Raw genomic sequence first — 72,089 nt, forward strand, 5'->3', positions numbered from 1 at the left:
GCATAATAAGAAGGTACTGAAACTATCAAATTGAAAAAAACACATTTTCAAAGCGATTGACCACTTCTCCGAGTCATTGTGCACAAAATCAAAATTACTAGAAGATTCAAAAGTTACAAATGGACTACATACAACAATAGAAATAAAAGAGGGAATGTTAATTGAACTTTGCTCCAGTAATATAAATAAGCAAGACGGACTTGTTAATGGGGAAGATGGAATTTTCATAACATCATCCACTTACAATGGAAAAGATATTGTATGGGTATTGTTTCCTCTTCAAGACATTAGGATGCAAACTAGAAAAGAAAATCAACAAGCATACAACACATCTATAAAACAAGAATGAACACCAATATTTCAAGTAGCAAAAGAAGTTCAAATAGGCCCATCAAAAACAAGCATCCTCACACGAGAACAATTTCCAATACAACCAGCAGCAGCTAGAACTATCCACAGAGCTCAAGGACTCACAATGGAGAAACTTGCTTTCTCCCCAAAAGGAGTACGTGCACATGGGTTGGCATACACAGCTCTATCTAGAGTTAAAAAAATAAAAAATTTGTACTTGGTAGAACTGTTGCAATTTCAAAACTTCAATGTGGACAACGACGTCAAACAAGAGATGAAATGCGATCATGCATCTTACAAAACAATATGGCAGACACGCTTGCAAGAATTAAAAAATTACACACTTACTCTTCAATCTTGTTCAATCTTTGAACACAAGATCCCTGCAAAAATACAACGAAGACCTACAAGGAACAAGCGAACTAATGGATTCTGACGTCATTTGCTTGTAAACAAGAACAAAAAATCCAAGCAAATTCATTGATAAAAAAATCAATACAATCAGCAACTACTCGCACTGAGGATCATGCACGCTAGTTTATAAAGACATAAAAATTGAAAGCGTGGACACTTACAATGAAAACGGGATAGAGATTACAAGGATAGACATTCAAAAAGCAAAAAAATCATACACAATCATCAATGTGTATAGACCACCATCCACAAAATACAACTTCTTCATAGCCTGCCTCCATAACATACTTTCCGACACAAAAACAAAACAATCAAACACAATTATGCGGGGAGATTTCAACATCGACATGTTGATTCAAACCCCACAAGCAACAAAACTCCAAAATATGATGAAAAACTTTAACTTCAAATTACAATTTAAAGAGCCAACAACTACTTATGCATCTAAATTAGATCACATATGGAACAACATTAGGAACATCTTTCGAGTACTCCATCATATACATATAGACATAAGTATCACTGAGAAGATTTGCCACCTTGTTTTTTCATTGTACTCTGAACTTGTACAAGAACTGTGCCAAAAAGATGGCGTGCAAGCTTTCATGTAGCTCCGTTTTCTTATGGCAACTCCATAGCCAACACGCCAAGAGCTCTCCTATGGTCTTCTCCGTGTTTGCAACAGCCGATGTCCCCAGCCTCAGAGTGATGTTTGCAGCCGGTGGCACGGGTGGCCATGTCTTCCCTGCCATCGCCATCGCCGATTCCCTCACAGCTTTGCATCCCTCCTCCCTCTTCCAATTCGTCGGAACCCAACATCGCATCGAATCATCATCAGTTCCCCTCGCTGGTTACTCCTTCCTTCCCATCCCCGCTCCCTGCCTCCGTCGCCCCCTCTTCTCCCTCCACAACCTCCTCTTCCCTTTCCAGCTCTTCATATCAGTGTGCTTTGCGTTGCGCTTGCTGCTCGCCTTCCGTCCTCACCTCGTTGTCGGAACCGGGGGCTACGTTTCTGGCCCGCTCTGCATCGCCGCTGCATTGACTGGCTGCCCCTTCGTGATTCAGGAACAGAACGCCTTCCCTGGGATTGCTAACAGGATCCTTGCAAGGTTTGCAACGACTGTCTTTGTTGCATTTGCAGCAGCCCTGGCGTACCTGCCCAGGCACAAGTGCGTTGTTTGTGGTAACCCCGTACGGTCTTCGTTGCAGCACTGTGTGCCCAAGACATCAGCATTGCGCGAGTTTTTCCCAAATTGGGCTTGTGATTCTGTGGAGTCTAGGGACCGAGGAATTAACGAGGACAAGAGGGGAGGTCCAATGGTGATCTTGGTCTTAGGAGGATCATTAGGCGCGAAGAGTGTAAATCAAGCTGTGACTGGAATGGTCCTCCGTATGTTAGATCAATGGCCGGAGCGATTCGTCATCTGGCAGACTGGTTCAAAGTACTACGAAGACGTGGTGGGCATGGTTGGCAATCACGAGCGCCTTTTTATTTCCAAGTAAACCCCTTTTGTCTCAATATGGCATTTGTATTACGATCAAACATTACATGCCTTTAAGACTGAGGCATTCGTGAATGGTCCTCTTTATTTGGGTGTCTTCTGATCTTGCGTTCCGTTCATCTTCCAAACAACTGTGGCTCTTCAACTCCCAACTTCGTCAGCATAAAATGCTTAGATGCAATTTAAAGAACATTAGAAACATATACCAAGCACACACCCAATATGATGCAAGGGAGGAAAGGGTGGAAACGCACCGACAGCTTTACGAGTGAATACTGCCGGCCTACGTACAAAATGGTGCTTGTAGCCCACGCAGCCCACAGGTGTGCCCACATCATTGCGCCCAAGTGTGTACTATGTTGGGCCACCTATTTAAGACTTCAAAATTAAAGCTCTTGTGAATTTGAAGGAGGGACTAAGATTTTGAATGAATTGGACAAGTGGCTTACAGAACTAGAAGATTAACCCCAGCTTATAGAATTCAGGTTCAGCATGTCTCCAGGATTGAGCATTTGCGGCATCGCCTCCGTCACGCCTTTGCCCTCACCAGAGGATAGTGTATGGGAGACGGTTTCCAGCATCACTGCTTGGAACATCTGGGTTGCTCGCTACAGCTTGGTGATGGGAGGCCATTAAGTTTCTCGGCAACCATTCTTGTCGCCATTTGGGAGCGCATGACACCGGGTTCTAGAACGACCATCAAAAGGCGGAAACGATTCTGCAAGACTTGGCCTGCATGCATTTTTTATGTCCTCACCGCGAGAGGTATTCATTGGATGTATAGTCCGCCACCTTGGTTGTTAGCCCCTGTTCCGGAGATTCCCTAGGCAGTGAGCTGGATTCTCCGGAAACAGGCTGGTTTCTTTCTGAGAACCAAGTTTGTTTTGCTTTGTTTCCCATGATCAGTGTCTTTCGGCTTGGTGATTGTTATGGTTTGGCTCTTCAAGCATTAATAGAAGTTCCTTTTTCTGGAAAAGAAAGGACTAGAAGATTTTTTGTGGTATCCAAAGCATCTAGAGGATAAAATTATACATGTAGGGATGCATTTTATGGAGGCTTTGTGTTGGAGTTGAGGTAGTCACCTCCCCATCTGTGAGCCCCCACATGAGGAGAGCATGGGGGAGGTGGACTAGTATAGGTTAGGTGCCGTGTGGGCAGTGAGCCTATCACATGGGCAGGTGTGCAGCACATGAGCTGCCATGTGGGCAAGAACGACGAGTACAGCATGAAAACAGGACTGCCACATGGGCAGCAGTCAGGTTGCTATGTGGGCAGCATGTGGAGAAGCACCTGGCTCATTTGGAGGATCAGCATCACATGCACAACTGTATGGACTGGTACATGACTTGGTACAGACCCGTGATAGTTGTGACAGCCTGCGTGGCATTCAGTAGGAGGTGGAGCACGGAGAAACAGCGTGGGGGAGACCAGGAAAAGGTCGGATCATTTGACTTGGTACAGACCCGTGATAGTTGTGACAGCCTGTGTGGCATTCAGTAGGATGTGGAGCGCGGAGAAACAGCGTGGTTTTGGGCAGGTCCAGAAGAGGTCTGTGGCAGATCTGGTGGGTATTCCACAGACTGCCAGGTCAGAATTCTACCAGATCTAGTCAGCTGGTTGGCTGGGTTTCCAACCTAAAAAAATCCCCAAGGCTGGGGCATTCTTAATTCAGTCAATGGGCATTTCAGGCCACTTCAGGGAGCAGGCGAGCTTATTGTTGGATGCTATGGAGAGGCAATTTGTGTTAGAAATGACCCAATAGAGGGTACGCACAGTGTACGCACAGTGGAAGACTGATAGAATTGGCCAAGAGCTTCTTAAACTTATGTGCATAGAATAGATGTGCAGACTCATCAATAGACAATGAACCAACCAGATAGAGAAACCACCAAAATAATAAATTTCCGTCCAAAGCTATGGACACAATACAAGAAGGATAGATCCAGAGTCCCACCAATGGTGTGGTCCTCTGATCTTACCTCAAGGTCCTCCTCCTATTTGCTGGCTATCTCTAGACTCGAGCCTGCGTGCTGCACCTCTAGCTTCTGTAGACTAAAATGAAAATGTTTAGACTTCACAAGCAGTTGTAGCTTGAATGAAGAGATTTTGGACTACCTTTTGATTAGCCTTCTCCTTTAGTGCTAGCCTTCATCATGGCTGAGTCTGCCCTTCACCTCCGGAGTGCCGACAGAAACTCAGTACGAAGACTTTGTATAAATGGATGCTCAAGTATGTGTGGGTGTGTGGATTTGTATGTGTGAGAGCATATTTGTATACTATGGTCTACATCCACTGTTGGGCGCTGATGACGTCAGTGGGGATGTCATAGTAGCTAGTCCCTGCTATGCATGATGGAGTTTATGGTTTTCAACCTTGTGAGTGACTCTCATGAGATTGAAAGTGCACTATGTTGTGTTTTTAGAGGATGAGTTTGGGAATGTTCCTGGATTCATCTAGGTATATATATATCTGTAGACTTTCTGTCCAGATCCCTTCCATCTTGCTGTCTTTGCACCAGCCTAGGTGGGCAGCACTCTTAGCTAAGTCTGCAACTCCTGTGTGCACCAGCTGACCTGCTGGTTGGCCTGGTTGGCTGGCTCAATTAGCCCTATATAAGGGCCCTAGCCAGGCCCTTTTGGGCTGCTGCTAGGCTGCCCTTTGCTGCTGCTAGGCTGTACACCTGTCCACAGAGCCCCGCCATGCTGCGCCATGTGCTCCTGCTGGATCTGCCCTCTGCCAGGCTCTCTCCAGCCACGTGTGCAGCGCCGTACTGATCCGTACTGCTGCTGAGGTCAGCCGCCATGTGTCGCCATCATCCAGCCACTCCTCGCCTCTGTCTGGAGCTCCAAATTGCCATTGATCTGCTTTTGGACCTTCTCTAGATGTGCTGCCCACATGACAGCCATGATGCTGTCCATGTGGCAGCCCCTTTCTCTCTTTTTCTGTGGGGTACTGCCCTAGATCTCCCTCCCCCATGCTCTCCTCATATGGGGGCTTATAGATGGGGAAGTGACCTTTCCAACACCCCCTCTCACCGACACATCTCGGCCCAATGCCAACCCGTCAATGACGATGCTCCAGTGACTCCCGGGTCGTAGTCCTCTGGAACACTTTGATGTCGAAATCTTTTCCTGGCTTTTCATCCAATGGCTCCTGCTCCACTAAGTCTGGTTCACACCATCTTGGTACATAGGTCCATCTCTGGTAGCACCTCCTGGGACCACCACGTTCAATCACGTTCCCGCCTTCGAACTCGAGCAATCCAGCCATCACGATCTTCCAGTTGTCCCCCTCATAATGAGTGAACAACTTGGAGTCTTTTAGGCACCATGCTTTGAGGGTCTGTTTCAACCCCTCCAAATAATCTGGACCACGAACTCTCATTGAGTTCTCAAGCAGGTACTCTTTTGGCTTCAATACACCTTGTCCATCACCTTCCAGCAATCTACGCCCGAGATTTGAAGAAGCACCCACACTTTCCCTTCTAATCTCGCATTACCGGAGACAAATGAAGAGCAGAGTCTCTCCACGGCATGCTATAAAGGCTCAAATGAAGAACATCAAGTAGATACCAGATTGTCGTACTGCATGTGTGCTTACTCTGAAAGCAAACCATGCACCTAAGTACATCATCCATTTGAACATGAGACCCCAGGGCACTCCATGGAATCCACCCTCGTGTCAGTGTCAACAGCCACGCACCTGGAAGATACCAAGCACTCCATGCTGTCCTTCACCTTCACAAAGACATCTGACTCCTCATTGACCCACATCTCAATGTCAGACATCATCACTGTGGTTTCTAGGTTGGCATATCTGACCTCAGTAACACACGGAGGTGTCACCAGGAACAACTCTTAGATTACCACATTTGCTTTGGCTTTTGTATCACCCTCTGAATTTGAGTCGGACTCGTGTGCAGCGCCGTACTGATCCGTATTGCTGCTGAGGTCAGCCGCCATGTGTCGCCATCATCCAGCCACTCCTCGCCTCTGTCTGGAGCTCCAAATTGCCATTGATCTCTCTTGGACCTTCTCTAGATGTGCTGCCCACATGACAGCCATGATGCTGTTCATGTGGCAGCCCGTTTCTCTCTTTTTTTGTGGGGTACTGCCCTAGGTCTCCCTCTCCCATGCTCTTCTCATATGGGGGCTTATAGATGGGGAAGTGACCTTTATGCTCCAGTGACTCCCGGGTCGTAGTCCTCTGGAACACTTTGATGTTGAAATCTTTTCCTGGCTTTTCATCCAATGGCTCCTGCTCCACTAAGTCTGGTTCACACCATCTTAGTACACAGGTCCATCTCTAGTAGCACCTCCTGGGACCACCACGTTCAGTCACGTTCCCGCCTTCGAACTCGAGCAATCGAGCCATCACGATCTTCCAGTTGTCCCCCTCATAATGAGTGAACAACTTGGAGTCTTCTAGGCACCATGCTCTGAGGGTCTGTTTCAACCCGTCCTTCCTTTGGCAAGGTTCGTAACAAATGAATATGTCCAAATAATCTGGACCACGAACTCTCATTGAGTTCTCAAGCAGGTACTCTTTTGGCTTCAATACACCTTGTCCATCACCTTCCAGCAATCTACGCCCGAGATTTGAAGAAGCACCCACACTTTCCCTTCCAATCTTGCATTACCGGAGACAAATGAAGAGCAGAGTCTCTCCACGGCATGCTATAAAGGCTCAAATGAAGAACATCAAGTAGATACCAGATTGTCGTATTGCATGTGTGCTTACTCTGAAAGCAAACCATGCACCTAAGTACATCATCCATTTGAACATGAGACCCCAGGAAACTCCATGGAATCCACCCTCGTGTCAGTGTCAACAGCCACGCACCTGGAAGATACCAAGCACTCCATGCTGTCCTTACCTTCACAAAGACATCTGACTCCTCGTTGACCCACATCTCAATGTCAGACGTCATCACTGTGGTTTCTAGGTTGGCATATCTGACCTCAGTAACACACGGAGGTGTCACCAAGAACAACTCTTAGATTACCACATTTGCTTTGGCTTTTGTATCACCCTTTGAATCTGAGTCGGACTCCTTTCTTTTGTTTTTCTGATCTGCCTTCTTCTTTTTGCAGTCCTTTGCAAAATGCCATGGCGTGTCACAATAGAAGCACTTCTTCTGCTTCCTCTTGGAAGTTTCCTCGTCATCAGAGTCATCTTTCTTGGATTTGCCACTGTTAGGCTTGCCTTTTCCTTTGCCAGCGTAGTCCTTCGCCAGCAACGCCTTTTCGTCTTTGTCGTTTCTCCCTAGCTTCCTCTTGTAGCAGTAATGGACCCAACTCCTCAAAAGTCAGAGGTTTGGTCCTCTGTCCTGCTGTCACAGTCGTTACAAAGCTTTTGAAACTCCGAGGGAGCCTCCTTAGTATCATCAAGGCCAAGTGGCACGAGTCCACCTTCTGACCAATTGACGCAAGTTGATCCCTCACTACCTTGACCTTCATCAAGTGGCTATGTACCGAATCTCCCTCATGCATATCAAGGTTGTAGAGCTGATGTTGAAGAAGCAAGATCGGGGATGTGTTGTTTGTCTCGTACAAATCCTTCAGAGTGACCCACACCTCTATTGACGTCTCAGCCATCTGGATGTGAGGAAGCACAGAGTCCGCCGTAGTCCCTATGATTAATGCCAGGGCATGGGCATCTCTCTCTTCCCAAGCTTCGAGCCCTCTGTGTCTTCTACCATGAGTATATTCCCTTGTCTGTCCACCATGTCCTCCGGCTTCGCCTCCACTCCCATTGTCAATTTCCACACTTTCCGAGCTACTAAATGACTCCGGATCTTCACCTTCCAGATCGGGTAGTTTGTCTTGTCCAGTTTCCCAGACTCTTTAAAGTTAGGGATGGTGAAAGAAAGAAATATAGGGGAGGAGGAAGGGAGAGCAGGGATTGAAGAGGCTGAAGAGGTCGACATCTATGCTGATAAACGACACAGCAAAGTCGATCAAACTCAATCTTCAGTAGACCAGAACTCTGAACGCTCCTGACTGAACCCGAGTCACCCTTCTTCTCGCAAGGGCACTGTCCTCCAGTCGTGGAAGTCGATTCCCAAGAGCTTTTTAATCAGGGTCGTCCTTCAGCAAGGTCCCTGCCTTCAGGCTCCCACACCTATGAGCCTCCTACTTGGGCTCTAATACCATGTTAGAAATGACCCAACAGAGGGTACGCACAGCAGATGCCACCTGGCTTCACACCGTATCCACTTGCTTGGTAATTTTTCTTTTAGATTTATATTTGATATGTTTTGCAAAAGAATAAAAATGTTTTTCCTACTGTTCAGTTAGGTACATGGGGGCAAGGTCTAGCATTTGAAGGTGGACCCCCTTTGTTGGGGTTACGGGCATTTGTGTCCCACAGACTTCCTTTAGGAGGGACATTGGGAAATCGCACTCCACGTGAGTACCCGATTTATGGGACCAATCAAATGCACAGATTGTATACCGGCCTAGCAACGATTTAGGAGAATGTCTCCAGGCTTTGGGTGTGACCTTGGAAGCATGCCAAAGAGACATGGAGATACAAGATAAGAGACAAACTAATGAGCTTAGTTATGGCTCTTTTGTGACTTTTGGCTTTTCGGTGAGGTGGCATGCTGACATGGCAGCCTTGACATGTGGCATAGCCACATGGCAGCTCAGGGACACATGGCAGCCTGTGGGGACATGTGGAGAGCCATATATGGACCATGGCACCACTTGTCACTGCAGGAACTGCAACCCCCATGCAGCCCACCAAAATCCAAGGGGGCCAGGCCCCTTTCTTGATTGGGCAGAGGGTGCTGAGCCTATAAAAGAAGGCCTTGCCCCCCCCCCCCCCCCCCCTCTTTCAAAAATCCAACGTCCAATTCAGTCCCTCCTCCTCTCCCTTGATGCAGCAGCCCTCCTCCATCCTTTGGGGTTCAGTCAGCTCCTCCCCATGCAGCCCACCAAAATCCAAGGGGGCCAGGCCCCTTTCTTGATTGGGCAGAGGGTGGGCTGAGCCTATAAAAGAAGGCCTTGCCCCCCCCCCCCCCCCTCTTTCAAAAATCGAACGTCCAATTCAGTCCCTCCTCCTCTCCCTTGATGCAGCAGCCCTCCTCCATCCTTTGGGGTTCAGTCAGCTCCTCTCCAGCATCTTCTCTCTCTACTGTAGCACTTTCTCTCTTTACTGCAGCACACACTCTCTCTACAGTTTTAGCTCCTCTTCTTCAAGGATCTTCCCCTTCAGCATTTCTGGTGCGGCAAGAGCTTCACCTGTCCTTCTCCCAGCCTTTGAGCAGAAACAGCATTCTTCTCTCTCTTGCTGCAGGGTTTCTCTCTCTACTGCAGCACTTTCTCTCTCTACTGCAGTAATTTTCTCTCTCTACAGTTCCAGCCCTACCCCATGCAGAAAACAGCCTCTCTCTGCACCTCTGGAACTGCAGCAGCATCCCCTTTTCATCTCTCAGCTTGGGGGCAGCCATCACACATTCTCTTTAAAATTATAACCCCTTTCAGTTTTTCTCTCTCTAGCCTACAAGGCAATTTTCTGAGTTTTTCTTACTCCAGCCCCATGATGTCACTCTTCCCACCCAAGGGGGCTGCAGGTGCATCAAGGACTCCATCTCCAAAGGAGTCAAGTCATGAGGGGAGTCTGTAGTTTCAAGTTTGTCTCATTTGCAGCACATTTTCATGTTGGTATTGTTCTCTTTCTAGATAACTAGACTTGCAACTGCAGGGAGCATTGGCCTAAGCAAGCACCTCTCCCTCTCTATCTTTTCTAACACTTAGGCCCATCCTTGGTGGATAAAAATCAGGGATGCACAGGCAGGTGGCTAGTTTACATGGTTTTTACTTTTGTTTCCTCACTCATGTACATGAAACACTCTTCATTGGTTGCATTGACATAAATAGCTTTGGAAGATCTTATTGCTTTTGCAGGTGTCAAAAATTGCAAACTTTGCAACAATCACTGCACAAAAACATCATTGGATAAATGCCTTATTAGCAACCCCATCTGGTATTGTGTTGGAGCCTGTCAACAATCCTATCAATGCAACTCTGTACCATCTCTTTAGGGTAATGTGAGATGGGTGAAGTAATGTGTTGAAACAGTTTATATTTCTAACACTTCACCATCTGCTTCTCTTGTGCTGTAAAGGATAGTTTATACTTTATGTGCATGTACTATTGAGAGTTACAATAAAAATAGTTTTCCAATCTTGCACGTCGAATGAACTTAAAGAGTCCCGGTCCTCACTGCTCGGTCCTTTACAAAAGATACACCTGAAGCCATGGCAACACCAAACAAGAATCAGAGACGGCAATTTGCATTGAGGGACGGTTGTGATGTGCCCTTACTAACTCATGGGCCGCTTCTCAATCATTCTTGCAGCTTCATTATTCTACTTTTTACTAGTTTTTTCTGATGGCATCCTCTCCTATAGATAGAGCAGACAAGCACATATCAATGCATGTCTGGCCGAGTGCCTGATAACTTGAGGCCATGATTAGTTGTTGGATATTGTAATATTTAAGGCAGTGGCCAATGCATTAATTAGTTAGGAGGATTAGGGGCTTTTTGTCATCTAGAGAAGGATGCCTCAGTTTGGAACTAGATTGCCTCCTTTTGAGGTGTTTTTGGAGCTGGCTGACTGGTTTCTGAGGCACTTTTGGACCTGCTGCGACCTTTTCAGAACAGGCCATCTCTATTTTGGAAGATTTTGGAAGGGTTTTTGCGGATTTCAAGCTGTCCAGGTGTTGTTGCTGCTGTTTCAGAGGGTTTTCTACAGATTTCGAGTCTTTTTGTAGAAGTTCTGGCCGTGAAAAGTATGGAACAACTGTTCTCCAGCCTTTGCTACAATTTTGAAGGTGTTTTGACAGTTTGCAAGTTGACCCGATTCCACAGTTTCAGGCCTGTTGCAGTTGTGACTAGTCCTTACAGCTGCACCTGGGTATTGTTTCCTCTAGAAGCATTGTCAGCAGACATTCTGCTATTTTTCAGAACTGTTCTGCATTTCAGAGCTGTGCAGATAATTTATGACCTGTTGCTGGCTCATTTTGGAGGAGGAAACACTCTTCCTAAGACCCTGATAGTTGTGCAACAGCTGCTACAATCTGTGGCGACTTTTGGATGCCTTTCGAGCTCTTTTGTTCAAGGAACATTTTGCAAAGAGCGCATTTTTCGGTACTGCTCAACATTGGTACTCGATGAGAGATGATCTGTGAAATTCTACCACTCGTCCCTATCCACGCACTCCACCTTTCTCCTGAGTTAAGTTGTCTTCCATGTGTATCCATTGACTATGGGCAAAGGGTGCTATGGGCTCTAATGCGTCTCTGTGGAAAGCTATATCTCGTCCTATGTAAGATTCTAAGTAACTCCCTGGATCTGACCGTAAGATATCATTACAAGCTCCAAGCAGTGCAGGTCAGGATCTCGATGCTCTGAATTTCATAGACCCAGTCTCTCTATGCAGGGGGACCAGCAAGTGCCTATCGGGGTACGAACAGAAGACACCCATCTTGAACCATAGCCCACTTTCCCTCCTAGCGCACTGTGTCTGGTTGTTGTAGAAGTGTGCGCCTCTCCACTACCTGCAAAGATGTTCGGTCCTCATCGGATGACAAGAAGTTGCTCCCGAGTGGGGACTCGCCATGTGCCCTCAATACCATGCTTTGGGACTCCCAAGGTGGAGGCCATGAAGCTGGTCGCATAGTTGATGGTAGTGGCAGTGGTGCGAGGGGATCCCTGAATTATGATGTTGAGAGCCTTACTATTTCTGTTCTGTTGCTCTGGAATGGTGTCGGAAATGGTGGCCTTTGTAGGCTCTTGTTTAGTGATTCCTACCCATCTAGAACTCTCCACAATAGCCGACTACATGATGGCTATCTGTACCTCCACTATTGGCCCACTGCTCAGGGCTGTCGCTATGGCAGCAAGCTCCTTACAGAGTTGTAGTACCTCTTGGCTGAGGTTACGAATAAAACGATCCTGCTCTAGCTCTTAGGCACATAGGCGATGAACCTCCATGATGAGCTGCTCCCAGGCGTCAATTGAAATATGGTGTGCCCCATGTATCTAATGGGACTGGTATGGATAGGGTATGAAGGGGGCTGATTGAGTGGGATAGGAGGTATGGGCAGAGTAGTAGGGATTAAGAGTGGTATGGAGAAATTTAGGAGATGGCGGAGGTGAGTCTGACTGACTGTAGAGGAAAATGGTGGTTGACTAAGGAGTAGGGGTGATAAGAAAGACGAGTATTGTGAGAAGGCATAAGGGGGTGCGGTGGCCGTTAGTCTAGAGGGGTATGTCGAGGCCGGCACTAATACCTAGGTCGATGGTGATACTGGTGTTGGTTACAATGATGGTGCTCCTACCGTTACCAAGGTTGGTGACAAGGATGAAGATGATGACGATGATGTTGATGATTATGCTGTCGAAGTTGAGGCTAGGGCTGAAGTCGCCGCAGATGAGGCTGCCTTTTGTATAGCCATGCTATTTGCTTGTAAACCGTTGCGATTGAGGCGATTGTTGATATCATCGATCTCATCTTTTGTGAGTTGTTTGAGCTGCTAGTTTTAATGCTGTTTCTCTTCCTTCTTTTCTCCTTTTTCTTCTTTTGCCATGTTGCTTTGCTTTTTTTTGGCAGTCTTCCTTCCCTTTGAACTACTAGGGGGAGAAGGGCCCATTGCCCTCCCTTCCCATTGTTTCAAAATAGCACCCCTTGGTTTTCGTGCCTCCTGTGCATCCACCCAAGCATTGGGTGCACTAATAGATGGTCCTCAACTATCCCAACCTTCCCTTCAAACCTCGTTCCAAAATCTTTTTTGAAGTAGTACAATGGGAGCATTCTTGTTTCCTGTTATGAGAGACGAATGCCACAATTTAACTGTGCATTGTACAGGGCACCTCGTTAGGACGCTTGTTTAGGAGCAACGGGAACAATCCTAGCATTCCCTTTCCAAGACACTGATAAAGACTAAGACGAATGCCACAATTTAAGGGTGCATTGTACAGGGCACCTCGTTAGGACGCTCGTTTAGGAGCAACGGGAACAATCCTAGCATTCCCTTTCCAAGACACTGATAAAGACTCAGATAATCCCATAATAGTCAAAAGAGTAAGACAATCCTTATTGGTTGAATAGCTCAAAACTTGGATGCCCCTCGCCTTCCTTCTTGCAATTCTGCTTGACTCTGCAACTTAGGGAGTCGGGCTCAGGAGGCACATCAACAAGTCGGGCTTGGGAGGCATAACAAGTAGTAGTCGGGTCTATGTAGCAAGAAGTGAGGGCCGGGGAGGGGGCAAGATGTACCCATAGAGAGGGAGTTAGGGATCAGATGGGGGAGGGAGGGGGTGGGCTAGGCGCAGTGGGGGGCTATACGGGTGGAGAGGGGGCTCAGGATCATGGTAGAAAGAAGGGATAGGGGAGCATACAGGAGAGGGAGGGGGGAGGGAGTCAACATGGAGATGTCTATCACACCTCTAGAAAAACAAAAACATACAGGTGATTCTCGAAATCACAAGGACTCCAGTTGGGAGTACTTCTGTCATATCCTAACATCTATCGTGAGTTAGGTTTCATTCACGAGTAGTCCAAGCTTTGTGTAAGCTTGATTGACTCCCATTGGGAGTCTTGATCTCTTTGGAATATATATGAGATTTGATTTTGGCACCCTTGGCTCCTCTCTGTAGGTGTACATGGGGGCGATGTGAGGCTGCCTATCCTTGAGATGCTACAATGTGTTGGGGTAAAGGCACATTGCCACCCTTTTATTAAAGATATGACACCTATGACTGTCTTAAGACAGTCATAGGGTGAAAAACCTAATCCTAATAAAACCTATGAGTTTGTGGTGTGGCTCAACACTTCACACCCACATCTTTTGTGTCTCCTCTCTCTCTCACTCTCTCCCCGTTGTACTTCTCCCTCATTCTTTCCCTCTCAACTGGTATCAGAGCCTTCATTCTTTCCCTCTCAACTGGTATCAGAGCCTTCATCTTTCCCTCTCCACTTCTGCCTACCCCTCCCTCTACCCCTCCTTATCCCCTCGGGCCTCGTGCCCTCAGCAGCGTACAGCAAGTACCCTCGTGTCCCTCGTGCTTGAGGTGACTAGTACCACAATGTGTGGTGGTTGCACAGTTATCTTGTTTCGGGAAGGTCAAATGCCTTGATTTTGCAGAGGGTTTTTTATGCTTTTGCTGAGTGCAAATCTCAGCTTTTGGGTGACATTTTCAAAGGGCTTTTGCCTGGAAGTTTATGCAGTGTATGCCTTGAGGCAGTGTGGAGCCAGGGAGCTCACATTGGTCTTGTTTCCGCAGTGTATTCAGTGACATTTCTGCAGGTCACATTTTGTGTACGACACCTTGAAAAATCTCAGTTGAGCCACGCTTGGCCAGGGCGCATCGAGTTTACTCGGTCCCTAACTGTCCATCGTTGACAGTGCTCAAAAGATTTTCTCTTCAGTGTTTGTACGTTGGGATCTGTGTTGTTATTGTGTACACAGGGCCGTTTATGCATTGCATTGTCAGGTGAAAGTGCCAGGAGAGCGCTGTATTTTGTATGCTACCTCAGTGTTGAGGTGTTTTTCACTTGGTACAGGTGTCAAATCAAGGGGCTTTTGCCCAGATTTTGCTTGAGAGCACTTGAGTTACTGTTTGAGACCTTCAGATGCCTTTTATCCCCTTGGCAGAAGGGTGATTGCTTGGGATTTGTCCCATTTTCTGTTGCAGGTTTGTGACAGGCTGAAGTGTCTGGAGCCTCTTTTCAGTGTACAAAACAGTGTATGACAAGTGGTTTATGCATATAAAATCAGTGCAATACCTCATCTGAGGTGGGAGAAGTGTCCAGGACAGCAGTGTTTTGTGCTTCGTCAGCTGATGATGCACTGATAAAGCACTTGTGGAACAGCTGCAGCATTCTGAAATTATTGTTTTATGCCTATTTGAGCACGGTACAGTGTGTCAGAAGGTACAGTAACTGGAGGGAAATTTTCTGTTTTTGCTGCAGATTTATTGACAGTAAAAACAGCACTATTGTGAGTGCTCCTGGCTCTTGATAGAGCAGGTTTTTTCTGAGAAGTCAGAATTTTATTCAGTCATTTTTGACTTACGGGGAGTCAGGTACTTCCCTTATCTGATATGGCATCAGGGGGAAGTGAATCATCAATTCTGAACATAAAGAAATTGGAAGGGGCACACAATTATGCATTATGGGCAGAACAGTGTTTGAATGTACTTCTGCTAAAGAAGATTTCTAAGCCCATAAGGGTGAAGGGTGTCAAGCCATCTGGGATGTCAGATGATGAGTGGGAGGAGCTAGATTTGTCCGCTAGGGCTGCTATCATGCTTACTCTCAGTGATTCTCTTGTGTTCAATGTTCAGGCTGAAAAGACCTCTTATGGCCTATGGCAGAGGCTAGCAGAGTTGTATGCCCAAAAGAGTTCAGCCAGTAAGGTTTATTGGTTGAAGAAGCTGGTTGATCTTCGCATGAAGGAAGGTACAGCTATGACCTCACACTTGAGTGAGTTCAATGCCATCTTTACACAGCTGATTGCACAGGGGTTGAACCTTGATGAGGAGTTCAAGGCTACTTTCTTGTTGTGTACCCTCCCTGAGAGTTGGGACACTTTCAAGACCACCCTGTCTAATTCAAATGTCACTCTTATATATGCTGATGTAGAGAGCTCTCTCCTTATGGAGGAGATGAGCAGGAAGAATAATGCGGGCAGCAAGTCTTCAAATGCTTTGCAGGTACAGGAAAGAGGCAGGACTCAGCAGAAGGGGAGATCTGCTAGTAAGTCCAAATCCCACAGTCAGTCCCGTGGCAAAAAGGATATTGAATGCTTTTATTGTGGCAAGAAGGGACATGTGAAGTCTAAGTGCTTCAAGTTTATACGGGATCAGAAAGCCAAGAAGGCTGAGGCAAAGGATGCAGGCAATGGAAGCAAAGGCAAAGGCAAGGCCAAGGCAGATGACTTGGATGCAGTGAAGGTTGCAGCAGAAGACAGTGAAAGTGACAGGCATGATGTTTTATGCTCTTCTGCTGTAATTGCACATACATTGGTTATTGATGGTCATGACATGCACACCTGGCTCTTGGATTCAGGTGCTTCTTTTCATGTTACTCCTCATAGGGAGTGGTTTACTTCCTACACAGGTACTCATGGAGTTGTTCACCTTGGGAATAACTATGCATGTCAGATTGCAGGGATTGGCAGTATACAGATAGTATTCCCTGATGGACGCATATTTATGCTTGATGGTGTTCGCCATGTGCCGCAAATCAAGAAAAATCTGATTAGCACTGGCTTGTTGGATGACAGTGGTTACCACACCACATTTGGGGATTCCAAATGGGTGATTACTGATGGCCAGGTTGTAGTGGCTGAGGGTTATAAGAGTGATACCTTGTACCCTCTTTATGTTTCCAGTGTAGGTAATCATGTTGTTGTCATAACCGAGCTGCCAAAGGTTTCATTGTGGCATAGCCGCTTGGGACACATGTCCGTTAAAGGAATGCAAGAACTGTCACGTTTGGGTTATCTGCCGTCTCTTTGATTTTCAGATTTGCCTACTTGTGAACATTGCATTTTTGGAAAGCATTCTATGACTCCTCATAAGAGGAGAACTCCCTAGAATAGAGCACCGCTTGATCTAGTGCACACTGATTTGTGTGAGATGCCACAGCTATCACTAGGGGGTGCAAAGTATTTCATTACTTTTATTGATGATGCCACACGCAAAGTGTGGGTCTATTTCTTGAAGCATAAGAGCGATGCCTTAGATGCTTTCAAGAAGTTTGTCGCTCAGGTTGAGAATCGGACAGGTCGCAGGCTGAAATGCCTCAGATCCGATAATGGGGGTGAGTAATGGGGGTGAGTATGTGTCAAATGCTTTTGTACAGTTTTGCGAAGCTAAGGGCATTAAACAGGAACTCACAGCCCCTCATAATGCATCTCAAAATGGTGTGAGTGAGCGGATGAATCGAACTATTCAGGAGAAGGTTCGATGTTTGTTGTCTTATGCTGCATTGCCCCATGGCTTTTGGGCAGAAACCGTGCAAACAGCAGTTCACATAATTAACAGGTCGCCGAACAAGGCTTTGGAGTTGAAAGTGCCAGAGGAGGTGTGGTCTGGCAAGCCACCTTCATATAAGCACTTACGTGTGTTTGGCTGCGAGTGCTTTGCTCATATACGCAAAGAACTGTGCACCAAACTGGAGCCAAAGTCTTCCAGATGCATCTTTATGGGTTATGGTGACGAAGGTGAAATGGGGTACAGGTTATGGGATCCCGTTAAACGGAAGATTATACGCAGCAATGATGTCATCTTTAAAGAGGATAGTGTACACAAAGAACCCGTGCAACCTGTGGAATACAAGAGGGTTATTTATGATGATGTCGGACAGCAAAGAATGCCCATTTATATGCAGCAGCAGGCTGCTACAGATAACCCTGTTCAAGAGGGTATACAGGCTGAAAATCAGCCAGATAATTTTGCCAATGATGCACCACTGGATATGCCAGCAAATGGAGCTGTAGAACAGCCAAATATGGTGGTACAGCCACCCATCATGCATGACGAACAGGCTAGACAGCAGCCTAATCCGGAACATTTTGTTAGGAGGAGCACCCGTGTACAACGGCCTCCTGACAGGTTTGTTCCAGGAGCCAATAATGTGGCTGATTTTATCATGCTGACAGATTGTGGTGAGCCTTCCAGCTTCAAGGAAGCTATGGGAAGAACAGAGAAAAGGAAGTGGGAGAAAGCCATGCAATCTAAAATGGACTCCCTACTTCAAAATGATACATGGGACTTGGTGCAGCTACCTGCAGGCAGAAAGGTTTTGCCATGCAAGTGGGTTTACAAAGTCAAAGTGGATTCAAATGCTTTACCGAGGTATAAGGCCAGATTGGTTGCCAAGGGATTTAAGCAGGAGAAGGGCATTGACTTTGATGAGATTTTTTCTCCTGTAGTCAAGATGACTACTTTGAGAGCAATGTTAGCTCTTGTTGCTCATGAGGACATGGATTTATGTCAGATGGATGTGAAGACTGCTTTTCTTCACGGAGATCTCCATGATGAGATCTATATGAGTCAGCCAGAGGGATATGCTGTTAAAGGGAAAGAGCAGCTTGTGTGTAAGCTCAAGAGGAGCTTGTATGGACTCAAGCAGGCGCCAAGAGAATGGTACAAGAAGTTTGATGCCTTCATGCAGTCCCAAGGGTATCATAGGTGTGAGACCGATCATTGCTTGTACACCAAACGGGCAAAGGATGGCAGTTTGATGCTACTCATTCTATATGTGGATGACATGCTGATTGCCAGTAAATCTCAGCATGAGATTAGTACTTTGAAGAAACAACTGCATAAGTCTTTTGACATGAAAGACTTGAGTGATGCAAACCATATTCTTGGCATGCGGATTACTCGTGACAGGTCCAAGGGACTTTTGTTTTTGTCACAGAAGGAGTACATTGACAAAGTAGTGCAGAGGTTTAAAATGGAGGGGGGGAAGTCTATTAGTACCCCGTTGCCTCCACATTTAAAACTCAGCAGTAAGGACAGCCCCAGATCAGATGATGATAAGGCTGAAATGGCCAAGGTTCCGTATGCATCTGCAGTTGGTTCTTTGATGTATGCCATGGTTGCCACTCGTCCGGATATTGCTTTTGCAGTGGGAGTCATCAGCAGGTATATGGCAAATCCAGGCAAGCGGCACTGGGAAGCAGTGAAAGGTGTCTTGAGGTATCTCAAGGGTACCAAAGACTTGTGCATATGCTATGGTAGGCAGGATGCATGGGTGCATGGTTTTACAGATTCAGACTATGCAGGGAATGCAGATAACCGGAAGTCTACTACCGGTTATATTTTCACATTTGCAGGAGGTGCTATATCATGGGTGTCTCGGTTGCAGAAATGCGTTGCACTGTCAACTACTGAAGCTGAATATGTTGCAGCCACTGAGGCTTGCAAGGAAGCAATATGGCTTACTCGGCTGGTGGGAGATTTGGGCATTACAGGAGATATGCCAGTTTTGCATTGTGATAGTTAGAGTGCTATCATGTTGGCAAAGAATCCGGTCTTTCATCAAAAGACCAAGCACATAGATGTGAAATATCATTTCATCAGGGAGGTACTGGAAGACAAGTGACTTGAGCTTGTGAAGGTGCATACTGATGATAATCCTGCAGATTTGCTCACTAAGAGCTTGCCTACAGAGCGGTTTGCACATTGCCGCCACATCATGGGATTAGGATGAGACCATTCTTATTTTATGGTCTTGTATACAGTAACTGTATATTGCTGTAATTTTTATTCTTTTCTCCCCTTTAGGCACATCGGCCTTTAGGTAGGAGGTTGTTGGGGTAAAGGCACATTGCCACCCTTTTATTAAAGATATGACACCTATGACTGTCTTAAGACAGTCATAGGGTGAAAAACCTAATCCTAATAAAACCTATGAGTTTGTGGTGTGGCTCAACACTTCACACCCACATCTTTTGTGTCTCCTCTCTCTCTCACTCTCTCCCTGTTGTACTTCTCCCTCATTCTTTCCCTCTCAACTGGTATCAGAGCCTTCATTCTTTCCCTCTCACAATGATGGTACCTTGTGGAATGGGTGCTTGCAGAGCCTGTGTCCAATTTCCTATTGACCCAAGCGTGCTTGGAAATCAAGGTCTTGGTCCTAGTGTCTTCGGGCCAATTCTTGGCTTGTGAAGAACTCTTTGATCTCTTGCTGTCTATGGTCGTTTCTCATGGTGGGTCTCACGAGGATGTGAGTTGGGTGGCCCTCGTATATGAAGAGAGCAGCACATCTCTAGTTTGGGTAGTCAATGATGTGGCCCATATTTGTGTATTCATGCTTGAAAAGGCAGTGATACATCCCCTGAATGTCGTAGTATCAGTGTCATCGCAGCAGCAAGACATGCTTCTCCATCTCCAACTCATGTTACAGAGCCTCAAGTTTTGCTGTGCCGAGTGACTACATCTCACACCATGCCTTAATCTAGAACTTGTGGGATGACGTCTTGAGCTAGCCCATGGTGATCTATATTGCATGAGAAAGGGGATTTTGGAGGTACCTAGGTGCATGGGTGAAGCTATCCTCGCTTAGATGAAGGAGATGCTCTTGGTTGAAGGCCATTTGGGTCACAAGTGGCTGCAAGGTAAGTAGTGATATGGCAGTAAATAATCTATATTCATGCCCAATGAATGGAATCATGACTAGTGCTGTTGGGCGCTGATGACGTCAGTGGGGATGTCATAGTAGCTAGTCCTTGCTATGTGTGATGGAGTTTATGGTTTTCAACCTTATGAGTGACTATCATGAGATTATGATTACAATACTGCCTGCCATGACTCTACGTCATAAAATGTTGGAAATTGCAGGCTAGCACCTTTTCTGCTCTTCTTCTTTGTAATCTATGTTTTTAATAGCAATATTGACAAGTAAATTTGGAACGCAAACGTTCTGTCTCTTAAGAGGATGTAGATTCCTTGCTGTCCTATTCAGCTTTGAAACTTAATGTACTCAATAATTCAGGATTTATATCTCAATTTAAGTATATGGAACGTCAATGCTTTGCGTTTCCTAAAGGCTTTCAGTCTACTGAACAAGAAAATGATGGCAGGTTTTTAAATCGTATGGAGCTTGCATATTCAGCGGCAGATCTTGTAGTGGCACGCTCTGGGGCGGTTACATGCAGTGAGCTGCTCATTGTGGGAAAACCTTCAATTCTGGTATGTTATATGCTAAACACGTACGATTAGAATTAGGTCAAGAGGTTACGGAGGCTTTGTGATGTCTTTTCACTCTCAAGAGGTAGAAGGAATGACTCATGAGCCAAAACGGCTGTTCCTTGTGCAATTTTCCCTGCAAAATCTGAAGGCATGTCCTAGGGATTTTCAAGAGGCAATATGGCTTTCCAGCAATCTTAAATCCTCTAAGAAGTACAATGTACATCATCTTACTATTTTTGGAGCATTGCCTTGGTTATATCTAAATAAAATTATTGTTGCTGCCTGTAGAAAAGGGGGTAGGGACAGATTTAGAGGAAGGGGTAGAGTGAGTGGAAGGGAGAGAGAGGAAGGGGAAGAATGGGGTAGGAGAGAGAGAGAGAGAGAGAGAGAGAGAGAGAAAGAAAGAAAGAAAGAAAGTTTATTAAAGTCTTCGGGAGACCGTGAAGGTCTATGAGACTAAAGATAACTGATACAATGAGCATAATGGTAGCGGTCTCAAAACGGGCCAGCCAACCGTTTCTACAAAAAAGAGGTTATGAAGGACGGTGTGTCTAGTCCTGATACAAAAAATATGTGTCAACCTCCAGATGATACAAAAAAGAAGGGGGGGGCACCCAAAATGGGGCAGAAGGGGGAGATACAATATATATGTGGAGGTGGTGATCGTCAGAGACCAATCATAGAGGGGCCGTCAAATGGGAGGCCGGAAAAAACCCTGCGATAGATGATTGGCCTCTGACGTCACGCGGCCTAGTCGAGCTCGGTCGTTGGGGGCGGCGAATGGCCCTGTGGATGAGGGCAACGGTAACCCTGGTGGGGCGGGCAGAGAGCAGAGATGAGATGTCATGGACCCGGATGTGAGTCTGTCCGCTGGCGCAGCTGTCGTGGCTCTGGCTCTCGCTCACGTCCGCGTCGTCGGCTAGACTGAGGAGAGGTATCCTGTGACTAGAAGAAATCAGTGATGGGCTGCTGGGTGTCCTCACGCTGTGTGTGCTGCGCGTGTCGCCGTGCTCGGAGAGAGGTATCTCGATGGCGAGTCATCTCATGTAAGAAAGCGGCTAAGCATCGCTGATCCGGGAACTGCAACATGTGTGGGAGGGGGCCGAATCCGTCGCGGAAGAGGCAGTGGTACCGGCCTCGAATGGCATAATAGATAGGACATCTGAAAGCAAAGTGCTTCTCCGACTCGATCTCCTGCGAGTCGCAAAGTGGGCAAAGGCGGCCCTTTCGTGGAATACCCTCTGCGCGTCCGCTCTCGATCCGTAATCGGTGTGACGAAACCCTAAACTGACCGAGGGAGATCCGGAGCGCATGTGGTAGATGAAGCTGTGTGTAACCCGGAGGTGTGATGAAGCCCTCTTGTGAGATCTGGAGGCAGTGTCGGCGGTAGAAGTCGAGCTTCACAGGAAGCTCGGAGTGAAGAAACCATGTCCGCCAGGGTGGAGCTGGAGCAGATTCGCTCGAATGAGCCCGTTGACCTCCTGGTCAGTGGGGGAGAGGGGAGATGGTGGAGCGTCGAGGTTGTACTGAAAAGGAGGCGACTGTCTAAGTCGAGGCCCAGTCGGGTGAACCAACTGGAAAGACGACTATACCAGCATCGCTGGTCCCCATCAACAGATAAGGCCATAGAGGAGGATAGGGCTAGCCAAGGTAGGCGGAGGCAACCGTCGGCGGAGGAGCTGAAATCCTTGACTCTGTGGAGATAAGTGATAGCCTGGAAAGCCGCATCAAGCCGTAGGGGTGAGGCGCCGAACTCTGCTAGAATGATCTGGTGCGGTACCGATGGTTTGCTGCGGATCATCCGAGCAAACATCAGTATCTGTAGGCGCTCGACTCGAGCCCACTCTGTGTCTGAAAGGTCGGCTCCCCACCATGGCCTCCCCACCATGGGCTACCATACATGCCTATTGGGCGGACCAAAGAATAAAAAAGGAGAGACTTGGTCCGCGGGTCCTGGAAGTGGGAGTGGTAGCACTGTTGCTCCAGCCTGGCAAGAGCGGCGTAGCCCCGGCTGATCCTGGCCTGCATGGCTGGGCGCATCGTGAAGATTGGGCCTGAGAAGACAACGCCCAAGTATGTGTAAGAGTCAACTATCTCAACAGGGTCGCCGGCGAAGAGAAACTGCTCTCGATGCATAGCGGGTCTGGAAGTGTTGAAGATCATCACCTTGGTTTTCCCAAGGTTGACCTTCAAGTCATGTGTATCACAGAAGACCTGAAGTCCATCCAGGTGTCGCTGAAGACCAGTAGCAGAAGAGGATAGTAGTACTACATCGTCTGCGTATAGGAGAATTGGGATGACAGCCTCCGCAAGAGAGCAGCCTGCACCTCCGAGTGTCCTGATGGTGGTCTCGAGCTCGTCGATATAGAGGCCAAATAGAGTCGGTGACAAGGGACATCCTTGTTTGACTCCGATAGTGCTCGTGATCTTTGGGGTCCAGCTGGTGCCAATCCTGACCGTCACCCGCTCATAGAGAGCTACTACTGCCCAGATAACCTCCGAGTCGTAGCCTAACTCCTGCAGGCGTCTGACGAGTCGGGCGCGGGGAACGGTGTCGAATGCCTTGTGGAAATCCACAAAGCAACAATATACTCTCTGTCTCCTGTGTCTGGCCTCCTCAATGATCCCTCTAAGTGTAAAAATGTGATCGTAAGTTGAGTGATCCGCCTTGAAGCCGGCCTGTCCGGATGCCCTGAGCCCCTGTACCTCTGCGCGAGCACTGACCTCGCCATCTAACACTGATGCATAGATCTTGGACATAACATGTCCAATCATGATGGTCCTGTAATTCCCTGGATCCATGGGATCTCCTGCTTTGTGGATGGGTGTGATAGTGTCCAGGCTTTGGGGAACCCGTGGCAGACAGCTTCATTGAACAGCGTTGCCAGGATGGGGGCTAGAGTTTTGATGCCATAGGCAACAAACTTTGTGCATAGGCCCTCATGATCCTTAGCTCGGCCGTTGTGAAGCTTAAGCGCTGCGTGGGTGACTCCCTGGGTTGTGAAGAGGGTGCAAGAAGTGGGGCGGGGGGTGGTTGAGAGGTTGGGAGGAGGCTGATCAGGGATATCATAGAGTGTACATGCATAGGAGTGCCAGAGGGAAGTGTCTGTGAGGGGGGAGGGGGATCGGCGTTCTAGGATTTTCCTCCAGAAATCCTTGGAGTTGCTACTAAACAGAATGTTCAGTAGTGTATCCTCATTCTGGCGCAGGAAGGCTAGCTTCTTGCAACGGACTAGTCGACGATAATCCCTGGTGAGATGTGGGTTGGCCCTAGCATTTCGCTGGGTCGTGAGTCGGAGTGTGCGGCGTAATGCTTTACACGTCATCATACCAGCTATTGCAAGGGGTGGAGCCAGCGGGTGGAGGGCGGGTGGACCGAGTAGTGGAAGGAAAAATGTGGCGGGCTGCATTGTGAAGGGAGTGGGTGATAAGGGTGGCTCAGTGATCTAGAGAGGGTATGGTGTCTATGTGTCTGAGGAGGGAGGCTAGGTGGGCTGAGTAATCAGGTGAGAGGTTATGATCAGAGTGTATATCATGATAGGTAGTGTAGTGCGGGGTGTGGCTGGGAGGGGCTCGGGGCGCAAGGATATGAAAGAACAGGTAAGTGTGGTCGGCTCCTGGGGGTAAGGATGCAGTGCGGAAGTCAGTGATCTGTGGGGCTAAAGCAGGAGATCCCAGAATGTAGTCGACGACACTGGCTCCTCCGCCATGTGGGAAACATGTGAAACCAGAGGAGGCAGGCCACCGGTCTAGTCCATTGTAGATGACCAAATCATGTATACGTCCAAGGTCCAAAAGAGCCTGCCCATACGCAGTAACGGGAGCGCGGCTGTCAGCCGAGGAGCGGGGGAAGCCCGAGTCCTCTGTGTCCATCTCAGGTAATAGGACCGGATCTGAGTGGAAGTCCAGGAGTGATGTCTGATGTGCACCTGTCCTTGCGTTGAAATCCCCAACTAGGAGGACCTCTCCGCGTCTGGAGAACTCCACAATGTCTGGGTAGAGATCTAGATAGGGGGATACCCCCGTATCCTCACGTAGCATCCGTGCGAAATGTGATGTCTCAGGAGGAAAGTAGCAGACTGCAATAAAGAGGTCGCGTGTGGAGGGGCGTCGAAATCGGAGCCATAGGTAACAGGCATGGACATCCCGTCTAACCACGGATATCAAGCTCGGAGCGCTGAACGAAGGAGTACTGCAACTGCGCTTGATCCTCGGACCCCCCCAGTATATCTGGTCTCCTCACGGAATACTGACTCCCAGGTATAGCCACTGACCGAGGGGAGAGGGCGCTCGGGACTCTGATGTGTCTCTGTATAGAAAACGATGTTGCGTCCAGTGTATGACTCTGAGAAGTTCCCAGGGTCAGACCATAGGGTACCATTACAGTTCCATATGGTGCATGCCAAGGGTACTGTGTGCTGAGTCTGAATCTCATAGACCATGTCTCCCTATTTGGGGGGGGAGTCTGCTACCGTGTCTGGAGTACCTGGTGGGGCTCGGCGGCGGGGGCCAACTAATAGGCGGCCATCTCGGACGACAGCCTCCTTCCCCTCCTGATGGGCTACATCTCGCTGCTAAAGCAGGGTGCGCCGCTCTTCCACCTGCATAGGTGTGAGATCCTCATCCATGAAGATAGTAGGGTGATCCCGTAGTGTAGCACGTTGCCTGAGTGCTGCAAGTCGAGCTTGAGTATCCGTGAATCGGATGATGAGTGGCTGTGCGCCATGCATGCTCGATCCCATGCTCGGCGAGGCCGAGGGTAGAGGTCACGAAAGCAGTCGCGTCCGCTAAGGGGGTGAGTGAATCTGCGCGGGGGATACCTCGTACTCGGATGTTGAGAGCCTTACTGGCCCTTTGTTCCTGCTCGGCGATGGTGGCTGAGACTGCTGCTTTGGGTGCCCGTCTCGCAATGTCCACCCATCTGGTAGTCTCCGCAATAGCAGTCTGGATGGTAGCGATCCACTCCTCCACCTCTGGTGTAGTGCGCGGGGCCGCTGTGACTGTAGTAGTGAGAGAGACAACCTCCTGACGGAGGTGAGTGATCTCCTGGCGCATGCTCTGAATAAGCTGATCTTGTGCTACGGTATGATCCTGTAGTCGATGTAGCTCCGTAAAGATGTAATCTATCGTCTCAGGTGGGACCCGGGGGGGTGCGAACTGGGACATGGCGTATGGCTGAGGGGGCGTGGGAGATAGGCTGGCTGTATATGGCAGGGGAGTGGAGAAAGGCTGCTGGGTGAGGGGAAGGGAAGAGAGAGAGAGGAAGGAGGAGAGTACGATAGGATTAGATGTGAAATCATAAAGTGTCTAGATGAGTGATGGATGTGGATTAAATAGTGCCTCCACATTTCCCTCTCTCACTACAGTACTACTAACGTAGCCCCTTTCCCCCCCTCCATTACAGCCATCCCTTCCCCTAGAATTTCTTCCTCAAAATTACATGGTCTAGCTGTCACACAACGGTGCTGGGATAGAAAAGTGATACTGATCAGCCTGGTAGAAGATCAGGGTACTCTTGGACAATGCTCTCTGGCTGTCATGATTGTTCATCCTCAGGTAGTCCTTTCCATCGGATGACGTACTCAATGTATACCTTGTTGCGGAGTATTTCTATTTCTGAAACCCACAATGCGCTCAGGGACATAGAGGTATGACTCTATGTGGCAACTCTGGAAGAATGTGCACATGTTGACCCAGGTTTCAACTATGACACATGGAACACATTGTGGATCTTGGAGGTGCTTGGCAGCTCCAATTGATACGCTACCTCCCCAATCTTGCGGATGATCCTGTAAGGGCCATAATACCAACGAGCAAGCTGTGTGTTGGTATTACCCTTCAGCACAGCATAACGATTTTTATGGAGATGTAAATGCACAGAATCTCTTTTCTTGAAAATTAAGGATCTCCTACGTTCATTTGCATATTTCTTCAGTTTGGCTTGGGCATCCTGCATATTCTTTTTAGCCAACTGTAGAAGAGCCTCCATTCTCTCCAAGTCATCTCGTGCTGTTTGTTTTTTCATAAATATGTCTGCAATTTAGGAAGGCATTCCCACTTTCCACCCCAACATTTCCTCAAATGAGCTCATTCCAATGGAGTGATGCTGGGTGTTGTAGTGGTAAATTCAGCAAAGCCACTTATCCCATGACTTTTGGGTGTTAGAACAGAAATGCATCAGGTTTTTCTCTACCCATTTGTTCACCGTTTCAGATTGATCATCAGTCTCAGGGTGGTATGCAATTTTGGGCTGAAATTTTGGGCTGAGTAAAGTATCCACTGCTGTAAGTAATTCTTGCCAGAAATGACCCATAAATTTTGCATCTCTACCACTGACAATTTCTTGAGGGAATCCATGATGCTTAAACACGTGATCCATGATTGCCAAGCAACCTGCGATGCTGCGTCAAGTAAACTTTGTTTGGAACCACAGCAACATTATGCAATTTAAAGGCAGGATGATCCTGATATGAGGGCTCCTGAAATTATGGAAAGATGGCCGCTGTCTTTGAATTCTGCATGTATTCTTCATGAATGCCATGTATCCAATTCTGATAGATGGTAGAAACTGCAGACAACGTGCAAGACCACATCTTGAACAAGGCATCTACAACCACATTTTCTTTCCCCTTCCTGTATTCAAGGTCAAAATCATAGGATTGTACTGAAGTCAGTCATCTCTTTTGCTTGCTGACAAGTTTGGCTGCGTGAGGAAAAATCTGAGTGTCCTATGATCAGGTTTGACCTTGATTTGCTACGTATATGGTAGTGATGCCACTTTTTGAAGGCATGTAGGATAGCCAACATTCCCTGATCATAAACATAATAGTTGAGCTCTTTGGTATCAAAATTTCTGCTTTCAAAAGCTATTACACCATGCTCTTATAGCAAGTCATTGACATTTTGTGTAGGTTAGGTGGTTGTCTTGCACTATCTGCTATTCAGCCTGTTTTAGATTCTTTATCTGGAAATTAATATTTCCTTCTTGGAGCACAAATCACTGCAAATTACTGCAAATTCTACACCAAGGGGATGTTTTTGGGTAGATCTACCTTCTACTTGCTCAGTTGTTGGCATGGGGAGTTCACTAAACAATATGTAAGATAGCATGTGAGTTGTCCTCTATTGCATCTCTGTTGGGAAGGGTGCTGCATCTTCCCAAGTGGGATTTCTTGGTTTTGAGCAGGGACATCTGAATCTGCATATCATGGGTATGGAACAGCTTATACCTTTGGGGGTTAGATATTGATTCCGGTTTGGCGCATCCTTTTCGCATTTTATTACAGTTGCTTCTTTCCCGAATGTGTGAAGATGAAAAATATTGCGTAAATGAAATAATTTGACATAATTTTGCATGAAGATGAAATGTACAATTACAAAATTCAAGTGTAGTTAGATTGGTCACTTTGCTCGATAGGGCACATTGCCTCTCCCTCGGTTCTCTCCTCCTCTCCCGTCTGATAAGTTGGAGCAGCCCAAGCATAAAAAAGAATGGAGAAGGTGTACCCTCAAGGGAAAGCTTCTCTCACAATGTCTCCTTTGCTCCCTAAGCTCTTTCATTCGCGGATAGTCTTATGCCTAAATCTCATCTGCAGATGTCCCCAAGGGCTCCTCTTGATGCTCCTTGTCCCACTGTTCTCATCTGCAGATGTCCCCAATGGCTCCTCTTGATGCTCCTTGTCCCACTGTTTCCACATCTTTTGGTGTTGATGTTTCTGGCTCTCAGGAGTCTTCTTAAGCTCAAAGTCTTATTCTGTTGAAGTGGAGTCTCAACTGGCCTCTCCTGTCATTGAATCGTTGTCTTTCAAGCTACAGATGGATATATTTCCTTCAGATATAGTTAATGATGCTAATGAGGATCTAAATGTTGATTTGAAAGAGCGTGATACACAGTTACTTTCTCTTGAACCTGAAAGCAGTTTCAGGATATGCATCCCATGTTGCAACAAGTTTTTGACCGAATAATTCAAAGGGTTTTGTCTTCCTGCTACATGTTGGGTTTGTCTGGGTCACAACTCACCTATCCACCCATGAGCCCCCAAATGAGGAGGACATGGGGGAGGTGTACCAGCAGCACCTGGAAGATGCTAGGTGGGTAGAGAAATGGGAAGCCAGGGGGCCAGATCTGAGGAAATGTGCAGGGCTAGCATGCAGGCTGCCATATGGGCAGGATGAGTAGTAACACCAGGCTGCTGTTGGAGGGCTGAAAGGTGGGCAGAAGGGCAGGCAGGTACAATGACCAGGGCCAGCAGCAAAGGCAGGCATGATTGGATGTGCAAACACGACTTGCAACTAGCAGCAATTATCTGCACAGAGGAAATAGGCTGGTCGAGGCAGAAGAACAGGTGGGAGAAGAGCAGAAGATACGTGCAGACAGCAGGGCTGCCATGTCACGAAATCATATTTATCCAAGAAATAAAGAGAAATCTTTATTAGATTGACTTTGATCAAAGAAAGTCGACTTCGGTTACTAGGTTTTATTTTTCTTTGCCCTCAAAAACATAGAATGTATTATGCTCAGCCTCATGCTCTTTTATGAGCCAGTTGTACATTTTATTAAGTGCAAAGTTTGGTGTCTTAGTTAATTCAAAAGCAATCAATTTATATGATTCAAGCATAGCTTGAAGACTTCTTATAAAAAGGGAAACAAGTACTCTTGAGATTTAAGGGCAGACCGCACTTGAGGGTAGCATGTTCTAAGTTAGGCTAGTCGATAGTTATGAATATGCTTTCATTTCATTATGACATAGTTACATGTTTCCAGCTAGCTCATTTCAGAGGATTTTTGTTATGATATTCAGTTTCATTGTTTCTTATTATAGGGCATGCTATGCTGAAGAACCAGCTCTTTACATGATAGTGTGACATGAAGTTGGGGGTAATGAAACTTCACGCACCTCTTAGCTTCCAAGGGGGTAAAAACTACCATAGAAATAAACAGTCATACACAGAGACTCATAACTTCTTGTCCTGGACCCAATGCAAAAAACCAATTACATGGGAGGGAGACCCTTAAAGAGAGCTTCGCGCTGATATATGTTTCCTTGAAAACAGATAACCGGTTGAAGAGATATGGACAGTTTACTGAAAGGGGGTAAAAACTGTCATGAAAACAGACTGTCAAACACAGAGACTCATAACTTTTTACAGTAGTATCTGATTCAAGATCTAATCATTTAGGAACAAGCGCCTTAAAGAGAGCTTCGCGCTGATATAAGTTTCATCAAAATCGGACTGAGTAGAAAGTTATGAGCAAAACACTAACAGGGGGTCAAATTGTCATAAAAACTGCCCTCCACCCATGCTAATCTCGCCTGAGCAAACTACTCCTTCAAGGCTCCACAATTATCAACGATCCAATATCCCTAGAATTCGCCTAAAAGAGAGGAAGAAGCTTGCATGGTGGCTCGGGAAACGGATGGACCATGTGTGCACAGTGAGCAGCCGGACAAGAACTACTTTAGACACTTGAATAGAGAGAGAAAAGAACATAGGAATGGAGACTCAAGGAAAATGATAAGAAGTGACTTTCATTGCCATGAGAGTAAAACACCACTCAAATACACTCAAAATACTACAAACACAAGGGAGAAGAAGAGGTTTCATACATGCAAGAGGGAGCAGAAGCTCCAAGACTACTTATAGAGAGAGAATAAACTAGAGAGAGATGGACTCAAGAGTTTACATAAGAGAATATCTACAAGAGGGAGAGAAGGATCGCTTGAGGAGACTATAGCTATAGTAACATGAGGCCTAATGGTAGAAGAGATGATGAACAAGGGAGAGGAGGGCTCCTTTTATAGAGATTTTGTCACCCTCTTTCACCCATTTACAATTGCTGTCTGTAGATTCTTTTCCCCATCAATCACATAAGCTCGTATGTCACAATCCATGTCGTTTTTGGCTACTCTTACCATGTGTCCCATCAAAAGATGCTCAAGACTCTTAAAATATTAAGAAAGTCAAGAGTCTCTTCACATGGAGTACATAGGGACCCTCTCTTTTCCATATGTCCACATCCTCCTTATTCCACATGGGAATTCTAGAAGACAGAGAGGGTCCGCTGGCCCTCAAGGTGGTCGAGCATAAAAAAATTTAAGGCGATACTCATTGGTGCGTCCGGGTATCACCATGCCGTCAACATCCTTAAGCTGATAGGTTCCATTGGTGACATACATATATATCCTTATGGAGGAAGTAACGAATCTCCGCTTCTGTTGTGGAGTTAACCCTTGAGAAAACATGCCTTCTTCCACGTATTGCTGAACATCTTGTAGTTCTGGCCATCTAGTGTCTACCCAAGAAACCACCTCCCGGTCTTGTACTACAATGGCTTGAGTAGCTAACTCATCTGCCCTTTGATTTTGTTTTCTGTTTATATGAACAAACTTGCAAAAATCAAACCGACTACATAGTGCCATAGCCTTCTGATTAAGCTCTTTCAAACTTCTTGTCTTGTAATGCCCTTGCATTTGCTTTATAATAAGCTGAGAATCTCCTCTTACCTTCAATTCTTTGACTTGACTTTGAAGATAACCCTCCAAACCAAGAATCAAAGCATTATACTTAGCTACATTATTAGTTGTGATACTTGGAAGCTCTTGTCCTCTTGCTCATACTTCTTGACCTTCAGAATTCATCAAGACCATCCCCCCGGCTCCTTGTTGGCATGAAGGACTAAAAGCCCCATCAAAATACAAGATAAAAGTTGTTGGTGGTGTCTCTCTTTCATCATTAATGTCCTCCTTATATTCCTTTTCTTCTCTTAGATCCTGCCATCTTGTGAGCAAATCTGCCATAGTGGACCTAGTGGTATTTTCAGTGATAAAAGAGAAAGAGAACTCTTGAAGCTCTGACAACCATTTTACAAATCTCCCCCCAGGATTAGGCTTGCGAACTAGATATGCTAATACAGACTGAGAGATAAGGAAGAAAAATGGCCGAGGTAATAAATAGGAGCGAAATTTTCTGCTTGAAAACACCAAAGAGAGGGCTTGCTGCTCCATTTCTTCATATCTTGTTTCCACCTCTGTAAGCTGTCGGTTGGCATAATAGATGGGTTGCATTCTACTTGCCTCTCCTTTTTGTAGCAATACAGCACCAGTTAAATGCAAAGATACACTTGGATTTACATAAAAGTCTTGAGACCAATCAGGGGGCTTCAATATTGGGCCCTTACTCATGGCCTCCTTAAGTTACTGAAAAGACTCTTGTTGCTCCACACCCCATTGGAATGAATCTCCTTTTCTTGTTAACAAGTTCATGGGATGCACTATCTCTGTGAAATCACAAAAGCATTGGTAATACTTGCTTTTTCCTAGAATTCTGCGAACACTAGTGACACTCTCAGGACTTGGCAATGCTATGATTGCTTGAACCTTGTCAGAATCCATTTGCAGGCCTTCTTCAGACACAATATGCTCCAACAAGACTACTTTTGTTTGAGTCAAATGACACTTGCTAGGATTTAGATACCCTTTTGCTTCATCAATCCTAGCTAAGGCCATCTTTAACTTCTTAATGTGATCTATGCGTCAAGAATAAATGCAAAAATCATCCAAAAACACCTTTATGAACTTTCCCAAGTAAGGCTCGAGCACTTGACTCATGAACCTTTGAAATATAGTTGGTGCATTGGTCAATCCAAAAGGCATCACTCTGTAAGCAAAAACTCCCCAAGGTGTAACAAATGATGCCTCTTCTTCTTCCTTGTGTTTGTGGTATTTTGAGTATATCTGAGTGGACTTCTACTCTCATGGCAATGAAAGTCACTTCTTATCATTTTCCTTGAGTCTCCATTCCTATGTTCTTTTCTCTCTCTATTCAAGTCTCTAAAGTAGTTCTTGTTCGGCTGCTCACTATGCACACATGGTCCATCCGTTTCCCGAGCTACCATGCAAGCTTCTTCTTCTCTTTTAGGCGAATTCTAGGAGTATTGGATCATTGGATGGAGGGCAGTTTTTATGACAGTTTGGCCCCCTGTTAGTGTTTTGCTCATAACTTTTTGCTCGATAGTTCGATTTTGATGAAACTTATATCAGCGCGAAGCTCTCTTCAAGGCGCATGTTCCTATATGATTAGATCTTGAATCAAATACTATTGTAAAAAGTTATGAGTCTCTGTGTTCGACAGTCAACCGGTTATCTGTTTTCAAGGAAACTTATATCAGCGCGAAGCTCTCTTTAAGGATCTTCCTCCCATGTTATTAGTTTTTTGTATTGGGTCCAGAACAAGAAGTTATGAGTCTCTGTGTACGACTGTTTATTTCTATGGTAGTTTTTATCCCCTTGGAAGCTAAGAGGTGTGTGAAGTTTCATTACCCCTAACTTCATGTCACATCTTTTTGGTGGAGACGTCGGGTACGTTTGGTATGGAATTCATTCAACCTTACTAAACGGTCTCGGGTGTACTTGATTGCATGTAATGCCTAGTATAGACATGTGTTTTCTGATGTGATAAAGAAGATGCTTAGAAGAACTCCGTTAGAAGAGATTGTAGCCCGCCGCTTAAGAGAACTTGAAGATTGTGAAGGTGATGTTCAAGCTATTCGCACGGTCATCATGATCATATCCTTTATGTTTGCACTCTTGAATATGTTGGTGAATCGACAACGCCGTCAGCAGGCAGAATGATAGATTAGGGATTGTTTCATGCACTGGCAGCTTGGTGTGAAGAAGAGTTGAGTCTTTGGGTAGTTTTTGACTATAATAGTGGAGTGGTGATTCTCAATGCTTTTAACTTCTTTTACTATGCAAATGATGAAGAGTATAATATCTTGAAGCTGTTATGTGCACTTCCAATTGTGAGAAGGGTGATTCTTGAATGCATGTATACACAATGTTTTCATGATGCTGGTTGGTCACTTTTTTTTGAAGATTTTATTGAGGATCACATTGTGGAGGGTTTTCAACAAGTGGTTATGCATAATAAGTTGGTCTTGGTATACTAAGGATCTGTGGGATCTTGTTTGGATCTTGTTTGGGATATTAGTTCGATCTTGGTATTTCCTTTTTGTGTTTCATCATGGTAAAGATTCCAGTGTTTCGAGGGACCCAAGGGGAAGACTCGGAGTCTTATCTTTGAGATTTTGTTCGAGAATGCCGGCTTTTTGGATGGTCCATGAAGGATCCGGCGGAGATTCTGTCAGATTTTCTTGAAGGTGTAGCCTTGAGTTAGCTTCGGGATTTTGTTCACGGATGTCGGCTTTCTGGATGTTACATGAAGGATCGGGTGGAGATTTTACTGGATTTTCTTGAAGGTGTAGCCTTGAGTTGGGATGAGGCCTTGCCGGACTCTACCAAGGAGGACTCGGATCAAGTGGTGGGAGCAATGAAGCAGAGATTTAAGGCAGTGAAGCCGCCAAATGCTTAATGTTGCAGTTGGACCGGCTCTATAAAGGAGAGGATGAGATGGTCTCAGTGTTGGCAATCCGATATGAAACTCTATGGACAAAGTATGAAAGGGCAGCTTTGCAAGCTGTGGCATCTATATCATCGGCTCCTTAAGGTCTCTCAGGGATGGAGCACTTGAAGATGAGCAAATTTGTTATGGCTTTGGAGCCTCGTCTTCGCTCTAATGAGTAAAGATCCAACAACATACATGGAGGCACTTCGCATTCCGACAAAAAAAAGAAGCTTCTCTAAAGATCGAATCCTCTTTTGTGTCTTCAACAGCTTCAACTTCTAAGGTGGAGGTAATGAGCACTCCTTAGGTACCAAAGTCCTCTGAGTTAGATCATAATATCTCCCAATTGATAGCAGAGTTTGTTGATTTGAAATTGCATTTGGTTAATGCACGACAACCTAGAGCACCAAAGAGTGAAGATAGGCCTCGAGATAAGAGTGGGATCAATTGCTATGAATGTAATGAAAAAGGTCACTATCGTCCCGAGTGTTCTAGATTGAGAAAGAAAGAAGAAAAACAAGTATCCTTGCTAGAAGCTTCTCAGGGGATGAGAAAAGAGAGGTAATGATGGCTAAACGGGAGCGTGGTAAAGCAAAAGAAGAAGAAGAAAAGAAGGAAGAAGTAGAGGAGGAACATCAAGAAGAGGGATGCCATAGTAAGAAAAAGAAGGCATCTAGAAGGAGAATTAGCCAGTCAGAATTTCCTTTAGGACAAAGAATTTGAAGCTATGACTTGTTGTCCGACCTTAAAGAAAAGGAAGCTCATATCACCTTTGGTCAATTACTTGCTATGTCTCCAAAACCACAGAAGAAATAGGAAAAGCTAGCAAGCATAAGAGTGTCAAAGAAGAAAAAGAAGAAAAGTATCATTCCCGTTGTTCAAAAGGTAGATATAGATGTTGGTGATGATGTACCTGTGGTTGATGTAATCATTGATGGTCAAGTGATTTCTAATGTCTACATTGATGGAGGTGCATCGATTAATGTCATGAGTGAGAAGACAATGATAGATGCTGATTTAAAATACTCTAGTACTACCTCTCCTTATCGCATCAAATTGACTAACAACACTAGGGTAAAGACCTTGGGAGTGGTGAAGAATCTAGAAGTGGATGTATGCGGATTTCTGTGCCGACTACTTTTCAGGTGATCCCTACCAAGCCAGATACACGTGCCTATCTATTGATTTTAAGAAGGCCTTAGCTACGCAAGGTGAAGACTGTTCAAAAGTGGGATACTGGAGAATTGATTTTGTAGGAAAATGATAAGAAGGTGCGCTACAACATCAGAAGTCGCAAAAAGAAAGCTGTCAAGGAGGAGTCTTCAACATCAGAGAGTTTGAGCTTTGACTTAACCGATGAAGAAGAAGAGACAGGATGTAGCTCCGAGGAGTCCAGCTCAAAGGGTGAGGTGGAAGGAGTAGCCTTTGGTCTTTGTGTTGGTGCTGATCGGGATGAGTCAGGAGGGAACAAGGTGGTGGTACAAGAAGATCCTGTAGAGACACTTCATGTGGAGGATGTGGAGTACACTAAACGACGCCAACGCAATGAAGAGCTTCTTGGTGATTCTCTATCAAGTAGTGAGAAGCTCCAGTACTTGGATATGTTAGATGATTTTCCATGTCTCTTTGTAATAAGCTATTCACAAGTTCGACCAGTCTCTCTTGTGGAGCACAAGATTGAGTTAAAGCCAGAAAGCAAGCCAGCTGTGCAACGCTTAAGGCGATTGAGGGTGATCCAAGCTGAGGCACTAAAGAAAGAGGTAACACAACTACTTGAGGCGAGATTCATCTTTCCTGTTGATGATTCAGAATGGATATCTCCTATAGTTGTCACACCTAAGTGGCAGATTTGTATGGACTTTCGTCCTTTGAATGCATGCACTAAGAGGAATCATTTTCCTTTGCCATTCCAAGATGAAATACTACAAGAGGGAGCGAAAGCTAAAAGACTACTCATAGAGAGAGAGAATAAACTAGAGAGATATGGACTCAAGAGTCTACATAAGAAAATATCTATAAGAGGGAGAGAAGGATCGCTTGAGGAGACTAGAGCTACAGCAACATGAGGCCTAATGGTGGAAGAGATGATGAACAAGGGAGAGGAGGGCTCCTTTTATAGAGATTTTATCACCCTCCTTCACCCATTTATAATTGTTGTTTGTAGATTCTTTTTCCCATCAATCACATAAGCCCGTATGTCACCATCCATGTCCCGTTTGGCTACTCTTGCCATGTGTCCGATCAAAAGATGATCAAGACTCTTAAAATATTGAGAAAGTCAAGAGTCTCCTTACATGGAGCCCATAGGAACCCTGTCTTTCCAATATGTCCACATCCTCCTTATTCCACATGGAAATTCTAGAAGGATTCCTCTTAATTTCACAGTCCTCCACATGCTTTCCACACGCTTGGCATGTGGCCTCTCTTATATTATTGGAACACATGGACATGAGCCCACCTCTTTATATGATTCACTCTGCCTATTTTCTAAAAATCCCATAATATTCAATACACAAATAACTCTCACCCCATACCAAGGTATTCATAATTTATACCTATCGTATTTACAATGATCCACTCATCCTCTCAATCTCATACAATATCTTAGAAAATAGAAATAAGTGAGAGCCGCTAGGCTATCACTTGATACTCAAACTCTTATCAAACATAGAAGAAAACAATACTAATGCAAAATAAAAATATATTAAATTTTGGCGTTACAATAGTATTTTTATATGGTTATTGTTAGCTAAGTCAAGGTTTTATCATCCCACAGTTTTCTTTTATTGGGATGTGTTTATAGAATAAACAAAAATGTTTATGGTCTCTCATGGATTAATGTGGTCGGAGTGACATAGCTTTACAGCTTATCCGTTAGTAATGGACATAGAAGTTTTGGGAGCAGTAAGTCGGTAAGTCGACACACACCTTCAAATGTTTGGTGACTTAAGTAGTGAATGGATATTTGAGAAATTCTTTAAAGAAAGCTCTTTCCATAGCAGTGCCAAGATGAGGTCTATATTACTTGGACAATTATCAGTATGGAATTTATCTTCAATCACAAGTTTTTTAAATAGCCCCAATTTTGGCATAGTATCCATGATGGTGTTCAAAAGACACTGGTCTTGTCTTGGATATAGATGTTAATAATTTGTAGTGTCCCTGTTCGTGTTTTCGTATTGAACATATAGCACTATAATGTTTTCAAATTATGATGGCATCTTGAAAATATATTAAGAGCTTGTAATAGTGTTTTGAAAACATGACTGCGTTCTATATATTTTAAAGTCCATCATCTCCAAATTATGTTAGGAGCATGTGGTAGTATTTTGAAAAAGAGTAGCACACATTGTGCAAGAGGTTGCGATAGTGTACACATAGGACATTCAATGTACCACACTTACATAGATCCCCAACTAGAACCGACATGGTTGTTATTTCAACCACTGGACTTGTAAAAGAATATTCTCTCACTCTCTCTCTCTCTCTCTCAAATTTCATAAGATGCAAATGAAAATTAACTAGCATAATGTTTTGTAAGGAAAAAAGTAGCCAAATTTTAGCATTGCAAGTCCGACTACTGACCTATGCTGTGTCAAGAATGTGTTGATGTGCTCCTCATATTACTTGCGTCCCTTTGCAACCTATAGATGTTATTCTTGTTTGGAGAACCTCTCGTGTTATTGTGCCATAACAATGTCATTGTAGCGGTGACTTCCTCACTTCCTCTTTGCAGCTAGTTGATCTAAGCTATGCACCCCTTTCACATTGTCGAGGTCATCCCTCAAGTTAGAGAGTATGATCTCTTTCACGTGCACCTTTTAGGGAATTGGAAGAGTGGACACTCGATGAATCCTTGAATATAGGGTAAAGCTTCTGAGGACACGAGCGTGTTAGCCCCCAAATGACTTGATGTTGCGTCAAAACCATAGGCCATGTTCTTTGTTTTGATAGCACTACTCGAATGGGTGCATATGCTGCCTTCGAGGCTAGCTGCTCAGCAAGGAGGCATTTTAGTTGGCATTATCTCACCCTCCACATTCTTTGCGGATGTGTCTTTTGTTGCCATTTGGATTTTGTATCATCAATTTCCATGGCCTTCCTATCTCGTAGCCTCTATCTAGTTCTCTTTCAACCCATGACAAGCCCCTTCTCAGGATTGATGCCTCACCCTTGAAGAGCTTCTCCTTACGTATTGGTGTCATTATGATCATGATTATGGATTTTTCGTCTTGTACTCATCATGGGTGTTAATGCGCGCTTAGCGGCTCCACCCCTTAGATCGTAGTATCAGGTTTCTTTTTAGTTTCATAGCAATAAATTTTCTTTCTTTCTCTCTCTCTCTCTATATATGTGTGTGTGTGTGTAGTTATGTTGGTATCACTTAATTTGCATGAAATGGATTGTATGGGCAGATTCCGTCCAACAATGTTGTTGATGATCATCAGACAAAAAATGCTTATGCCTTGCGGGATGTCGGAGCTTCCAAAGTACTGTGTGACACCAGTTTGACATCAGAAAATCTTGAGTCTTCTATCAATGAGCTACTAGGTATGACATCATTTAATTTGTTACATTATTTTAATGACGTATTATTCACCTGGGTCTTTGTTGAAGTTAAAACTTCTGGTCTTTTCAGTAACCTCAGTTTTATTAATTTTCTCTTTAATAGACTGTCCTTGGTAATCTTCAATAACAATGTATGTGGATTTCTCTCTTTATAATAGCCACCCCTGAGTCTTGCTCTTGTATGGTTAAGCTGGAATTTTGTTTTTTGGATTTTATCAGCGTTGTTGCATCTCCTTGTGACTCATGCTCCGGTGGATTGATCCCGATATGTGATCTGACATTTTACTTGGATGCAAAACACACTTTGTTAATCTATCTTTGGAAAAGATGGATTCCCAAAGTTTCTTTCTCTCTATTTGAAACTAATTGCAATGAAAGTTGTGGATTCCAACTACAATGTTAATTCAACAAACAACAGCACTTTTGACAATCTGAAGGTACCATTCAGCAGACAGTCTTCTGCATTTATTGATTTGGTGCTTGTAAGTTTGTGTATCTATGCTTGTCATTATTCTATCATGACATTCTGATGCTAAAAATGTGACGACTCTTTCATTCCGAGTCTGGCAGTTCTGCGAAACAAGGCTTGAGCATCTCAAATCCACCCAAAGGTGTTGCGTGCATGCCAGGTCAAGTTGCTGTATCTGGAAAAGCATAATCTGCTTCCATGCATCCCAGTCCAACCAGATACATTCTGCATGAAGCGAGATTATCAGTTTGTTAAGAACTTGCTTTAAGCTTTTAAAGATTGTAAAAGTTTTGGCTGCATGTTTCCAGTATAATACTAGTGCCAGGTCTGAGTGTCCATGAGTTGAATTTGCCATCCTACAATTTTACACATTACATTGGCCATTTTGGGAGATCCAATACTTCTCTGCAGGCGATGTCACCTTCATTTCAGGGGTCTTAGGATTTGTGCTTTTTTAGAAGCCAAGTATCGAATGTTGGAGGGTGTGCATGGGATCCATTATATATATGGCAAGGGGCCCCAGTTCCTCACCTCTCCCTAATTACTGCACACTCCCCCCACCCCACTCCCCACCCCCTCGCGCGTTTGATCACTCTCCTCTCTTTCACCTTCACTCATTTTTCTTCCTCTCCTCTTGCCCTTTCACTAATGAGTGGAGAAGTTGATTTTATTTTTGTTTGTTATCCTCTCTTAACAGCGATTTCTCCCTTAACAGCGATTATAGTGGTTATGCCACCTTGTTGTATCAGGGAAATTTGCTGATTATCCTTCTGTGAGGGCATCAAATGCATATTAGTATGTGGCAGTGGCTTCTGTGTGCTTGTAACTAGAAAAAGCTGCATTATGTTTTGCAGGTGATCACAGTATGATGTTATGCATGCGTGAGAAGGCTTTAAAGGCAGGTGTTCCAGATGCAGCCATTCTCATTGCAAAAGAATTGCTCCTACTTGCAAAGCGATCTAATTCAAACAATGTGGATAGAGGCTAGCAATCTCCTCATGACCTGTATCTTGACATATGCTACCTTTGACCTCTGTAGAAAGCGGTACAGGAAATGGGATTTTTTTAAAAACCTCTCAATTGAAGGAAGGGGGCAGAGGAGCCTCTGCACCCAGAGCTGTAGGATCCATTGTAGGGCATTTGGGAACAATCTTTCTACGAGAACCTGCAGGACAAGTTCCCTTGTATGGGCAGAAATTGATGGAATACAAAATGTTGACTACTTCAAACAGGGTGTGGTTACTCATAGCCATCTGAGTTCATGCAGACGTGTACATATCAACAAATACCACTATGCATGAAGTTTTATTCTGGCATTTCTCGAAATTGAATCAACTTATAGTCCTCTCAGTGTGGAGAAGAAATGGTCAAGGTTCTTATTTTAGCAAAAATACAACCTTAGGAATGTGGACAGTACCATATACTTCAAGGTTTATGCAACATTGTAGTTATTCAATGATCATGGCATTGGTTCCTGCTCATAGCATCTTCATTAAATTTTGACCTCATGAAGCCTGACTGACTATGGAGATCATAAATCCTCTCTTTTATGAGGTAGACTACAATTCAAGCTATGGGCATTTATAATGAAGTGATTATACTGTGTGGTCTTCAAGGTCACAGTTTGGGGCTTGTGTTTCTCCAACACTCAAATTTTTTCATGTGGTCTCGAGAAGGGCTTCACGTAGTATGTTTGGGCCCTGATCCTGAATTCTTGAGGGATTTAGTGATCAATCTTAGCCATCGGAAAATCAATACAAGATCAATTCTGATCAACATGTGTCAATTTTACTGCAAATTGTGATGCTAATTGTTAGATGATTTTCTTAAATTTGAAACCTAGTTAAGGGAAATTAAAGTGTTTGTTACAAACTCCAAATTCTAAACACAGCAGTGAATGCAGCATGTAAATGGTGCCAAGAAGATATAATGCTTTCATCCTTTTGATAATACCATGCATCTGGAAGGAAAATTTAATGAGGGTTTGAGTAAAGTTTTTGTTGATGTGGAACTATCAGGATACAAATGTCTCCTTGCAAAGTTCTTCTTTACCTGAGAGATGCAGCTTGCACTAATGTGAAAGGAATGTATCTCTATGTATTGAGGGTGAAATATAGATTAAGAATGACAGTGAAGAGCTACTGGCATACTTTGTGTCTCAAACAGAATGCTAGTGACGTGGATGGAAATCCCAGGCTGCAATAAATAAAATCAACTGCAAAAAGTACTGGCATACTTTGTGTCTCGAACAGAAAGCTAGTGATGTGGATGGAAATCGCAGGCTGGAAGAAATGAAGGGAGAACTACTCCCCGTCAAGCTCCTGGCCTCTTTGTTCATGAACATCTGTCGCGTACATCTTGCTTTGATGCATGCGTGAGTGTTGGAAAGGCTGACTAAGACAACAAGCCAGTCAGATGGTCATCCACATTGGCTTATCACGCGTGAAGCTGCATTGGAAAGCTTGACTAAGACCACAAGCCAGTCAGATGGTCCTCCACGTTGGCTTATGATGGACAACTTGACAGCTTCTTGGAGTATTATTTGTCTTTATGATATGATCGTGCAAAGTGGCCTACATAAGGTTGCAGTCATCTTTGTCTTGTATGTGCTCTTACCAATTCTTCATAGTCATGCACCACTGCTTGGCAAGTGTGCCAATGTTGGCTGCATTGGTGCATTTGGCTTTATTGTCACAATCATTTGTGTTAAGTTATGGTGTAGCTATACTAAATTTCTATAATGGTAGTTATTGATAGTGCTCTATTCGGAATGCCACCATTGGACCACTTGATCATGAACCCACCCATATAAAGAATCAAAATTCAAGTAATGGAGGGGATATAGAGAAGATAGGCATATTATAATGATGCCAAGAGCATGCCTTTTTGGACATAGGTAATTCTATTTATAAAGGGGGACAAATTGTCGGGGTTACACTTAATTAATGGGAGATCTTTGAAATGAGAAAACCTTTATCTCTGTAAAATCCTCACATGTGGGCACACCTCCACAGAGAGAGAGAGAGAGAGAGAGACAGAGAGAGAGAGAGTTTAGTAAAGACCGATGGGTCTATGAGATTGATAGAAACTTGATACAATGAGCAGAAGGGTGGAGCTACTAAGCGAGCATCCTAACCCATGCTAGAGAAAAAACATTTGTGTAGACATAGCCCATGCTATCATCATGCATGTCACCATAGTCATAGTCATATTTGGCATCATCATCTCTCACAAATAGATGAAGTTTGATCCAATACGATACGATACAATGCAACATACACATGAAAGGTCGAAGTACACTCAATGTGGGGCTAGGCAGTGTAGGCAAGAAGCTCGCAATAGATCTTTGTTTGATGTTTGGGGGAGTAGTCCGTCGTGCCCTCCTGGCGGCTAGGCTACGCTTGACTAGTGCCACAGTAATCCCTATCGATTGCACTGCAAGTCTGAAGATAGATTAGATGTTAACTAGGTTGTCCTTTGTCGAGTGTGTTGCGTCTCAGTGTCGGGGTCTCTACCTTTCCTGATATTTTTGATCGGGGGGGGGGGGGGAAGCATGCTCTTGCAGGAAGAACTTTATGATCATACTTTGGGATGGACCAGACAAGGCCTCCCGCCCTTGTCTCCATGATCTGATGAGATGTTCGCCTCGTGAATGAAAGCGACAAGGCATCTCTACGCGAGAGAGATACCTACGAGAGATCAAAAAGGTTTATGTGACCAAGATTCGAGGTACATCATGCTAGAATTATTTGGGCAAGGATCTTTGGATCTTTTTGGCCCCTACTATCTTGGAAACATGTATGAAATTTGCATCTTTTGTTCATTTATTTGCTTCAATGGCCTTGCTCTTTGTGATGGTAATATTTCTAGGATATGCAATGTGGGTTTTAACCAAAAAGGTTATTGTCGTGAGCTACCCTATGTCTAGCAACATTACACTTTAAATAAAGTTTTTGTTGTATCCAAGAATTTTGAAAACTCTTAAAGATAGACTAAATAACAATGTTTCATATAAGCTGAGTGCTTATGGTTTTGATTAGAAGCACTCTCTTTTCAAAAGGCTCTTTTCTAAGCAGTATGGTAAAATGCGTGCAACATTGTCTTTGCTAGCACATGCTAACTAAACATCATAGTACATAGTAGGTGGCTTTGTCTCATTAAAGTAATCTACTTTTGGCAAAATTCTTCCAAGCCATATAGCTTCACATGCTCCTATTGTGAGAGCTCTATATTATACTTCAATTGAGGAAAAGAAAAATGTGGGTTGGTTGTTAGATGAGCAAGAGTTAGCATGTTGTGGTAAGAAAAATGAATATCCTTGTGTTGATAGTCTTGTTTCATTATCATTATCATAACTACTATTGTAGTATCCATGCAATTTTGTACGACTTCCTCTATATACTATGCTTGATTATTTTGCACCTTTGATATATCTCAACGTTTTACTACATCTTAATTATATTGCTGCAAACAAGGAGGAATCAAAGGATACTGTAGTCTTTTTGAATTTGACATAAACTAAGAGTATTGACTGCATAACAAAATTTGGCCCAATGATTTTAAATAGATCAATGAATCAATGAGTTGCTTATAAAACTTGTCATTGATTATAGGCTTTTATTCTTCTTTAGTTTATCTCAAATTCTTTTTCATAGGCATATCTGTAATCTTGTATTTTGCATATGAGATTTCTTTTCTAGATTGTCCACATACTTGTACTAACTCATGAAGGTATTCTTTGCATCTCCTATAATCTTATACCAAGCCAATAATGCATAAGACCAAGGGTTGCAAATAGTTCACGTGTTATGTAATGTGCAATGGTGATGTCTCACCCTTGACCTTTTTAGTAGTGTATGATCTGCATAAGACTTTATATATCCAAGATTGGTAAAATACTTGTCAATTGTGCTATTCCAGATTCTTGTGCTTGTTTCAAACTTTAGAGACTCTTCTTTAATCAACATACTTGATCTAGTTTCCTAATTCCAACATTAAGTTCTTTTTTTAAGTCTCCATTCAAAAATGCATTTTTGGCATCTAGCTGATGCATGTTTCATTTGTTGACGGTTGCCAATGAAACCAAAAACCTAATGGAATCCATTTTAGTTGTTGGAGCATAAGTTCCTTCACAGCTGTCTGTATTGTTTTGCAAATCCCTTAGCAACAATTTTGCTTTGTGTCTTTCAATGCTATGATTTGCATTGTAATTGTTAGAGGTAGGAAATTTCCCCTCAAGTTCTACTAGAACCAAGGCAGAGACATGCTTGTGGCCCCTCAGTTTCCTACCAAAATGAGGTGAAGATGCTAAACCTAAAGAGGTGGAAGCAAGGGAAGGGTGGGTGAGAGAGAAAGAAAGTGCATATGGGTGCGCGAGAGAGAGAAAACACCACGAAACAAAGCTAAGAAACCATCCTATGCCATCATAAGCTAGAGGTAACTCAAACCTCGTCTATTCTCGCATACCCTTCCTAAGACACACATACTTGCTTAAATAGCCTTAGGCCCTTAAGACCCAACGATCATATTGCCAATTGTCATCTTTCTATGCATCCTCATTTGTTTCATTGCACCTTGTTTCGCCCCATATTTGTCTTTGGCTTTCGATCTTTGCCTTTGGCCCTTCTTTGATTTCAATCGTTGGCCTACATTCTTCGGTGTCAACACCTATCCTTTGGTGTTCAGGTTTTGATCCAATCTTCGGCATGTGTTCGTCGGTCTTTGCCCTTTGTCCTTCATCTTTGGCCTCCTTTTGGCCTTCGGTGTTAACACTTGAAATTCTTTGGTAGAAATTATTCCCCCAACACTCCAATCATGGACCCCAAGGAGCGCACTCTTTTTCATGGCCCTATAGTAGCAAAGGAACCTTTCATTAATGTCCCTACTATCAGCCTTCTCTTAGTCTTGCACTATCAGGGTACATGGTGTCGGTGCTTTTGGGCATCACTGTTTGTTTTGGAGGTTGCATCCCTCGAAGCATGTGGCTTCTTCATGCCAACTACCTCGGTTTTGCACTGACAATGGGTTCATAACAATGAAATTGTTTGCAGTGCTAGAATGGAATACATTCTGTTTCTGATGACCAAAGAGTATGTTTTCTGCGATTCCGTGCTTCATGGGTGCATATGCTATAACCATTTTTTAATGTAGGCATATATATAAGATGAAGGTCAAGGATCCCTCTTCCCTTTTGTCTTTGCTTGAATGCAAACTTTGTTGGGTTGCCCAAAGAAAAGTACCTAACTCTACCAAACTACTAGGCATTACATTATGCTTGAGTAACAAAAGAACCCTGGCTCATGACTTGGTGAAATGGTTAGAGCTTGAAGTTTGTACAAAGAGGACGTTGGTTTGAATCCTGCGAGTCTATTACATGGGCCAACATTTTCCTTTTCCTCCTTCGTCTGCCATGTGGTGCTCTCTCATTATGCTACATGACATCATCGCCTTTTCTCATCTCTCATTTCATGGGGTAGGGGAGGGCCCGGTAGGTAGAGTGTTGGAATCTGATTAGATTCCAATCAGGAAGGCCAACATGTGGCCCTTCCTCGACCGCTAAGGTCTATTGGGAGGGTTGGCGGTGTCCATGTGTGCTATTGGGTTGTGCTATTGGGTGGAAGGTTTTGTGTGGTGGTGTTGGTATTGTGCTACATGGGGTTTCTTTGGAATTTGGTAGGTAGTAACCTACATGTGTAAATGGAGCGGATCCATTCCATGGGGTTCGTTTGGACATAGCATGTGTCTTTGGACATGGAGCGGGTCCGTTGCATGGTGGTTGTTTGCACATGTTCTTTAGCATGTGTCGTTGGACACGTGTTGTTCATGCGTTTCTTATCAAAATATGGTCAAACTTGTTGTGGTTCATTGTACGGTGATCAACCTTTTTGACAAAAAAGTTTCCACTTCTTATTAAAAAAACAAGTATCTCCTCTTTGCCTCAATTTGAAAGAAAATATTAAAGGCCACAATATGTACTTGCCACATGTCAAAAGGACAATGTTTTCTAGTGACCAAAATTTGGCAAATGGATGCCCTAAATGTAAACAGGTACCTAAAAATGGCGAGTAGATCTCTCTCTCTCTCTCTCTCTCTCTCTCTCTCTCTCTCTCTCTCTCTCTCTCTCTCTCTCTCTCTCTCTCTCTCTCTCTCTCTCTCTACTCTCTATGTTTTGTCTACTCTCTCACCAATACTCTTTTAATCCCACCCCATTCCCCTCCCTCTGGTTTGTCGCCCTAGCCACTTTGTCTCTCCACTATCTGGTGTTGTGAAGAGACACTGTGGTTGCCTGCATGAAATCATCTGGTTTGTCGTCCCATCCATATTGTCTCTCCACTATCTAGTGTTGTGGTTTTTGTTGTCTTGTTTATGTTTTCTTATTTTGTAGTTATTTTTGTGGTGCTGAGTTTATTTATTTTTCAGGTGTGGTATAACAAGAATTAGGTGAGTTTGAAGGGGTTGAGCAAATCTGTGAGAACTATGGAGTTTGTTGGTTTTGAAGGAAATTTTATCAATAGAAGTCTTCCTGCGACACTTGTGGGTGTACAAGGTTGGGATTATGTGCAGTGCTTGATGATGTTGCTATGAAAGTTACGAGTCATAAGAGAGTTAGTAGTTTGGTAAAGAATAGTTTCAAAGACTGTGTATTCTGCTTAGGTTACTGCTACTGTGCTTGTTGATGTTGTCTCTAGGATATTTGTTGGTGATGCTACTGCAAGTGGGATGAGTCTCGTTCATGGAATTTACATGATAGCGTAGAGTATGATGTCTATGTGAAGATGAGCGACATTTCATGGATGGAGGACTTGTATTGTGTTGTTCACGGCAAGTCTGGTGGTTTGTCTATTGTTTATGGTGGGAGTTTTAAGGATTGTATGTTCAATATTAATATGAATCGTGGTTCAGTAGGGAAGGAGTCATGTTTGAGAAGTTTAATTGCAAGAAAAATTTGTGTACATACATATATATACATACATACATACATACATACATACATGCATGCATACATACATACATACATATATGTATGTATGTATGTATGCATGCATGTATGTATGTATATATATGTACATACATACATACATACATACATACATAAACATAAACATATACATATACATATACATATACATATACATATACATATTTATATACATATACATATACATATACATATACATACACACACACATATATATATATATATATATATGTATGTATGTATATATATGTATGTATGTATGTATGTACATATACATACACACACACACACACACACACACACACACACACACACATATACATATATATATATATATATATATACATATATATAAATTGGGTTTAAGAAGAAATGGGTTAGTAAAGTTGAGTGTCTCATAGCCTAGTGGCCAAGCCAAGTAGGTGAAGCCAGTTGAGACTCCTTCTAAACCAAGTACCACCATTGGAGTGAAAAGAAAAGTAATACTAATGGTAACTCGAGCTTGGTCAAAATCTTCTTTGACCCCAGAGCAAAAAGAGAAAGCAAGGAGAGAAGGCTTGTGTTTTGGATGCTCAAATGGCACATGCAATTTGCATGGTGCTTATGCTCACTTTTGTTTGTCATTTGCAACCATTTACTCTTCCTGTGCCTTGGAGTATTCCTTTAAAGGTTTGCTCAAATGGTGCATCGGAGTTGCAAGGTGCATGTGTGTCTGTTCCTACATTCTTGATAAATCCTTAGAATTTGGCATCCAAGAGTTTAAAAATAAGAGGCTATGTGTGTTTTAAAAAAAATTCTTGGGTCTTTCATGGCGTGGGATGCTTTCTGTTTTGGTGGAGTTGCAACTTGCAGAGTGATTTTACATTTGCATATTAATTAATATAGCACTTTCCCCTCCCAGTTCACTCTAGCACGAGCTTGTTTGTCATGGGCTATCATGTTCTCTTCCTGTGATTTTGAGTATTCCTTGAAAGGTTGCTCAAATGGCACATGGAAATTGCATGGTGCACGTGTATTTGTTTGTACGTTCGTATTAATATCTTGAAATTTGGTTTATTCTTTATGGGGAGAGAGGGATGGGAAGAAAATTTCATCTTCATACTAATTTAATATAATGCTTTGTGCTTCTTACCTTGATGTAGTTGCAATTTGCAGATTGATTTTATGTTTGTGTGTTAATTAATGAAACACTTCCATATGCCTTAGAGGGATAGAGAGCTAGCAAGAAAGGAAAAATGATGTGCGGCATGCTGGTGGGGGTATCTGAAACCCAATTAGATATCAACATCATAACCTTCATGTATTCTTCCAGTGCTTTAGAGTGTTCCTCCAAGGGTTTGCTAAAATGGCACATGGAATTTGCATGTTTTATGTGTGCTTGTTTGTTAGGCAATCTCATTTACTATCGTGCAAATTTGTTTGTTATGTGACATCATGTGCTCTTCTTGTGCGTTGGGGTATTCCTTTAAGGGTTTGCTGAAATGGCACATGGAATTTGCATGGTGCACGAGTGTACGTTCTCTAGGTGCTCTTGTTTATTGGTGCAGGGGATCATAAGGCATGCTGTTTGGGTATAACTTGGAGAGTGATTTTACATTTACATGTTCATTTGTCATGTGCCAGCATGTACTCTTCCTATGCTTTGGAGTATTCTTTGAAAGGTTTGCTCAAATGGGGTGCATGTGTGTTGATCTGTATGTTCCTATTAAATCTTAAAATTTGGTATATGCTTTAGGGAGAGAGAGGGGTGAGAAGACAAGATCGTTTCCATGGTAATTAATAAAATTCTTTGTGCTTACTATTTTGATGGAGTTGCAATTTGTAGAATGATTTTATGTTTGTGTGTTAATTTGTCTAGTTAAGTAAATTGGAGGACATGTGTTTTGTATGCTATATTTTGATTGGCATGTCGGTAATGATCATTGTAGCTTTAATTAAATATGCAATTTCCATATGAAATATTGAGGGAAATAACAATTTTGTGTGGGTTAAAGTTTATGTGATTGAACTACAAGCGACACGTAGAATTTATAGAACAAGTGTTTCTTCAAGTACATAGGCATCCTTTGAGTTGTTCTTGGGAAAGTGCACTTAAGTGTTGCAAGAATTGGAGCTCCCATCCATTAGCACCTTGCATTGACTTCTTGTTTGTTCTTCTAGCAAGCAGACATGGTTCGAGTGGTGTGTAGTCTCAACGGTGACTCACGTGTTGTGGGGATCTTGAAGGAATGCCGTTGGAGCCTCCACTCCAAGCTCCTTCCTTGTGAGAGCAATGCAAGCACGAGCCGTCCACTTGTGTCATGCAGGCGGCTTCCAAATTGTTGCAATACGTTTCCATGAGAGAAAGAGGGAAGGGGGAGAGGGGAGAAGAGAGGGAGAAGGAGAAGGGGAAGAGAAAGTGAATGGGGATGGAGTGCCAAACACAAAGGCACTACGAAGGAGACAAGAGAACACCCAAAGACACTCTTGAAGAAAAGAGGGAGCTTGTATTCCAAACTTGTGCGTACAACAATGAAGACCATAGTCAACCATTTGGTCTTTTATACATGTCACTTTTGAAGGGAGGGCCAACCCTTTTCCTTTTAGCACTCTCTCTTTATTTACATTTAAAAGGCTCTTGGGCCCGTTTGGTGCCAAGGCATTTGTGCTATTCTTTCCATCTCTCCCCTACTGTTCTACTCGTGTATCAGAAATAGCACTTATGTTAACCATATAAGAGTGCTAAATAGCGCTTGTGTTAGCCTCGAGCCTCCGAGGCCAAAACTATTTGGGGCTCAAGCCCCCTATGTGAGGCTCAAAACTTGGAGTCGCAAGGCCGATCTTGGGCTACTTGTGGCTTGACCCTCGTGAGGCAAATAACCACATGATGGGTTTGTGGCAATTCGCAGCTTGAACCTGTGACATTTGGGATATTTGGGGCTCAAAATCCCTAAGCTTGTACTATACTCCTTCCATGGCTACAACTGTTGAAGTAAATCATGAAGCCTAATCACATCTAATCACTAGTTACCTTGCATTCTGTGAGACTGTACTCTGTGGATGTTAACATGACCCCCTTCTTGTTGTTGCTGAGTCGCCCTCATAACAAGCCATGTTGGAGGAGGTGTGTGGAGAGGACCATCTGGAGGATTGCATAGCGGTCCGGTTGGCATGGAGTGAGCTGAGTTAGGTACGAGCAGAACCTCCAAAAATGCATGGCGTGCATGTCTTCATACACGCAAATGTGGTGGCCGTGGAGATGGCGGAGTAGTGGTAGAGGCAGAGGCATAGTCACAAGAAATGTTTCGTCCGTTTTGTTGTTTTGAGGTTTCTAGTATAATAAAATATGGTGTGCATAGGACCCAAGGTTGAGGTGGCAGGGCGGCATGACCATGTGTGCCACCCTTCCACGTAAGAGGACCCATAGGTGTGCTGTACATAATCCATGGTAGTAATATTATAAAATGTTGAGGTGGCATAGTTCCTCCATGTGCCACCCCTCCCCCTGTTAGAATCCAAGAGCATGTGCCTAGCGTGCCCCCCGCCAAGACCGCTAGCACCTCACGGAAGTGCACAACCTTCATGGCCACTACGGAGGCTCTGGCATGTGTGTATGGCAGGTCCCCACCCCTGCCATAAGGCACCCTTGCCTAGCCAGCCCTCCAACCTCCACAAAAGGCAAGCTTGGGGGAATTGAAGATAGGAGGGGCAACTTGGACTATTTATGTCCCTTCATCTTCCACACACCTTTGTATGTGGGATAATTCAACCCTTTCTCCTTCTTCTTATCCCCTTTGTCCATGAGAGATTTGCACCTCCAACACCCCCCTCCAATCGATCATGGAGAGAGGTGGCCGGGGATCAGACCCGGGCTCTGATACCATGTTAGAATCCAAGAGCATGTGCCTAGCGTGCCCCCCGCCAAGACCGCTAGCACCTCACGGAAGTGCACAACCTTCATGGCCACTACGGAGGCTCTGGCATGTGTGTATGGCAGGTCCCCACCCCTGCCATAAGGCACCCTTGCCTAGCCAGCCCTCCAACCTCCACAAAAGGCAAGCTTGGGGGAATTGAAGATAGGAGGGGCAACTTGGACTATTTATGTCCCTTCATCTTCCACACACCTTTGTATGTGGGATAATTCAACCCTTTCTCCTTCTTCTTATCCCCTTTGTCCATGAGAGATTTGCACCTCCAACACCCCCTAGGCGGTTCGATGCCTGCATTTAGTGAGACATGGCCCAAGGACCATGGGAAAAGTAATATAAAATAGGTGGAGATGGATATTATATTGCATTATTCATTCCATGTAGGATAGGCCCATGTGAGGGGGGTGTAGATAGTCTAAGAATTCAAATTAAATAATGGGGAAAGTAGGATGAGGTGGCAAGATTCCTTGTGCCAACCCTCCAATTGTCCTCCTAGATATTTGAACATATTATAAAATTGAGAAGGGACCAAGGGAGTATCTTAGACTTGGGATATGAAGCAAAGGGTTGTTGCACACAATTGAGAGTGTGTACCCACCTAGCCCACATGGGAGATTCCTCCACACACACCATGCATGTGGGAGGATGCATTTATTGGAGAGACCCCCTCTCTTGGCTATAAAAGGAGGGGGCCATTCCTTGATGTGACATGCTCATTCTTGTATAGCCACCATGCTAATATTTTGATTTCCGCCCCCATCCTGCCTTTTAAATAAAGCATGACTCTCTTCCCTTGATGTCTCCATCTCTACATTCCACCTCCCAACATGTACATGCTCCTCTTTCCCCTCTCCCTTCCCCCTTGTGCCATTGCCTCCCTCTTCATTCCCACCCTCTTAATCCCTTTTCCCCACCCATGTTAGCGCTTCTCTCCTCACATTCCCTTTTCCCCATGGCCCTCGAGTGTCGCCATGTCTAGCGTCTAGCCTCAGCCTTGATTTCTTTTCTAGGTAATAGTACTCAAAAATAAAATTTGGCCATCATTATGTCTCCATGAAGCCTTTTGCTAGTGAAAGGGTCCTTGGGAGGCACTTCACATTGCGACCAAGAAAGAAGCTTCTCTAAAGATCGAATCCTCTTTTGTGTCTTCAACAACTTCAACTTCTAAGGTGGAGGTAATGGGCACTCCTCAAGTTCCAAAGTCCTCTGAGTTAGATCATAATATCTCCCAATTGATGGCAGAGTTTGCTGATTTGAAATTGCATTTAGTTAATGCACGACAACCTAAAGCACCAAAGAGTAAAGATAGGCCTCGAGATACGAGTGGGGTTACTTGCTATGAATGTAATGAAAAAGGTCACTATCACCCTGAGTGTCCTAGATTGAGAAAGAAAGAAGAAAAATAAGTATCCTTGTAAGAAGCTTCTTCAGGGGATGAGGAAAGAGAGGTAATGATGGCTAAACGGGGTCATGGTAAAGCAAAAGAAGAAGAAGAAAGTAAGGAAGAAGCAGATAAGGGACATCAAGAAGAGAAACACCTTATTAAGAAAAAGAGGGCATCTAGAAGGAGAATTAGCCAGTCAGACTTTCCTTTAGAACAAGGCATGGGAAGCTATGTCTCGTTGTCTAACCTTAAAGAAAAGGAAGCTCATATCACCTTTGGTCAATTACTTGCTTTGTCTGCAAAACTACAAAAGGAATGGGGAAAGCTAGCAAGCACAAGAGTGTCAAAGAAGAAAAGTAATATTCCTGTTGTTCAAAAGGTAGATATAGATGTTGGTGATGATGTACCTGTGGTTGATGTGATCATTCATGGTCAAGTGATTTCTAATGTGTACACTGATGGAGGTGCATCGATTAATGTCATGAGTGAGAAGACTATGATAGATGCTGATTTAAAATACTCTAGTACTACCTCTTCTTATCGCATCACATTGGCTGACAACACTAGGGTTGAGACCTTGGGAGTTGTGAAGAATCTAGAAGTGGATGTATGTGCAATTTTTGTGCCGACTACTTTTCAGGTGATCCCTACCAAGCCAGATGCACATGCCTATCCATTGATTTTGGGAAGGCCTTAGCTACGCAAGGTGAAGGCTGTTCAAAAGTGGGATACTAGAGAATTGATTTTGTAGGGAAATGATAAGATGGTGTGCTACAACATCAGAAGTCACAAAAAGGAAGCTGTTAAGGAGGAGTCTTCAACATCAAAGAGTTTGAGCTTTGACTTAACCATTGAAGAAGAAGAGATAGGGTGTAGCTCCGAGGAGTCCAACTTAGAGAGTGAGGTGGAAGGAGTGGCCTTTGGTCTTTGTCTTGGTGCTAATCGGGATGAGTCAGCAGGGAACAAGGTGGTAGTGCAAGAAGATCCTATAGAGACACTTCATGTGGAGGATGTGGAGCACACTAAACGACGCCAACGCAATGAGGAGCTTCTTGGTGATTCTCTATCAGGTAGTGAGAAGCTCTAGTACTTGGATATGTTAGATGATTTTCCATGTCTCTTTGCAACAAGCTATTCACAGGTTCGACTAGTCTCTCTTGTGGAGCACTAGCTTCTTAATACATTGTCTAGTCCCCAGTGTTGACACGACTCCATCGGTATCACCACTGTAGACACAATTAGTGAGGTCAGAGGCTTTTCCTTGATCACAAGCTCAGTTGGTTCAATTATCTTGAATCGGGAAGCTATTGCCGTTCGCTACAGAAACCCAGTTAGCCATATTGAATATAATGGTGATTGAGTTGAAGCCAGATAGCAAGCTAGTTGTGCAACGCTTAAGGCGATTGGGGTGATCCAAGTTGAGGCACTAAAGAAAGAGGTAACACAACTACTTGAGGCGGGATTCATCTTTCCTATTGATGATTCAAAATGGATATCTCCTGTAGTTGTCACACCAAAGAAAGGAAATAAGTGGCGGGTTTGTGTGGACTTTCGTCCTTTGAATGCATGCACTAAGAGGGATCATTTTTCCTTTGCCATTCCAAGATGAAATACTAGACCAAGTAGCAGGGCATGAGATGTATTCTGTATGTGATGTGTATTCTGGGTAGTTCAAATTCGTATTCGGGAGGAAGATCAAAAGAAAACATCATTTGTCACACCTTGGGGAGTTTTTCCTTATAGAGTGATGTCTTTTGGGTTGACCAATGCACCAACTACATTTCAAAGGTTCATGAGTCAAGTGCTCGAGCCTTACTTGGGAAAATTCATATGGGTGTTTTTGGATGATTTTTGCATTTATTCCCGGCGCATAGATCACATGGAGAAGTTAAAGATGGCCTTAGCTAGGATTGATGAAGAAAAAGGGTGTCTAAATCCTAGCAAGTGTCATTTGGCTCAAATAAAAGTAGTCTTGTTGGGGCATATTGTGTCTGAAGAAGGCCTGCAAATGGATCCTGACAAGGTTCAAGCAATCATGGCATTGTCAAGTCCTGAGAGTGTCACTAGTGTTCACAGAATTCTAGGAAAGAGTAAGTGTTATCAACGCTTTTGTGATGATTTCACAGAGATAGTGCATCCCATGAACTTGTTGACAAGAAAAGGAGTTTCTTTCCAATGGGATGTGGAGCAGCAAGAGTCTTTTCAGCAACTTAAGGAGGCCATGAGTAAGGGCCCAATATTAAAGCCCCCTGATTGGTCTCAAAACTTTTATGTAAATTCAAGTGTATCTTTGCATTCAGTTGGTGTTGTATTGCTACAAAAAGGAGAGGCAGGTAGAATGCAACCCATCTATTATGCCAACTGATAGCTTACAGAGGTGGGAACAAGGTATGAAGAAACAGAGTAGCAAGCTCTCTCTTTGGTGTTTTCAGTCAGAAAATTTTGCTCCTATTTATTACCTCGTCCATTTTTCTTCCTTACCTCTCAGTATGTATTAGCATATCTAGTTTGCAAGCCTAATCTTGGGGGGAGATTTGCAAAATGGTTGTCAGAGCTTCAAGAGTTCTCTTTCTCTTTTGTCACTTAAAATACCACTAGGTCCACTATGGCAGACTTGCTCACAGGACAGGCGGGAGGATGTAGGAGAAGAAAAGAAATGTAAGGAGAACATTAATGATGAAAGCGAGACACCACCAACAGCTTTTGTCTTGTATTTTGATGGGGCTTTTAGTCCTTCATGCCAACAAGGAGCTAGGGTGATAGTCTTGATGAATTCTGAAGGTCAAGAGGTGTGGGCAAGAGGACAAGAGCTTCCAAGTATCACAACTAACAATGCAACTGAGTATAATGCTTTGATTCTTAGTTGGAGGGTTGTCTTCAAAGTCAAGTTAAAGAATTTGAAGTACGAGAAGATTCTTAGCTTATTATAAAGCAAATGCAAGGGCATTACAAGACAAGAAGTCCTCATTTGAAGGAGCTTAATCAAAAGGCTATGGCACTATGTAGTCAATTTGATTTTTGCAAGTTTGTTCATATAAACAGAAAAGAAAATCAAAGGGCAGATGAGTTAGCTACTCAAGCCATTGTAGTGCAAGACCGGGGGGAGGCTTCTTTGGTAGACACTGGATGGCTAGAACTGCAAGATGTTCAACAATATGTGGAAGAAGGCATGTTTCCTCAAGGGTTAAATCCACAACAGAAGCAAAGATTAGTAAGGAAGGCTTGTCCCTATACTATTGTTGATGACATTCTTTATAAATTGGGAAAAGACAAGGTGCTCCATCGGGTGGTCCATCCCATGGAGACTAGGAGAATCCTAGAAATGTGTCATGAATGCTCTGGTCATTTGCTTTAGCAAGCACATCTAGGAGAATTCTTAATGTAGGTTACTTTTGGCCACGCCTCCATAAGGATGTATATGAATGGTGTTGAAGTTGTAAAGTATGCCAAAAGTTTGGAAGGTGATAGTTGATTCCTGGGCTCTTGAAGCCTATTCCAGCATATGGACCATTTGAGAGGTGGGGGTTGGACTTTGTGGGACCACTCCCTCGCTCATCTTAGAGCAAGCATTATTTATTGGGGCCATAGATTATGCGACTCGATGGTTAGAGGCCAAGGCCATAGTCAATAGCAAGGCAAGAACAGTTGCAAAATTTCTCTTTGATCAAATTTGTTCACGCTTTGGTTGTCCTGTGGAAATTCTCACTGATGGAGGAAACTCTTTTAGAAATGAACTAATTGAAGATGTGGTGCATAAGCTAAAGATAAATCATAGCATGTCCATGCCATACTATCCCTAATGTAATGGCTTGACTGAGAAAACAAATGGATTGTTGTGCAATTCAATGGGAAAGCTTGTAGACATCAAGAAAAGGCATTGGGATAGGCACTTGGCAGAAGTTTTATGGGCTTATAGAACCACACACAAGCTAGCTATTGGGTTTACACCATTCCAACTAGTGTATGGAATAGAAGCCATTTTCCCCATTGAATTGGAGATACATAGTCTTCGCACTACTATTGCAAGAAAAGGACAAGAGGATGTCTATGCTCAATGCTTGGTACAGCTAGAAACCTTGGATGAATGCAGATTACAGGCCTTACAAAACTTGGAAGCTTCTCAAAAAAGGCACAAGGCCCATTTTGACACCAAATTACGCAAGAAGAAAGATATTGTAGAAGGAGATTTGGTAATGAGATTTGATAGCCGCCTATACAAGCGGCTAGACAAAAATTTTATCGGCCGATGGGAGGGACCATATTGAGTCAAAAAGAAGTTCATGAAAGGAACCTATCGGCTTGAGGATGTTGATGGCATGGTGATACCCGAATGTACCAATGAGTATCACCTTAAATTCTTCTATGCTTGACCACCTTCAATTGACCCTCTCTGTCATTAGAGAGGATCTACTGGGGGGGGAAGATGTAACACCAAAAATTGATATTTTTTATTTGGCATTGGTATTGTTTTCTTCTATGTTTGATAAGAGTTTGAGTATCAAGTGATAGCTTAGTGGCTCTCACTTATTTCTATTTTGTAAGATATTGTATGGAATTGAGAGGATGAGTGGAATGTATCATTGTAAATACCATAGGTATGAATTATCAATACCTTGGTATGGGGTGAGAGTTATTTATGTACGGGATATTGTGGGGTTTTTAGAAAATAGGAAGAGTGAGTCATATAAAGAGGTGGACTCATGTCCATGTGTTCCAATAATATAAGAGAGGCCACATGCCAAGTGTGTGGAAGGCATGTGGAGGAGTATGGAGTCAAGAGGAATCCTTCTAGAATTCCTATGTGGAATAAGGAGGATGTGGACATATGGAAAAGAGAGGGTCCCTATGGGCTCCATGTGGGGAGACTCTTGACTTTCTCAATATTTTAAGAGTCTTGAGCATCTTTTGATGGGACACATGGCAAGAGTAGCCAAAGAGGACATGGATGGTGACATATGGGGTTATGTGATTGATGGGAAAAGGAATCTACAAGCAACAATTGTAAATGGGTGAAGGAGGGTGATAAAATCTCTATAAAAGGAGCCCTCCTCTCCCTTGTTCAACATCTCTTCCCCCATTAGGCCTCATGTTGCTATAGCTCTAGTCTCCTCAAGACTCTTCCATGAGCCTTCTCTCCCTCTTGTAGATATTCTCTTATGTAGACTCTTGAGTCCATCTCTCTCTAGTTTATTCTCTCTCTATGAGTAGTCTTGGAGCTTCCGCTCCCTCTTGTATGTATGAAACCTCTTCTTCTCCCTTGTGTTTGTAATATTTTGAGTGTATTTGAGTGGAGCCTCACTCTCATGGCAATGAAAATCACTTCTTATCATTTTCCTTGAGTTTCTCCATTCCCATGTTCTTTCTCTCTCTATTCAAGTCTCTAAAGTAGTTCTTGTTCGGTCGCTCACTGTGCACACATGGTCCATCCATTTCTCGAGCCACCATGCAAGCTTCTTCCTCTCTTTTAGGCAAATTCTAGGGGTATTGGATCGTTGATAATTGTGGAGCCTTGAGAGAGTAGTTTGCTCAAGCGAAATTAGCATGCGTGGAGGGTAGTTTTGATGATAGTTTGACCCCCTAGTAGTGTTTTGCTCATAACTTTTTGCTTGGTAGTCCGATTTTAATAAAGCTTATATTAGCACAAAGCTCTCTTCAAGGGCATGTTTTTATGTAATTAGATCTTGAATCAAATACTACTGTAAAAAGTTATGAGTCTTTGTGTTTGATAGTATATTTTCATGATAGTTTTTACCCCCTTTCAGTAAACTATCTAGATCTCTTCAACCGGTTATTTGTTTTCAACGAAACTTATATCAGCGTAAAGCTCTCTTTAAGGTGCATGTTTGTATGTGATTAAATCTTGATTCAAATACTATTGTAAAAAGTTATGAGTCTCTGTGTTTGATAGTCTATTTTCATGATAGTTTTTACCCCCTTTCAGTAAACTATCCATATCTCTTCAATCGCTTATCTGTTTTCAATGAAACCATATCAACGCAAAGATCTGTTCAAGGCACATGTTCCTATGTAATTAGATATTAAATCAGATACTACTGTAAAAAGTTATGAGTCTCTGTGTATGATTGTTTATTTCTATGGAAGTTTTAACAGGTTTTAACCCCCTTGGAAGCTAAGAGGTGCGTGAAGTTTCATTACCCCCAACTTCATGTCACAACAACATAGGAGGAAAAAGGAAGAGAAGATAAAAGAGTTTAATAAAACCATAAAAACACTATTGCATATTGTGAACTATTTTGTATTACCTACTTTTTCCCTCCAAATAGTGCTAGATTTACTGGAATTTTAAAACTAAGGTAAAATTTGTACCTTGCTATAAAGAAAGAGAGACAAAATAAATTTGGAGCGAATTTTATACATCCTAATTAAAAAAAAAATATTACTTTTTTATATTGAATCTTAAAAAGGAAACATGTAATTGTAAAATACTTCATGCTTTAGAGATCATGAACTTTGGTAAGATGCACTTTGTGATGCATATTTTTTAATTATAGATTAATATTTTTATTTTGGGTAGATGACAATGATTATATTCTTGAGAAAACTTATTTTCATGGAATGTAAGAGCTATTGTACAAGCTGGGAAAAACACTTTAATGAATATAGAATGTTAGAAACTACATGAAAAGAAAATATTTATATACTTTCAAAAGGGAAACTCTCCAGAGATGAGAAGCACTAAATGTTCCCTCAATGTAAATTTTTGATTTTATAGTTTACTACCATCTCTTTTTCCTCGTATGAATTGAACTATATAGACCAAGGCATACGGTAGATGAGTATATTATTTTATTTTAGCTTTTTAAAATTGCATGTTCCACTTTATATATATTAATAGTAAACTTCCATAGTGACCTTGTCATGTGATTGCATTGATGACAATACCACCTCTTTTCTCTCACCATCTGGGAAGACTTGCTTATGAGTATCAGGATAGAGAAAAATTATATATATATATACAAACAAGAAACAACATTTTGTATGTGGGATAATCTATGACACTTGGATGTTGAGAGAAAGGTTGAAAAACAAAAGGAATCATATTTTACATACTTTACACACTTTATGATTCAAACCCTTGATGAAACTCAAGTCATCAAATCATGTTACACTTTTTGAATAGGAAACCTGCTACTTCTACAACTACCGATTTGTGAAAAATGATAAGCAAGATGATATGAAAGTATAAAGATATCAATTGATTCTTTAAGCTAGAAAATTTAAAGGTATACAGTAAATTAAAATAAAGGTTACTCATTTAATATATTAATTGATAAACATTTCAATTCATTATTTTAAAATTATCAAGAACAAAGCATAAAAATAATAATTGATCAAGCATTGCAAAAAACTTGATTCTAATGGGACATGGAAAAAGGAAGGATAACTCATATTATCTTGTTGCTCCTCAATTAAGGGATTGACCACTTTTGGGCTTTGTTGTCTCTTCCAACTCTGCCATCTCAGATCTTCATCCTTGATGAAAATTTGGGGATCTATAAATGCCAGTTGCAATTTATCAGTATTTGAGTTGATCTTTGCTCCCACCTCCTGGTCGACATCTGGTAGATCATTGATTACACACACCCATTGCAAGAAAAATGATGCAAGGAATCTCTCTTGACTACCACATGGTGCCTATTATTTTGGAGAGACCAAGCACACTCTAAGCTTGGACACCATCTGTGCATCATTAGATATTTACTCGAGTTAGTACAGGGAAAGTAGCTTGGCCTGCTCCCCCTCCACATTGAATTCCCCAGCTCGGCCCTTCTATGCCTTGCCTCCCATCACTCGACCCTACTTCTATCAGATTTGCAACTTAGCTAAAGTTCAAAAATTTCAAGCCATCTCCCTTTTGAATACAAATGGCAGATTAATGACCAGATAACCCAAAAGGTATGTTGCAAGATGTGGTCATTTTAGTAGGAGGCATTTACTACATTGTGAGTCTCATTGTTATTGCTATGGAGCAAAGTCCCTATCCTATTCTATTGGGTTGGCCATGACTAAAGAGTGCCAAAGTTCCTATCCTATTCTGTTGGGTTGGCCTTGGCTAAAGAGTGCCAAATTTTTGCATGATTGGGGATCTGAGGAGATGACCATTAAAGACTGATGGCAAAGAAGTTCATATTCCCACTAATCCTCAAAAGGTACCAAGCAGCTATCACCCTAAGAATTTGAAAGTTGCAAATCCATTTCCTCAGGATGTGGAGATAAGATTGATGGAGATCCATCTATTTCCTATTGGAGAGATTCATACCATTCAAGTAGCATCAAAAATCAAGGAGAAGCTGAAGGTTGAGTACATTGCAGGTGAATAGAACTCTTTCCCAGTAACTTCACTGAAGACATTGAAGTAGAAGAGAGCTCACTAAGAATCCCAACATTTGGCATCATATGTTGTAAAGTAGAACACCTAGAAAATGGGAAGAGATAGAAACTAGTCATATATTAAACCAGCCTTTAGTAATCAAAGGGTGATAAGATCCACTTAACCACAGCATACATAGTAAATAATCAAATTATCAATCACCACAGGTTAATTACCGAGAGCTAGAGTGCTGCTACTCAAGAACAAGACACTAATTGGCCCCAAACACTAGAGCCCCTTGCGGTATTTCTATAATATTCATATAAAGCCAAGAGGCTGATTACAAGGTCTCCTGAAAGCTGCACCACAGGCAAACCACTACCCACAGACTTCCAATCTCCTACACAGCCTGCAATTTCCTGCTCAACTTTATATGGCAAATATGCATCCAATCACTAGGCGATTGCACTCTTCCTTCTGACCAAGCAAGCAACAGAACCCAAAGGCATAAACTATATGTCTTCTTACTGCACCTACTTAACCAAGTGCCCAACCAGCCCAACATGGCTAAGCAACTACAGAAAATCCAAAGATAGCCAAAACTTTGGGACAACCAGCCAAGAAAACCTTGACAGTCCTATGGGGATGGATTTGGCTCCATACTCCCACAAGATGGAATTAATAAGTTATATAATAAGTACGTTATTGAAAAGATATAATGTTACCCATATTTATAAAGAAGACCCCAATAAATTTACTTTAAGTCTCATGCAAAGTATCATGATTGTCTGATATCGTTTGCATGGTTGGAAGAGCATATTTTCCATTCTTTACCACATCCCATAGAGATCTATACATGAGTATCAAAAAATATGCATTGAGGTGCTCGTATCGCATGTTTATTTGTCCAATGGGTATGATACTTTGCGCGCATCTTAAACCTATTCACTTTATGGCCACTTTATGGAGCTAGTGCAAAGTGTCATGTCCATTAGACACTATTTTCATGGTTAGACATGCATATGTTCTCGTTTTTCACTACATCTCATACATGAGTATCAAAAATACACATCGATGTGCTTATATCACATGTGTGTTTGTCTAATGGGTACAATATTTTGCACACGCCTTGAAAATTTTTCTTTAAGGCCCTTGCAAAGTCTCATGTCCATCAAACACCATTTACGTGGTTGGATAGGCATATTTTCTCATTTTCCACCACATCTCATACATGAGTATCAAAAAATGAGCCACTGGATGCTCCTATCATATGTAAATATCTCTGATGGGTGCGATACTTTGCACATGCATTAAAAATATTTACTTAAGGTTTGTGCAAAGTATCATGAGCGCATATTTTTCCATTTTGCACAAAGTAAAATGGTTCACATCTAGGCTCTTACGCATTTCTATAATGCATAGTGTTTGAAATAGACTACAGAGTTACCCATTGTAACTAATTATAGATGAATACCTAACCAACAAGGAGTTCTAGACATGCTATTTATTTCTTTTTCCTTCTTGAGAAATACTCTACACTTGTGTGAATATTCACAAAACGAGTTCTAGACAGTGCTCTTGATTTCAAAATCAAGCAATAAGACATAATCTGATAAATTTCATCCTTGTGTGAGTCCTCAAACAAAAAACTTAAAAATATATTAAAGTACAAAAGATAAATACCAAGCCAACCAATCTTCATTGTTATTACTATGCCAAAGCTTTCGAGCTTTCAGAGTTTTGAAGTAATAATTTGCACTTGTATGGCGATGGTGCTTTCTAAAGCATTCCTGTTGTAAGGGATTAGACACTACCTTGAGAATACATTCTCAAAGGTACAACCTTACTAAGCACACACCCGATAACAAAATTGATGCATCTATATGAACGTGGAATATTAGATCCCAGTCCGGTGCTCTCAACACCACTGCAGTGGCCAAGCCTAGTTTGATGGTTTTGAAGAATTTTTGGCATTCCTCAGTCCACCACTCAAAGAATACTAGGGTGGGCTACGTTCGTGTAGAACAAGATGAACCTTCTATAGTAGTGCATGCAGCCAATAAATCACTATACTCCCTTGGTGTGGTGGGGGGTGGTAATTCCAAGATGAGTTTGATTTTGTTGTGGTCTGTGGAGATTCCATTCCGAGACACTATGTGGCCAAGAATTACACCATGTTTCAACCAGAATTGGCACTTAAGGGGGTTCAAGGATATGCAGTACAACCGACACTTTTCCAAGACAAGTCTTAGGTATTTCAGGTGATCATCCCACATCGAGTGAGCATATGTCATCCAAGAACACTTCTACCAAGTCCCTCAAGTACTCCTTGAAGATCGTGATCATCATCCGTTGGAAGGTGGCAGGTGCATTGGTCAACCCAAATATCATTACTCTAGCCACATACACACCTCACTCAGTTGCAAAGGCTATTTTGTGTTGATCTTATGAGGCCATGGACACTTGGTTGTATCCAGAGAATCCATCTAGGAAGCTATAGGCTTCCTTTTCAGCTACCCTTGTTCTAAGACTTGTTTCGTGAATGGCAAGGGGTAGTGGTCATGCCTAGTGGCGGTGTTAACTTTTTTTAAGTCCACGCATACTCGAATTTTTTCATTCTTCTTCAAGACTATCATGATGGGTGACACCCAGTCGGTATGCTCGATCTCATAGATGAATACTGCATCTATGAGTTTTTGGATTTCCTCCCTCACTATGCGTGTGTATTTAGGATTCATAGGGTAGGGACGTTGGTGTACTAGCCTGGCATCTTTTAACATGGGTATCGTGTGTTGCGCAACTTCAGCACGTACCCCTTTCATATCCATGTATTTTTAGATACAGTCCTTTTATTCTCATAGGAGAGCTATTAGAGCGTTCTCACCCTTTGGGAGAGATCATCGACTACGAATACAAGTTGGGGGTCCTAACCTTCTAGAGCCAGGTTTACCTCCTTGACCGGCGGGGCAGGGGTGTCATATCCTTGGGAGCACCTGTCTTCCCGAGATCTCTTGGCCTGTTGATATAAGATGTTGTGATCCTCGATCATGTAGGCCTTGTAATGGGCTGGTACCTATCGTAGGTCTTCCTTCTCTTCACCTTCCTTCTCTATTTCTTCAGGAGGAGCGGTCCTCTTGCCCAGCTTTTGGATAACGGGAGTTTTGGACCTGAAGGGGGCTCTTTCATGGCACTTCTAGAGCCAACTGGGGAGGCTACCTTGCTCGCCCTGGCTCCCCAATTGGAAGAGAACTCATGGTGAATAGTAGTGGCACCAATGTATGCTAGTCAATGGAGGTATGATTTGACCCTTACTGTCCCTTTGCTCACCTCATGGGGTTTGAGCATGTTAAACATTCTAAGGGGAACCACTGGGGTCATTTTCTCAAGCTCAGGGGTTGTACTTTGGAACCCTATTCTCTTTGGAACATAAATGTTAGCTAGGATGTGCATCTCGTTCTGAGAAAATTCTGGCTTGGGAAGAGGTGCATACCAGAATTCATCGGACTCTTTTTTATCCTCTTCCCTCTCATAGTGTTGGAACAGCTTCAGGGAAGTTGTCCTAATGGTTGTGTCAGATTCCGTGGCAAAAAGGTGTCCTAACAATGGGTGGGCCTTGTAGGTGCGCAAGTCCACTCCAATGATTTGCTCCTCATGCCATAGGTAGATCTTATCGATACGCCAGTGGTGTAGGAGCCTCGACAATTGTAAGAAGGGTTTGCTTAGGATGGCTTCATATCCTAGCTTTTGGGTGAAGTCCATGACTATGGACCGGATGGGGTATGTGAATCCGAATACTTTAATGTTAATACTAGTAAGGACTCCCAAGGGTTTTGCAGTTCCGCCATCGACCAACTTCACCACTAGATGGGTTTGCTCGAGCGCATGTTTTTCCCACTTTACCCAGCATTTCTTGGTACAAATGCTCACTCTCGCTCCCCCATCTAATATGGCATCAACCTTTTGGTGCTGATAAGTTATGGGGATAGCCACATTCATGTCATCACCTTCGAAGGATGGACCTAGCTTATTGATGGGAACCTTGGGTAAGTTCTACCCCTCCTCTGGCGATTGGTCGGGGCCTTAGGGCTAGTAGGGCTTGGGGGCAAGAATTGTCCATTCATTTGGTTGGATAGGTCTCACCAAAGGATGGGATTCCCTCTCAATAGGGAGGTGATCGGCATTTTTACCTCAGTCGAGAGGAAGGCAGCCAACCCAGCACTATCACAGGGTTCTCGTGAGGACTCTCTTACCACTGATATAGCATGTCTTTGAAACCGTAAAGGTCTCCTTCTTCCTGTAGGTTTTGAAATACTGGGTCCTCTTGGAACATCCCCTGCATCAAATCCGGGGCCTTTGTCTTATCGAAGCTGAAACGTCCTCTTCTTCCACCCTTTTTGGCACCTTGAGCACCTTTGCTCCTCGGTGGTTAGTCAGGTGGGCTAGGTGGATGGTATCCGACCCTCTGCTCGCCTTGAGTCTATGCTCAAACTTTTCTTGGTAGTCCCGTACCATGTTCTAAGCCTCTATTACATATTGTTTCTCTAGGACTAGGTCCTGATAGGTTTCCTTCTATGGGGGCGGGGGTGCAAGGCCTTGGGTCTGCACTGGCTTGTTTACACCTGAGCTTGGAGGTACTTTTGGGTCACCTTGTGTGGAAGCACGTCTTGAGGTAGAAGAGGTAGCAAGGGTGGCTATCTCCTCATTGGAACTATCTTGAATGAGCACTTGGTCAGGCCCATCTCCTACCCGTATGGCTTTCTTGGACCGGGTTTATGGATGTTGAGAAACCTTAGCAAAGTAATCCAATTGCAAACATCCACTATTACCCTTTTCCAATGCCTAGTGACAGTAGTCCATTAATAACCAACCTCTTAATACCGCATAAGTGAGAATAATCCATAGATTCATACCATTCCTTTTGACAAAGTGTCAAAGTGGGATTCAATTTTCATACTCACATTCTTGTTAATACATTGCAAAAAGTACAACAATACCGATGACTAGTCTCCAATAGAATGTCCAATCTTATTAATTAGTACTTAGAGATAATCCGTTGTAGAATAAGCCTCGAAGTTGCCAACACCGTATCTTCATGCCTTAGATTTTTCAATGCAAACCTGATGGAGAGGTATGCCGATTCACTTGGCACCATCACAACCAAATGAAAGTTAGAACAATTCATTCAAGCTGTGGTAGCTAGGCTTCAATGCTAGCACACAATTGTTATCCATGTCACTCTATCTAGACTAGCATAATCAGATCATGGCATTCTATTCGAAAATAATTAGAGGTTGTCATATAGACAGTTAATGCAATGCTTATAAAATCTTAATGCATGTTGCACCATGTTAGTCCTGTATACAAGAACCCCAAAAATGATGGATAGAAACTTGCATGTAGATCAAAGGGTAAAATATGTTTTGACTCAGCATATATCCAAGATGATCCCATTTTTCACTCGAATAATCTACAACATAGGGCAAGAAAATCTTTCCAAATGCTAATGGCATCTGCATTGTGATAAGATGCCAAGGGGTAGGAGGAGAACACGGAGGTAAGGGTGAGGATTCTGAATGATCATACTCTCGGGTAAAGGAAAGGACCAATCTGAACTAGAGGGAGAACTATAAGAAAACAATACAACGTCTGTGCTCAACAGATAATAGGATCTCATACGCAAGAGAGAAAACAGATAGTATGGAGAATCAAAAATTTGATTACTGTAAAATTGATACAATAGATAGCGCTGCCTCCCAACCGTGTGCTCCTGTGAAAGAAGCTTCGATGGCATGTTGGAAAAAATAGAAGACGGAGGCTGGATGCTAAGAAATTAGGGTTGCTGTAGCATGATGAAATGGGCTTCACGGGCTTGCTCTTTTATAGCCACCAGTCGTAGTCGGTTAGACTCAATTGGGTGATTGACCCAGTCCACCCAAAATGGTCGACTAGGGGTCAGTCCCAAAGTAGGCCACTGACCACACGATAGAACCGGTGCATAAAATAGAGCAACTAAACTACGATCTCCGTTTGGCCTAGAGCCATCTGAGATCATTTGAGGCTCCAAACGGGCCCCGCAACCCAAGAGTGGGCTACCCCGAGAAATGCTCCATCTAGCCTCAGTGCGGTCAGTCATGGGATGCCTTCCCGCACTTGTATGTAGCCTAGTTGGCGGTGTGCCAACTCTATCTGAAGCCGTCCAGCCATCAGACCACACATGGCCTCCATCTGGTGTCCAAAATAGGACCTACCGGATAACCGATCTACTTAAATGCCTTCTCCTCATATGGGGGGCTTACAAGTAGAGTTAGCTGGTTCCCACGTAGTTACATGAGAGTGGAGCATTGATATCTAACACCCCCCCTCAATGTCCACCCGCAAGTGAACTTACTTTTTTGGTCCAATGCCAAGTCAATGAAGATGCCTCTCCAGCAAGTCTCTTCCAAGAGCCTTCGTGAAGTTGTCCGCATCATTCTTTGTAGTTGGACAATACACCAAGTTGACCTCTCCATCCATGATGAGCTCACATACAAAGTGATATTGAATCTCAATGTGTTTTGTGTGAGCGTGGAACACATGGTTCTTTGCAATCGCCATGCAACTCTGATTGTCACATGATAACTGCGTAGGCTTGTTCTGCATTGCACCCATGTCCCCTAAAATCCTCCTTAACCACACTACCTTGCAAGAAGCAAAGCATGCTGATTTGTACTCGGCCTCAGTAGAAGAAAGAGCAACTATGGGTTGCTTCTTGCTGACCCATGACACAACTCCAGATCCAAGTGAGAAACAATCACCTATCACTGATCTCCTGCTATCCACGTCTCCTGCCCAATCCGAGTCATAGAATCCGGTCAAGATGTTGCCCTTGGTATAGGTGATGCCATAATCAAGTGTGCCTTTGATGTATTTCAGCACCTGCATCCCTGCCCTCCAATGGTTCTCTCGGGGCTTATTGGAAAACCTGCTTAGTACACCAGTCGCAAACCTGATGTCTGGCTGCATGTTACACAAGTAAATCAAGCTGGCCACAAGGCTTCTGTACTTCGCTTCATCCACCAGTGGTGATGAATCCTCATTTGAGAGCTTCATGTCAACCTCCATAGAGGTACCAACTGTCTTGCACTCAGCCATGCCAAATACCTTCAGTATCTCTCCAGCATACTTCAGTTGTGAAATGAAGATCTATTTCGGCTCTTGCCAAACTTCAATCCCCAAATAGAAATGCATCAGCTGTCATTTCAAACTCTCTTCCTAGCAAATGCTTTGTCTGCAAGATCTTCTCTTCATGGTTCCCTATTATGACAAGGTCTTCCACATAAAGGACCATGATCATACACCTGCCTCCTTCTCTGAAGATATACAAATTTGCATCAGATGGGCTCCTCCTGAACCCATTTTGTAGGAAGTAGGCATCAATTCACTGGTAACATGCTCGTGGGGCCTGTTTCAGCCCATAAAGTGCCTTCTTCAGTTTGCAAACTTTACGTTACGAACTGGGGATCTCAAAACCTGGGACATATTCACGAAGGCATTGGGCGCAGAGAAGTTGCACAAGTTTAGAGACCTGCTTGGTGTGCAAGAATTAAGGGTTGAGCTCGAGGAGGAGTGTTGAGATATCGAGCTCCACTCGTGATATGCTAGGGTGACCGTTGTGCATTTATGTCACCGACTTGTTAGCTCTGCAAATGCGGTTGGTACGCCACCCATGAATAATAGCTAGATGACAGCTATCCTTATGTACTCTAGTTCATGGCTTAGTTAGTATGCCACCTTAGTTAGCTAAGTTTGGTTTGAGACCCACATATAGGGTTCTTCTATTTCTTTGTACTAGAGTTCTTTTGGCTTTCACAACTAAGAAGAGGAAAACTGTTTTCACCCTCCACCTTTGTGTGTATTCCCCCATTGTGTATGTGAGAGAGCCGCAAGTGAGACTCCTTCCTTCTCTCCCACTATCTTCACACTTGTAACAAGTCCTGCACGCGTGCATGAATGTGTTAGTACAAGACATGCGTGTGAAAGAGAGTCATAAAAGCATAATCCTATATTATACATGTAAAGACACAACCACGTACTTGCGCACTCTCCATATCTTGGGTAGTCATGCATGGTCCACATCAAGATACCCCTGTCTAAAATATCATTGGTATGTCTAGGAGCCTTGGAAATATCAAAGACCCGCACTCCTCTCCATAAGATCTGTAACTTCTCTATCAAAGGTGCCATGTACACATCCATATTTTTTGCCTTGTACTTCCTTGGCACAAGTAGTACAAGCATGAGGTGTCCCTTCTTTATTATTAGCCATGGTGGGATATTGTAATTCACCAAGACTATGGGCCATGTCGACCGAGATGTTGAGTGTAAGCCGAAAGGATTCATGCCGTCCATGGCGAGCCCAAGATGTAAGTTGCGTGGCTCCCTCGCAAAGTCTAGCCATTGATTGTCTATGTGCTTCCAAGATGCACAATCTGCCGGAATCCTCAATGTGTCATCAGTGGACCGATGAGATGCATGCCAAGTCATCAACTTCGCTATGGATTTGCATCGGAACATGTGCTATATTCTTGCAATGATGGGAAAGTGTCTCAAGACCTTTACCGGTATCTGCTCACGCTGCAAGTCATCTCTATATCGTTGTTCCCCACACTTCAAATAATTAGCCAAATCTCCATGCTCATGATGAAAGAGAATACAGCCATTACGGCAAGCATGGATGGTATCATAATCCATACCCACCATTGTTAGCATCTTCTTTGCTTCATCTCTTGATGCGGGCATGGTATTTGGTGCAGGCAACATCTTCTAGAGCAACCTATCACAATTCAAACATACATAGGCTTCAAATAATGATGATTCTCACCTCTATTTTTTCCTTTTCTTTCTCTTTTCCCCTTTTCTTTCTCTTTTTCCCTGTTTCAAAGCAACAAAGAATACCTGTAAGACATTGAGCAAGCTTAGAATCCTACAGCCTGACATTGAGCAAGCATTTACAGACTCCTGCATTCTTTGAATTAGAGTGATAGAAGTCTGTATTTGCTTGCTCAATGGTAGGCTATTGAAGCTTCACATGGGGAAAAAGAGAGAAGGAAAGAGAGGAGAAAAGAGAGGAAAAGAGAGGAGAAAAAAGAGAGAAAAAGAGAGGAGAAAAAGGAGAAAAGAGAGGAGAAAAAAGACATAAAAAGGGAGGAGATAAGAGAGAAAAAGAGAGAGTGAAAAGAGAAAAAGTGCGGATAAAAGAGAGAAAAAGAGAGGAGAAGAGAGGAAAATAGAGGAAAAGAGAGGAGAAAAAAGAGAGAAAAAGAGAGGAGATAAGAGAGAAAAAGAGAGGAGAAAAGAGACGAAAAGAGAGAATAAAAGAGACAAGGATAAAAGAGAGTCACGATTCAAACATACATTAGCTTCGAATAATGATGATTCTCAAACATACATGATGATTCTAGTCAAATTAATGCGGGAGCTAACCTCATTAAGGCTGAGACACTTGTATCCGACCACCCATAGTTTGCTTGCAAATTCAAGATTGACAGACAAGTCTGTAGTTTAGACATCCTAGCACCCTTATACAACTGTGTTGATTGCAACTCTCACATATGGACCTCAGACTTTGACATCACGTGTACATGTGATGTAGTGCTCCTAAAAATAGAATCCATCATGTCCACCATACCGTCATCATCATCTGGCAAATTTGGGAGACTATATTCTTGCTCAAAGTGTGAAGGTATATGCACACCCATACCACCCTCCTCATCCTGTCTCAAGATTTCATGTAAATATAAGATTTTGTCTCAAGGTTTCGTGTCATAATGGTATCCAATATTAATCACGAACTCAAATAACATTGACTTATTGATGATCCATCACCATGTGCAACACCAACGGTGGGTACTGGTTCGAGCTCCTCCCCATACATCTGCAAGTGGCGCATGACAATACGACCTTGATGTCGTACTGCTCACTTGCAATGAGTGCAATGACAATACAACCTCTCCGTAAGCCACTCTGTGCTGTCGGGCGTTGGCGCATCATCTGATGAGCTTCCACTCATCCCTTCCATCTGCACACTTCAAAAATCACAACATGAGCTATAAGGAAATCTATTAAGATCCAAAAAATAGCCACCCATGAGCTCCTTTTCTCTCTTCTAATAATAAGTTCCTTGAACCATCGCTATATAGTGATGCTTTGGCTTGTTTCATCGCTATATAGTGAGGCTTTTTGGATATAAATGTCGCTATATAGTGACTGACCAGTGTCGCTATATAGCGATGCTAGGGGCTTAAACCTGAAACCCTGCACGATGCCATCTTTCACATCTCTATTGTTGAAAAAGCAAAAATATCTCCTCCCACCTTATATTCGATGACCTCGCTTTCCTCCTCTCTATTCCCCACTCCTCCCTCTCTGCTTGTGTGGAAGGAAGTTTTTCAAGAAGGTGGGTCTCTTTAAGCAATGTAGGTTCATTTTTTGTGAGATTTTGTTTTGTGAGTGTTGAAGTATGTTTCTCCTTGTATTGCTAAGGCTATGTGCTAATTTTCATGCTTGATTTTCAGAGGTTAAGGACAAAAAACGAGATTGGTGAAAGAAAGAAGACTCACCTCTTCTCTTTTTGGTATTTCTCTTCCTCTTCTTTCTCCTTGTTTGTAGGCTTCTCCAAACTCATCCAATCCCTTTGAAAAGTTGCTTCTCTAAACTGCTCCTTCCTCTAACTAGTTATTTGAAAAAATGGTATGTTTTCTCTTTTTTGTAAGGCCAGTCCATGAAACACGGTTCGGGACTTTTCCAGGTAAGAAAGTGCTTCCTCTTTTTTCCTTTTGTTATTTTCGTTATTTGCATTGGCCTGCAGCTAATGCCTTAGGTGCTAGCTACAGTGATGGGCATAGGAACCTTGTCTTTTCCTCTCTTCTCTTATTTCCTCTTTTTCCCCTTTTTTTCTCTTTTTCTCCCTCTTTCCCCCCCTCTTTCCCTCATATGCTCATGCATAAGCATAAGCATATGCTTTCTCTCTTTTTCTCTTATGCATATGCTTTTCCTTCTCTTATGCTTATGCCGTTTTTC

General features: G+C 43.4%; 1 protein-coding gene across 1 annotated transcript; it reads left to right on the forward strand.

Moving 5' to 3' along the window:
- Window positions 1-1,326: 1,326 nt before the first annotated feature.
- LOC147887015 (UDP-Glycosyltransferase superfamily protein) lies at window positions 1,327-41,139 on the forward strand. The gene is made up of 4 exons (XM_087394619.1): window positions 1,327-2,264; window positions 20,879-20,987; window positions 38,807-38,942; window positions 40,284-41,139. Exons 1-4 carry the CDS (start codon window positions 1,354-1,356, stop codon window positions 40,415-40,417), a joined length of 1,290 nt encoding a protein of 429 aa, XP_087250745.1. The 5' UTR covers window positions 1,327-1,353; the 3' UTR covers window positions 40,418-41,139.
- Window positions 41,140-72,089: the final 30,950 nt, after the last annotated feature.

Source organism: Dipteris shenzhenensis, chromosome 23, assembly GCF_047967505.1.
Source record: "Dipteris shenzhenensis isolate YYH24624 ecotype China chromosome 23, Dip_SZ_1.0, whole genome shotgun sequence".
NCBI lineage: Eukaryota > Viridiplantae > Streptophyta > Polypodiopsida > Gleicheniales > Dipteridaceae > Dipteris > Dipteris shenzhenensis.

What these genes read in the sequence shown, in the direction of transcription:
- LOC147887015 (XM_087394619.1), top strand. Translation starts at nt 1,354, where the DNA reads ATGGCGTGCAAGCTTTCATGTAGCTCCGTTTTCTTATGGCAACTCCAT. An exon ending in GAGCGCCTTTTTATTTCCAA is followed by an intron (nt 2,265 to 20,878) that starts GTAAACCCCTTT and finishes AAATGATGGCAG; the next exon opens with GTTTTTAAATCGTATGGAGC. An exon ending in TTCTATCAATGAGCTACTAG is followed by an intron (nt 38,943 to 40,283) that starts GTATGACATCAT and finishes TATGTTTTGCAG; the next exon opens with GTGATCACAGTATGATGTTA.